Source organism: Monodelphis domestica, chromosome 6, assembly GCF_027887165.1.
Source record: "Monodelphis domestica isolate mMonDom1 chromosome 6, mMonDom1.pri, whole genome shotgun sequence".
NCBI classification, from domain to species: Eukaryota; Metazoa; Chordata; class Mammalia; order Didelphimorphia; family Didelphidae; genus Monodelphis; species Monodelphis domestica.
This window is the reverse complement of record NC_077232.1, coordinates 5,272,928-5,325,839: the sequence shown is the minus strand read 5'-3', so window position 1 is coordinate 5,325,839 and position 52,912 is coordinate 5,272,928. Positions and strand designations below refer to the sequence as shown.

The 52,912-nt window shown below is 50.5% G+C and overlaps 1 protein-coding gene across 4 annotated transcripts; it reads right to left on the bottom strand.

Annotated features, from left to right (window-relative positions):
- Positions 1-15,244: 15,244 nt before the first annotated feature.
- Positions 15,245-31,308, bottom strand: C6H11orf24 (chromosome 6 C11orf24 homolog). 4 transcript variants are annotated; one of them, XM_007505649.3, is made up of 4 exons: positions 29,570-31,308; positions 18,289-18,526; positions 17,277-17,393; positions 15,245-16,799 (listed from the first exon to the last, which is right to left on the bottom strand). In XM_007505649.3, the coding sequence occupies exons 2-4, from the start codon at positions 18,443-18,445 to the stop codon at positions 15,682-15,684; spliced, it is 1,392 nt and encodes a 463-aa protein (XP_007505711.2). In that variant the 5' UTR covers positions 18,446-18,526; positions 29,570-31,308; the 3' UTR covers positions 15,245-15,681. The 4 variants fall into 4 exon arrangements, with proteins under 4 accessions (XP_007505711.2, XP_007505712.2, XP_056657165.1 ...); XM_007505650.3 differs by having other exon boundaries at positions 29,911-31,308; XM_056801187.1 differs by lacking the exon at positions 29,570-31,308 and adding an exon at positions 25,756-29,441.
- Between the last annotated feature and the right edge of the window lie 21,604 nt (positions 31,309-52,912).

The following is a 52,912-nucleotide window of genomic DNA, read 5'->3' as shown; positions in this document are numbered from 1 at the left end:
CTCCCTGAAAGCAAGGACTGTTTTTCCTTTTCTTGGGGCTTAGCACAGCTCCTTACACAGAAAAGCAGTGAAGAAATGCGTCATGGCTGATTGCCAGAGTGATGATCTGGTGATGTTTAGCCTGAAGAAGCTGAGACTTTGACAACAACAAAAGATAGCAGCTTTTTTAAAGGAAAAAAAGCCAAACAAAACGTCTATGAGATCTCACTTCACATCCATCAAACTGGCAGAGAAGACAAGAGATGGAGCTAAAAGAGATTTCTTAAAAAGTGGGGGGTGGCTATTTCAAGCAGCTTTTTGTGCTGACAAAGAATTAGAAAGTGGGGGGATGTCCATCAAGTAGAGAATGGCTGAACCTGTGGCATAGCACTACAATGGAGTACTACTGGGCTGTAAGAAATGGGGGAAAATGGCTTCAGAAAAACCTGGGAAGACTTGTATAGACAGATGCAAAATTAAGTGAAGAAAATGGAAATTGTTTTCAGTCATGTCTGACCTCTTATAACCCCTTTTGGGATTTTCTTGGCACAGATAACTGAAGTAGTTTGCCATTTCCTTCTCCAGCTCATTTTTTACAGATGAGGAAATTGAGGCAAACAGGGAGAAGTGACTCACCAAGGTCACAGCTAGGAAGTGTCTGAGGCTGGATTTGAACTCATGAAGACGTCTTCCTGATTCTAAGTCCAGGGCTTTAGCCACTGCCCCCTCCATCTACATATCTTGCCTCAACCTCTCTGTTGACCTCCAATCTCACATCTCCAACCTCTTGAACTAGATAGTTGTTAAACTCAACATGCCAAGACAGACCTCGATCTTTCCCCCCCAAAACTGCCCATTACTGTTGAGAGCAACACCCTCCTCCCAGGCCAGACCCAGGAGTCCGCCTGGACTCCTCCCCACCCTCTCTCACCACCCCCATATCCAGGCTGTTACCAAGGCCTGTGATTTAGCTCTGCAACGTACCCCTCCTTTCCTCTGACTGCCTCCACCCTAGTGCAGAGCCTTCATCCCCTCCTGCCTGGATGACTGCAATAGGCTGCTGGGGGGCCTGCCTGCCTCCAGGGTCTCCCCAATCTAGTCCATCCTCCATTCAGCCACCAAATTGCAGGTCCAACATGCCCCTCCCCTCCTCAGAAACCTCCCTTCACCCAGGAGCAAATACAAAATGCTCTGTTTGGCCTTCAAGGCCTTTCATCCTACCTTTCCAGTCTTCTACCATCTCACTCCCCATTGTGCACTCTCCGGCCCAGTGACCCTGGCCTCCTGGTATCCCATGAGCAGCCCGTCCACCTCTTAGCTCTGGGCATTCTCTCTGGTTGCCCCCCTCGCCCCCATGCTGGAAGGCTTTCCCTCCTCTTCTTCTGACCACTGACCTCCCTGGATTTTTAAAAATCCCAACCAGAATCTCACTTTCTCTAAGCGCCTCCTTGACCCCTCCTACCTCCTGTGCCTTCCCTCTGTTGCTCAGCTCCTATCATCCTGCCCATCTGCCTTCTCCATTTGGCTGTAAGCTCCTCGAGGCCAGAGACCGTCTTTTGCCTCTTTTCCATCCTTAGCACAGTGCCTGCTGCATAGGAGATACTTAATGAATGTTTATTGATCAACCCATTGATTTATGGAGCTCTACGGACTCTTCCTGGCTGAAGTGGAGGCTTCCAAGCGTTGGATGAAGCTGGGCCAGATCTTAGAGCCCCATGAAAGCCAAGCTGATGTTTCGGATGGGCTGGACCCTGGACTGATGCTGCCCTGCCTCAATGGGAAGAGCTGGAAATGACAGGTGGAAACCTCAAAGAGGCAGGTTTATACATCAAGGAAGGGAAGCCCTTTCTTGGATCTGGAGCCATCCAAGAAGAATGTGGGAGGCTCCCTGTCAGCAGAGGTTTCTGAGTAAAGGCTGGGTGGCCTCTGGCGAGGGATGGAATGGAGCTGGGTCAAGGGGCCTTTGAGATCCCTTCCCACACTGAGTCTGGGGGACTAGAATGGCCACAAGTGGAGGGCTCAGGCGTTACTGCAGGTTTCTCAGCAATTCTTAAATTCACTGGGTCCGGAAATCAAGCCTCAAAGAGAGATGGCCTAGTGGGTCGTCTTTGAAGGAGGAAAGTTTGTGAATGTGAATTCTGTCCCTCTTACCTTTTCTTAAGCAAAAGTATGGGAAGGTGACCTCGAGGATCAGGTTAATGTAAACAGCAAAGAGGACCTCTATCTCCTGGGAAAACGTGCTCATGCCTCTGGGCCATTCCTGGCACTCTGCCTCCTTTGTTCTGTTTCTCTATACTACCTGTCCTGTCCTGGGGTTGGCACAGAGATCAACCGCTGTCCGTCCGATGACAAGGACCTGCCTTGTGAGAAAGCTGTCCCGCCAATAAAAATCTGTTTCCTTCCACATCGGAGGGGACTGCCTCTCTTTCTTCAGTGTCCTCTCTGTCCCTACGGGCAGTCTGCCACCCCACCTCTGCTATGATCTGGGCCCAACAGACCTGCCACCTTACACAAGCCGAGGACATTTTTCTGTCCTGCTGCTGAGCTATGGAGCTGAATTTGGGGGAGAATACCGATGAGATGCTGCACATCTGCCCAAGAGACGGAGTTGGTGAGGAAGCTTGGGCAGGGGGAGATACTTCCTTCATTCCAGCCGACAAGAGGACAAGCGTGTCTCTCAGTTCCCTTGCAGATTGGCTTGACACACTTAGAGACGACAAGAGAGACAGAAATACTTTGGAAGGCAGACCTGCTGGGGGAGCTGGCTCCCCTCGTGACCCTCTTCCCCATGTGCCTCTCTGGAGACTGTGGAGAATTCCCCTGTGGGGGTAAGATCAGAGCCTTTCTCTTGGTTGAGCAGAGATTGCTTCTCGTGCCCATTGGAATAACTTTCACACTTCTAAATGGGCTGGTAAAACTGTAAAACTGGCATCACTTCTCCAATTCCCAATGGCTATTTGTCTAATAAATACTATTCTGACCTATTTGTCGTGGTCTTTTGTGTAACCAGGATGTGGTGGGAAAGAGGCCTTGCAGAAGAGCATAGGCTCGAGGTAGCCTTCTCAGTACGTCGCCAGGAAGCGCAGTGCCTGTCAAACATTAGCATCATGCCCCTCACCAGGAGCATTTAGTGGGACAGAGAGATAGAGCTTTCTAGGCCAGGACCCCTCTCAGAAGCAAGCAGAGCAGCCAGCTTCAAGGCTTCCTCTCTCGCTCCCCTTAGAGCAGGGATCCCAATCCCCCTAGAGAAGGGTGGCCAAGAGTCCAAGGACCTCGTTCCATGCCTCCCCTCCAGCCTATTTGTCTAGACATTCTAGGTGGATATAAGCATCTGACGCGGACACCGAACACATATTTCCTCTTCTGCTGTGGTTACCTATCTTGTTCCTGTTCGTTTCCCTTGTTTATTCCCCTGCACACAGCTGGGGCTCCATGGATGTCTGCAGCATGGATGGCTGACCCCATTTCTCAACTGCAGCCCCAGATGATAGTGTGGCCCTCAGGTCCTGTGACAGGCACTCGGGACATCATCCAGGGAGGACAAGGGCAGCATTGTGAGATGGGGAGAAGGAAGAGAGCATCCCTGAGCATTTCTTTCCTTCTGATGTGGAAACAGACTTTTCAAAGGGCTTTTGCTCTCCCCTTATACATATATGGACATCTAAAACAACATAAAAGAGACCCTGGTCATTCAGTGTCTGCTACATGCCAAGCCCAGTGCCGGGTGCCGTGGGGAACTTCAAACGTGCCGATGCAAAGTTCTGCGGGTAATGTCATCTCCAAATTCTCTTGATCCTGGGATGAATTCATGTCTGAAGTAGCAGACTCAACCAGCTAGACCTGGAAAGAATATTTTAAGGTGCTTCAATCCCAGTGCCTGCAGATGGGGCAAGTGAGACTCATACAGGTCAAGATTAATTAGTCACATTCAGCTTCAGAGACAGTTCAGCTGTGTGACCCTGGGCAGGTCACCTAACCATGATTCAAATCAGGTTAGGATTTTTAAAAAAATCAGTCATTTATTAAGCACCTCCTATGTGCCAGGCACTGTGCTGAAAGGGGGGACATTCGAACCACAAAGTGGGACACAGACGAACACAGAAGGCAGTCCCCATTCTCAGATTTCAGTCTAACGGGGGAGACAAAACACGAACAACCACACCAACCAAATACAGACAGACAGGAGAATCTGGAGGGAGCCAGCAGAAGGAGAAGGACACCAGTGTTAAGGGAGTCTAGAAACAGGCTTCTTGGAGATGGTGGGACTTTGGCCGGGACTTAAAGGAAGCTACAGGATGGAGATGAGGACCAAGAGATGACCAGGCATGGGGGAGAGTCAGAGAAAACACTTGGAATCAGATCGTAAAATATACATATAACAAATCATATCTATTATGACATGATTGTAATGTTACATGTGATATTACATTAATTGTAAAAATCACAATACACGGTAACTAAAAAATATATTGTGTCTGACAGACAAGGAAGCCAGGGCCATAAACATGAACAAACAACAATGAGTGACAAGTCTAAGCTAAACCTGGATTGGAAGTCCAAGTGGTATTCTCCACAGTGAGGAAGAGGAAGATGAGTTCAGTTGCGGACATGTTGAGATGAAGATATCTACAAGGCATCCAATTTGAGACAACCAAAAGGCAATCTGAGATGCCAGCCTGGAGGTTGGGTGAGATGTTAGGACTAGACAGGCAGATCTGAGAATCATCTGCATAGGGATGATTGTTGAATCCCTGACAAAAACGCCAAGAGAAGTAAAGTAGAGGAAAAAGAGAACCTGCAACAAAGCTTGGGGGGACATTTTGTGGTTAAAAGGCATGACCTGGCTGAAGAGTCAGCAGAGGAGACAGAATGAGCAGTCAGAGAGGTAGGAGAACCAAGTGAGCGCAATGCCATGAAAGCCTCGGAAGAAGGAAATTGATAGTTGAAGGCTCAAGAAAGATAAGGAATGAGAAAAGGCCATTTGTTTAGGCAATTAAAGGGTCACTGAATATTAATGACAAGACCAACAAAAACTACAAGAGTATTTCAATAGATTCAGAAAAGGCATCTGACAATATCCAGCACTCATTCCTTATAAAAAAACATTAGAAAACATTGGAATGCAGGGAACCTTCCTTAAAGTGATAAATGGCATCTATCTAAAACCAGCAGCAAGCATTCTATGTAATAGAAATAAATTAAAACCCTTCCTAGTAAGGTCAGGGGTAAAGCAAGAATGCACATTATCACTTCTATTATTTAATATTGTGCTAGAAATGCTCACTGTAGCAATAAGAGCGGAAAAAGAAATGGAAGGAAGTAGAATAGGCAGTAAAGAAAGTTATTACTCTTTGCAGATGGCATGGTAGTATACCTGGTGAAACCTTGAGGATCAACTGAAAAACCAATAGAGATAATGAACAACTAAAGCAATGTTGTGGGATATAAAATAAACCCATATAAATCATCAGAATTTCTGTTTACCACCAATAAAAGCCAACAGCAAGAGGCAGAAAAGGAAATTCCATTCAAAATAACTCCAGACAATATGAAATACCTGAGGACATACCTACCAAATGTTAAATTTATTGGTTGGACTTGAATATTTTAATTGGTGGTCACCAGGGATTTAATTACTAAATCCCAAAATGAATTACTAAAGTAAATGCAATTTATGGTCGTTTATTTACAATAGAGGGAAGATATTAAGGAAGAAGAGAAAAGGGAAGAGAGAGAGAGAGCTCCGGCTTCCTCAGAGCCAGATAGATATTCTAAGCACCATTCAGGGAAAGGAGTCTCGAGATAATGGGCCTTTCTCAGAGATTCACACCTCCAGAAAGGGCAAGGAATTAAGTCAGCCTTTACATTCATCATGGTGACCATCAAAAAGGAAAGCAATCTGAGGTTTCCTGTAAGAGCTCCTCCAGGGGTCCAGTTGCACAGCCAACTATCTTCACTCCAAGTCTGAGAGTCTGTCTTCCAGTCTCTTCTCCAACTGACTCTTCTTCACTCCAAGTCCAAGTGACTTTCTATTCCAGTCCAACTCCAAGTGACTGAATGCTTTATTGATGGATCTATATCCTTGTGCCTCTGTTTCCTCTATTTTCTCTTGTGTCACCTCCCCTAAATTTTTACATCTACCAATCACAGCAGATGCTCCTCTCCAGGACTGCCCACTTAATGTATGAAATGGATGTTCACACCTTTTGTGGTTAGTTAACACCTTTTGTGGTTAGTTAACACTTTTTTTGGTTAGTTAACACTTTTGTAGTTAGTTAACACCTTTTTGTGATTAAAATGGGTAGATCTACTTTAAATACTGAGTTAATACTTTGGGGATTAAAATCTAAAAATAGATAGGGGATTACAATTTAAATCTTCACAATAGAGGAAGAGACTAAGTACCTTCATTGTTACAATCAGAAGATAGCCAAATCCAATCTTCACAATCCCCCCTGATGATAACTGGGAGATTAGTCTCCCCATTGATCATTTAACATAATCCTCTTGTAGCCCTAAAAAACTTCTAACTACCGATGTATAAAATATTTCACTTTCTAAGAGGAAATTATAATAGTTAGAGAGAAATGGAAAAGAGAGAAAGTAAAACCAATGTTTTGCTAGGTGCATTGACAAGAAGCCAAATTAGGGGGCAGTCCCCTTTGGCATAAAAGTATACATTTACAATAAATGTTCAATCCCCTTTTGTTCAATCGATTGCACCCGAAAGTTAATTCTGGATCTTCTTGATGCAGTGTAGGTTTCTGCAAGCATCTTTCTTCAAAGAGTTCATTCTCTGAATTCAAGGAGTTAGCAAAATTCTTTTCCTGAAATTTTTCTCAAACAAAATTTTAGATCTTTGATTTTTTAAATAAAAATAAAATACAACCCCCCCCCCTGGAAAGGGTGTTTATCAACACCCGGATCAACTCAAAGTGGTTGAGTTATGGGTGTATGAGTAAATTAAAAAAAAAAAAGAAAGAAAAAGAAATAGGGGAAAAATTAAGCTTTTGAGAGAAATAAAGTCAAAACCAGAATCAAAATATAAAACCTATGTATATAAAATTTCTGAATTAAAAAAGAACAAATTCATCACTGACCCTTGTATTGGGGTCTAATTAAGGTAATTTTTATCCCACAAGTCTGTAGGGGGAAAAATTGCAGTAATATTGTATTTACCCATTATAAGCCAAGACTACAGGAAGTTACCATAATATAAGAGAGAAAAAAACAAAACTAGATTTTTATGTAAAAAAGGAAGTGTTATTCCCTGGTCTAATATTTTATCATTTCTCAGGGTTAGGGGAGCCAGAATAGCCAATTGTTAGGTACTTTCATAGAAAGTATTTTACAAGGAGTGTGGTTCAAGGAGTCCTGTGTCTTAACATATGTCAAGCACTGCAGCCTTGAGTCTCACACTAGGTTCAAGTCCTCTCATATTGGCATAGAAGTTCATCATTCCCACATGGATTGGTTTCCTTTTGACCTGTGTGCTCTTTTATTTGGCACTATTCAGGTTAAATCTGTGCTTCTATGGCACGATGTAGATAAAGTCTGTGGTCCTTTTTTTTTATCCCATTTCCTAGAATTAGACAAACTCATAAATCACAGGCTGTGATATGGAAATCACTTTAAAAGACTGATATATATTAATTTAAGGTCGCCAAGGAATTCAGCTATGTAATTCCTAAATGAAAACTCAAGTCAGCTGTCAACCTTTTTATGGTGTTTTAATTACAAACAGGAGGAAGAAAAGTATTAGAGGGAAAGAGAGAGAGGGGGAAAAGGGAGAGAAGGAAATAGGGCTTAAATACCCACTCTGCTTAAGCTGAGCCAAAGGTCCAAGGCCCTGGATAGCTGAGGCAAAGAAAAGAGATCAGTCCCTATCACTCACGTGACCAAAATGGAGAACAGTCTGATGGCTCCTCCACTCCAAGCACCAGGCTCCAAAAACCTTTTTTTTCTCCACACAGGAAGTCCCCAGAACTCCTGAGCTGTCCTCTACCTCACTTCCTGAATCTCACATGTGTCAATGGTGACTCTAGCTTGACCTAGGACCGCCCACAGGTCTGTCCTTTTTGCACATGTCTGTTGAAGGCCATATTCTCAAATAATTAAATCTTGAGTTTTGCTGCAGCCCTTCCTGATCTTGTTACCCTGAGTAGGGTGGAGATTGTAGTTTCCAAGACCTGATTCTATTATTCCAAGTATCTCTGTTGTTATTGATCAGGAAATAGCTAAATCCCATCTTCTTTTTTTAAAAATATATTTTATTTGATCATTTCCAAGCATTATTCGTTAAAGACATAGATCATTTTCTTTTCCTCCCCCCCACCCCCCATAGCCGACGCGTAAGTCCACTGGGCATTAGATGTTTTCTTGATTTGAACCCATTGCTTTGTTGATAGTTAAATCCCATCTTCTAAAGAATGGTCTGAATAGGGTTGAGTAGTTTTGAAATTCATAAGTCCCATAACATTTATCAATAAGTAGCAGGTTTCCATAGTCTAAAGCTTTTGGGTATGCATATATATGCTAAGCAAATGAATATCTTAGCTTATTGTAAAAATCAAAAATGGTTAAAAGAAAAACTTTTCAATATAATTACATCTGCCTCAAATGCCAAAAAAATGAGAGAAAGAAAAAAATAAATAAAATACTGCATGGCACAAATAAGGTGCAACAAAATAGTACAGATCCATCAATAGGGAAGTCTTATCATAATCAATCGTTTAATACTATCAATATAGTTAATTATTCATTGTCAACAGAGGGTACTCGTTTAACATGGCTACAATGAATCCATGAGTCTCTCTCCCCAATTTTAATAGCTGTCAGTGTAGTTAATAGGACTTGGAATGGTCCATCATAAGCAGGTTCAGTCAACCTTGTACGTTTGAAATTCTTTATATACACACTATCACCAGGGTTTGAATCATGAAGCTAGAAGTCTATGGGGCCTGCTTGAACAGCAGCTCCAGAGTATGGAGTTCTCACAATTGTGTTTGAAATTGTCTGATATATGTAGCAATGGTTGTATCCCCTCCTAACAATGAAGTATAGGCAGGGGTAAATGGTTGTGTCCGAATAGATGGATGTCCAAATAGCATCTCAAATGATGGGATGTGTAAATCACCTCTGGGTCTGCTTCTGAGATAAAACAGGACCAGAGGTAGAATTTCAGGTCATTTCAAATGAGTCTCCATGCATAATTTTCCAATCATAGTTTTAAGTTCTTTATACATTCGTTCTCCTTGGCTGGAGCTCTGGGGATGATATGGTGTATGAAATTTAGGCGTTATCCCCAGATATGAATAAATTTGTAATAAGACTGAATCGGTAAAATGAGTTCCTCTATGTCAGATAATTTTAGGGTTGTGACTTTAAATCTAGATTTAAATGGTTGCCAAATAAAATTCCCAAGTCAGTCTGGAAATTCATGGTAATTTAATTAATATAGAGGGAAGGAATTTAAGGAGGAGGAAAGAGGACATAGGATTTCTCCTACCTGGCCTATGCCAGGGGAAATTTTAAACTCCCCACCTCTAGGTCTCTTAAGAAGGTTAGAGGCTTCTGAGAGGAAAAAGTTGGAAAGGAAAGGAGGAAAATTCAGCCAGAAACTCACCACTGAACCGGACAATAGCTTGTAGTCACATTAAGATACCAAAAGGCTCAACACGCAGCTCTCAGCTAACTCTTCACCGTCAATCAGGGAAAGAGTGACCTTGAGGGACGAAAAATCTCAAATATATAGACCTTTCATCCTTGTGTCTCGTCCTCTAAATTTTCACATCTACCAATCACATTAAGGCTTTTTCTCCAGGACTGCCCATACTTTTAGTTCTCACCTTCTTTGATTTGATTATATCTTTAGAGTTACTTAACACTTCTTTGTTAAGTTCACCTTTTGTGAGTTACATGACCTTTTTGTGATTAATTTAACCTTTATAGTTACTTAACACCTTTTTGTATTAGATCTAAAAATAGACTTAGCTTAAATTTCTAGCTTCACTATAAGGTGAAAACTAAGTACCTTCATTGTTCAATCAGGAGATTACAACTTTATCTTCCCCTAAAGTATGGTCTAAGTAGGGTGGAGTAGTTTTTAAACTTCACATATATCTGAGTCAATATGTGCTGATAGGCCAAAGCAGGGTATAATTTCTTTTAAAAGGTCTTTGGCAACAAACACAGATGTGGCCTGAGTAGTAGGGAATGCTTCAGTCCACCTGGTCAGCTGATCGACTTATGACCAGAAAATATTTATACTGTCCAGCTTTTGGCATAGAGATAAAATCAATTTGTAAATGTTCAAATGGTGTATAGGCGAAAGGATGTTCACCAAAAGCTTTTCCACAAAAGGCATGTTGATTAAAGGCCTGGCAGGTAGGACAAACTGTACATACTTTAAAGTCTATAGTAGTTATACCAGGGACTATCCATACTCTTTTAACAGAGTCCACAATGCCCTGAGTGCCAAAATGACCATTTTTATGAATAGATTGGCAAATTTGTTGATAAAAACTTCTAGGGAGCAAGGGTTTTCCTTCAGATGACACCCATACTCCATTAATCTGTTTTGCTTTAAATTTTTGTTTCCATTTTTCTACTTCCTTTTCATTATAGGAAAGTGATAAATTTAAATCATCAGTGGTTGTTAATGTTAAAATTAATTCAGGCCCTTTTATGGCTGCTAGCTTTGCAGTGGTAACTGCCTGGTCATTTCCCCTAGAGAAAGGGTCATTGCCACCTGTATGTGCAGAGCAATGAACTACAGCTATGGCTTTGGGCAGCTGGAGAGCAGAAAGAATTTCATTGATAATTTCATAAATAATAGATTTTCCAACTGAGGTTAAAAATCCTCTTTGGAGCCATAGTATGCCAACAGCATGACATTTGCCAAAGGCATAGCGAGAGTCTGTGTAAATTGTGACTCTTTTATCCTTTGCAATGAAACAGGCATGTTCCAATGCTGTGAGTTCTGCACCTTGTGGGCTTACATTTGAGGGTAAGGAAGCTGACCACAGAGTATCAAATTCATTAACTACTGCAGCTCCTGTATAGCGCACACCATCTCTCGTAAATGGAGAACCATTTGTAAATAATGTTAAATCCAAATTATCCAATGGGGTGTCCAGTAAATTATTCAGAGGTTTTTCAACACTGGACATTAAAGATGTACAATCATGTAAAGGTTCTCTGGAAGTTGGCAAATTGGGAAGAAAGGTTGCAGGATTAAGTGGCTCCACAGCATTTTAGTGTGATGTGTTTATTGTTTAGTAGTGTTGTTTCATATCTAGCAATCCTTTGGTCAGCAAATGCCTGTGTCTTATGTCTTAATAATAAAGCTTCAATTAATAATAATAAAGACTCAATACCAGATTGATTGATTTAGTTATTATTAAAGCCGCGGCAGCTACTCCTCTAAGGCATGGTGGTGCTCCGGCAGCTACTGGATCTAGCTTGGCTGAATAATAGGTTACTGGGCGTTGAGCAGGTCCAAAAAGTTGATTTAGTACATCTGAAGCTACCCCTTTTTGTTTGTATAAATTTGTAACAAATAAAACCAATGCAACCAAGAGTAGAAGAGAAACAACAATTGGGGGGGAGGGGCGGATCTTATAGCAAGTATTTCTGACAAGACTCATCTCTCAAATAAACAGAGAACTGAGTCTAATTTATCACAATACAAAACATTTCCCAATCAAAAAAATGGTCAAAAGATGTGAACAGGCAGTTCTTAGAGGAAGAAATCAAAACTATCCATAGTCATATGAAAAAAAAGATTCCAAATCACTACTGATTAGAGAAATGCAAATTAAAGCAACTTTGAGATTCTACCTCACACCTACCAAATTCACTAACGTGACCAAAAAGGAAAATGACAAATGTTGGGGATATGGGGAAATTGGGATGCTAATACACTATTGCTGGAAGTGTGAACTGACACAACCATTTTGGAAAGCAATATGGAACCAGGCTCATAGGGCCACAAAATTGTGACCCTGCAATACCATTAATGGGTCTGTGTCCCAAAGAAAACAGAGATATGGAAAAAGGACCTACCTGTACCAAAAGATATTTATTAGGCTGAAAAAAATTTTTTTCTTTTACCAATTACATGTATTAACAAGCCAAAAGGTATTTAGCAGCTTTTTTTTTTTTTGTAGAGGCAAAGAACTGGAAACCAAGGGGGTATCCATTACTTGGGGAATTAATGAACAAGTTGTAGTATATGGTTATAATGGAATACTATTGCACCATAAGGAACAGTGAACAGGAGGAGTTCAAAAAAACCTGGAAAGACTTCTGTGAACTGATGCAGAGTGAAGGGAGCAGAACCAGAACACTATAGACAGTGATAGAAATATTACAGGATGATCAACTGAAGGACTAAACCATTATCAGCAAAGCAAGACTCCAAGATAACACAAGGGACCCATCATGAAAATGTTCTCCACAGCCAAAGAAGGAACCATTGGGGTCTGAGGCAGAACAAAGCAGGCCATCTTCCATTGTATTTCCTTCATGAGATTTCCATTGTAGGTGTGATATGTGACTTTTATTGTGACATGAGCAATATAGAAATATGAAATACAGGAAAGTTCAGGTACTGGGAGGAAGGGGGGAGAAAATCTGAATCCTAAAAATGTCAGAAAATCATTGTCAAAAATTGTTCCTACATGTGATTGAAAAATAAAATGAAATGAAACAAAAAAAGAGGCCACTGGTATCTTCGGAGAGAGTAGTTGAGATTGAATGAGGAAGGAGACCGGGGGGCAGAAAATTGAGAATGAGAAGAAAGGAAGTGAAGGCATTGATTGGAAGCAGCCTTCTTGAGGAGTTTATAGTCATAAATGGAAGAAGTCTAGGATGGTAGCTGGGATGGATGGATGGATGGATGGATGGATGGATGGATGGATGGATGGATGGATTGGTGGATGAGTGAAGGTTATTTGAGGATTCAGAAGAGACAGGCACGTTTGGAGGCAGGAGAGAAATAGTCAGTAGAAAGAGATTGAGAAGAGACGGTGAGGGGCCAATCTGCTGGGGTATGTTGGGCATCTCTTCCTGTGAGGGAGGTGGGGAAAAGGAGATGAAAGGGCAGGAGGCATCTGGCTGATGGGAGAGGAGGAGGGTATCTCCTAGCAAATGGCTTTGACTATTTTCTTTTTTTCTTTTAGTGAAATATGAGGCAAGGATTTTTAGCTGAGATGGTGTGAGAATGGGATCCGTGGGGGGATGAAAAGCTCTCCCTCAGGGTGAGTGGGAAAGTGAGTCCATCAGGGAGGGGCACGATTTCCTTGCCATCATGAAGACCCAAATGAGATTGTGACAGAAATTTGCAGTGGACCCAGGTTGAATTTTCACAATTTTCTCCATTCAAGTCAGCAATGTATGAGTAGGAACGAGGGCAGGGGACAGCACGAGTGACCCAAGGCAGAGGCAAAATCTCTGAGAGGAGAAAGTGGGATCTTGAGAGGGCAGCGTGGAATTAACTGATTCAACAAGGTGTCAAGATAGGGAAGGTCAGAGTGTGCCAGACAGGTGCAATGGCCCTAGAGAGAACTGAGGGCTCCAGGGATGAGCAGACGAGCAGGTTCTATGCTTTGGGGAGCAGGGAGAGGTGGGATGACAACAGATTGTGCTCCGATGGGGAAATTCCAGAACTGTGCAGAGTGCAGAGATGCCTTTGTGGGGGACAGTGGCAAGATCAAGAATAGGAACATCCCGGCTCAGGACGGAAGGGCAGAGCTTGGGCAATAACAGAGACGGGGTGGGGAAAGGAGGTGATGGACGATCCAAAATGGCAGAGCTGGGAAGTTGGAATGTCTGAGAAGTCAAGAGGATGATGATCCCCTTTCTATGGGGGCAGGAGTTGGAGAGCCTGAGGCTGGCCCTATGCTCAGACAGAAGTTAGCTGGGCTTGGGCGGCCGATATCATGTTTGAGACTCACAGAGACCCTGGCTGAGTTTGGCAGGCTGGCCGGTGCTGCCTATGGCATGACTGAGAGAGCCCCATGGGACCTCGGAGGTCCTTCCTTGAACAGAGGAAGAAACGGAGGCGCGAAGAAATTAGATGTCTGAGGTGGGGTTTAAAGCCGAGTCTTTCTGAAACCAAGGCTGGTGCCATCCCTTCTCCTTGTTGGCCTCAGTTGCTTCATCTGTCAAGATGAGAAGGAAATGACCAACCCCGCCAGGACCTGTGCCAAGAAGCCCTCCAATGGGGTCAGGAAGGGCCAGACACAGCTGGAAATGACTAACAATCAAGTGCCTTCATGCACTAAGACCACCTTTTTAAGTTCAAAGGATGCATGTTTCCACGTCAGACATCTCCAGACATCCCCAAAGACCAGGAGACCTTTCCTCTGAGGCATCACCGGGCACAATCCGGAGGAGGAGGCCTGGGCCCTTCTCAATGCCTCCTTTCTGCGCTGCCACTGGCCTGACGGGAAGCCTGGAGGGATGGAAGGAGGAGGGGGCTCAGGAGGGGTCTGACTTGCTTCTTCTCCACTAGAGGTCATCCCTGAAGCAGGCTGAGCTCTGCTGCTGCCTGGGCTGGGTGTGCTGGACGGATCATGGGGGGGGGGGGGGAGTTCGTTTATTTTTTATGTTTACAAATGAAAGATCTGGGGCGTCCCTGCATGAAGAGCCTCGCTGGGGCCCTTCCCCAACAGGCGCTCCTGTGGTCTCCGAGGCGCATCTCAGCAAGTCTTGCAACCTCTCAAACTCTCTCATCGTCATTCCATGCGCTGCAGCGGCGCTCCGTGGTCGGGATTTACCTTCTGCCTTAACACAAAAAGGAAGCCCTGAGAAGGCGTTTGGCTCACTAGATGGGCTGGGATGCTGGGAAGAGGATGGGGAAAGGAGCAGGGAGGGAGGGCAGGAGCCCCCTCGTGGGAGAAGGCTAGAGGAGGAAGACTGCAGCCAACGTGCGCCCAGAGAAGAGCTAGAAAACACTTGCATCCCTTCAGCACCGCCAGGAGGCCAGGTCCCCGCCGGGCTGCCTCAGGGAAAGGCCCAGGATGGAAGGGCAGAGCTTGGGCAATGGCACGAGCCAAGGACAGCCCTGGGACGCACTGGTCAGGCCGCAGACTTTGAGCCCCCAGCCTGGGGCGGGGGGGCGTTCTCTAGGGCTCCTAAGTCTCGGCCGGGCCCCACACTGACCAAGGGTGGCCGAGCGAGGACCCGGAGGCAGAGCGGGTGCCCCCCGAAGGAGAGGAACGGCCCGAAGAGAGGCCAGTGGCAAGGAAAGGGCGGCCTCTCCAGGAGCTCGTGTTTTATTAAATGAGTGTTTACAAAAATAAACCCTATTACTCGTTACGCATCTCCAAAAGGTCCGACTTCAGCGAAGGCCGGCAGCACACCGTGTTACACAAAGAGTGAAGCTCAGAAAAAGAATCCATCGGAAACCCTCTGAAGCCGGCTGAGGCGTTCTGAGCGCGACACGGGAAGGGAGCGAAGGGGAGGGAGCGGCCGGCGCCGTGCCGGGGTTCTGGAAGCACCACCTGATCGGGGACGAGCATCCCCGGCCTGGCCCACATGATCGGGGAGGTCGTGGCAGAAGCAGCGGTTCTTTCAGGACGAGGGAGCGAGCGCTCGGCGAGCCCCGGGAGCCGCTGGCGTCTCCCGAATTGCACCAAAAGGACGTGGAAGCACTTGGTTTGGTCTCGGAGGCACCGGACAAGAGGCGGGAGACGCTCACATGTCCGAGTCGGCGTACATGCCGTTGATGAGATAGTCCACCTGCGTGTAGTCCTTCTTCCGGTAGCTCTCGTAGGCCTGCACGGCCAGCAGCACCAGCACGCTGAGGAAGAAGATGGTGCCCACCACAAGCACGGCCAGCAGCAGGTTCTGGTTGACCAGGTACTGGCTCAGGGGGGACGTGGCGATCCGCACGTACTGGCTCTCCGTGCCCGGCGGCGCCGAGGCTTGGGGCACGGTGGGGGAGCTCCTGCTCGGGCCGGGGGGCGCCGCTGGACTCGGGGGCATTGTGGGGGGGAGACCCCTCTCGGGCTCCGAGGTGGGGGGTGCCGCCGTGGCTTTGGGGGCTGTCGCCCGGGGAGGGGTGGCCGCTGGCTCTGGGGGGGCGCCCGGGGAGGCGCTCATGAATGTTCCTGCCAAGGGGAGGAGAGGTGTGGGGGGGGCGGGCGTCGGGGTTTCTGGCCTCGGCGGCGCGTCCGTGGATCCATCCCGCGCTGGTGTCTGCCGGCCGGCCGTCGGACTGACCCCAGAGCGTGTGGGCAGAGGCGCCGGGCTGCTGACCACCATTGGTCCGGTGACGGTCACTTCTGCGGAGGCGCCACTTGCATTCTGACGGCCACTTGTTTGGCTGTGTGTCGTGGGCAGGGCAGTGGCGGCTTCCACCCTTGGGACCGACGGCGTCATCTCTGCCGCCGCCAGGGAGGTCTTTTCGGTGGTTCCCTGAACCTGGGGCGTGGGGGGTGCCGAGGCCGTGCCCGTCGGAGCCGCCTGGACAAGACCCAGAGTGGCCCCTGGAGAGGAGTGGCTGGAGGCGGCAGAAATGGTCCCCTGGCTGGCACCACTCGCACTCACAGCCGTGGTTCCGGTTTCCGGGGGGTTGCCACTAGTTACCACAAAGAGAGGCGTTGTCGGGGAGGACTCGGCGGCCATGCTGACATTCTGGCTGGGGGGGGAGCCGGTGGGGACCCCTTTGGGGGGGGAGCCAGCGGGGGCTTCTTCGGGGGGGGAGCTGGAGGCTTCTTTGGGGGGGGAGCTGGCGGGGGCTTCTTCGGGGGGGCTTGGCACAGATCTTCTCTTGGCCAAGCTGTTCCGCCTCACACGAAGTAATGCAGGTTCTTAAAAAAGAAAAGGAAGTCAGGAAAGAGTCAGTTCTTGGCGAGCCGCAGTGGCCCCTCCTCAGACCAATGACCCCCCTGGCTGCAGGCCCACCCCCGGGGGCTGTCTGTGAAGCCCCCCACAGCCGGGCTCTGGGCTGGGCGACACAGAGAGGTGGATTCTGGTCCCTGCCCTCAAGGGCTTCCCATCCAGCACTCCGCAGGCTCAGTGGATGCCGTGAGGGCCTGGGAATCAGGAGACCCGGGTTCAAAACCTCCCTTCGGGGGTCACCTAAGCTGTCCAGGCCTCGGGGTCCTTCTCTGTGAAACGGGGAAGAGAATAGCCTCCCCCAAGCCCACCGCAGCCTGGAATGAGCCAGTGAGCCCTCGGGCCCTCTGACGAGTATAAGGAGTCTTGGGTTCGGATCCTGACACCCAGCGAGCTTCCCCTGCATCCCTCCAGCCTCTGCTCGCCCCACTCTCCCGAGGCGCCGGTACCTGGGAGGAGCTCCTGGACGCCCCGAGGTCCGGCGTGCTGGCACCCAGCGATCCGCGGGCAGGCTAGGACGACGCACCGGCTCGGCTCCATCGGGGACCAACTGCAGAAAAGGCGACCTGTGGGAGACGGAGAGCCGGGCCGGGCCGGGGCTGCAGGGAGCAGGTGGCCGCCGGATCCCCCCGGAGGGGTCGGGGCTGGGGCTGCTCCCAACTGCGTCTTCTCTGAGCCCAAATCGGGGTGTCCCAGACGCGTGTCCCCCCATAAAGCTAGGAAAGGCGCCTCGGATAAAGGACAAGCGGGGAGGCCCGGAGAGCCTGGAACCCGCCCAGGGCCGCGGCTGCAGGGAGGCTGACCGTCATGGCAAACCGTGATGCCCCAGAAGGGCGACGGCTCAACTGGCGCAAGCAGCCTGGCACCCCCGAGAGGCAGGGCGGGGCAGACCCATCAGAATCGGGCTGGGCTGGTTCTGGGTTCAGCTCGGTGCCGAGGGAGGGGAAAGGGGCCCAGGAAGCCCTCACGGGGGAGGGGGGGGGGCTCTTCATCATGGCAGCCCTCCTCGGCCTCCGCTCTCTGCCTCCCCCCGCCCCAGACCCCTCATTTCCCACCCCACTGCCCCCCCAGGCCTCTGCGAGCGGCTCCTTTACCAGCCTGGCCGCAGCCTCTTTTGGGGCCTAATCTTCCTCCATTAGACCGCAAGCTCCTGGAGGCCTTTGAACCCCTGGCACATCGCACACAGCCGGTGCTTAATACATGCTTCCTGACTACCGAAAGAGAGGGGAAGATGGGAAATGGACCGAAGCCTTTTCTTCATAACCTCCCAGGGGTGAAGCGGAACTGTGAGCCCATTTTTTACAGGAGCAAACTGAGGCTCGGAGCTGGGAGTGACTGGGAGAGAGCGGGCACATCCGGAATGGGGCCTGAACCCAGGTCCCTGACCCCTGGGCCTCCCCGCCTCACTTCCTGCTGCTCCTGGCCTGGAGGGAGTCTACCCGAGGGAGGGCGTGAGCTCACCTGAGGCAGCCGGGTCTCTGCACGCTTGTCTACACTGCTCCTGGTTCCGGACTGTGATCACCCGGTACACCCGGGCCCGGCTCTCCCCCAAGGAGGGCGTCTGCTTCTCGGCCACGGATGAGGAAGAGAGGAAGAGGAGGACGAGGGCCGCCCACATCTTGAGGGAGCTCCGAACCGGATGGGACGGCCAGTCTCCAAAGGCCCGGCTCCCAGCTTGTGCTCAGAGGCCAGGCGGCATCTGCAAATGACAGGGCACACGCGTCAGCCTCGCGGCGGGCACACTCCATGCCCAGGGACCCAAAGGCCGGGCCGTGGTCCGGCCCAGGAGGTTGCGGCCCACTTGGGAGTCCAAGGAGGCCTGCTGGTGCGCAGAGGCGAGAGAGGGCTGGACTTGGAGTCAGGAAGAGCCAAGTTCAATTCCTGACCCAGATTCTGCCTCACTGGGTGACCTGGGAGGTCTGAGCCTCCGTTTTCTCATCTGTAAAATGGGTGTAAGAGTACCCATCTGTAAAGGTCATGCAATTTAACGTAGAGAAAGCGCTTAGCAAACCTTAAAGCCCTACCTTGGGGAGAGCAATTCTCAGAACACCTACGAGGGGTCGAGGGATAATCCCAAAGGCTGAGCACATTCAAGCCAGGGGAGCTGGTGGTTCCAGGCGATGGCCAAGCCCCTTCACCAGTGGATGGTCCTTAAGCATTAACAAAGATCAGCAGGAAGCACTTGGGGTCAGTCTGCCCCAGGAGGCTTCTTGGCCATGTCCTCCTCCAGCTCATTTTACAGAAGAGGAAACTGAGGCAGAGTGAAGTGACTTGTCCAGGGTCACCCAGCCAGTAAGCCAGTATTTAGAATTTGTATTTAGGAAGACAAATCTTCCGGACACAGGTGCTAAGTGCCATCCATGGGGCCCTCTAGCGACTCTCCTCCCTTTTCTATTCTAGTAAATTTTTTAAAATTAAACGTGGGACCCCAAAGAGATAATAAGGAAAAAGACCTGTACAAGAACGTTCACAGCTGTGCTCTTCATGGTGGCGAAAAACTGGAAAATGAGGGGATGCCCTTCGATTGGGGAATGGCTAAACACATTGTGGTGTCTGTTGGTGACAGAATACTCTTGTGCTCAGAGGAACAATAAAGTGGAGGGACTCCATGTGAACTGGGACGACCTCCAGGAAGTGATGCAGAGTGAAAGGAGCAGAACCAGGAGAACATTGTACACAGAGATGGATACATTGTGGCACAATTGAATGTAATGAACTTCTCCATTAGTGTCAATGCAACGTCCCTGAACAATCTGCAGGGATCTAAAAAACACTATCCACAAGCAGAGGATAAACTGTGGGAGTAAACACACCGAGGAAAAGCAACTGCTTGACTACAGGGGTTGAGGGGAAATGACTGAGGAGAGACTCTAAATGAACACTCTAATGCAAACACCAACAACATGGAAATGGGTTTGAATCAAGAACAAATGGGATACCCAGTGGAATTGCGTGGGCTATGGGAGGGGGGAGGGGAGGAAAAGAAAATGATCTTTGTCTCCAAGGAATAATGTGTGAAAATGACCAAATAAAATGATGTTCAAAAAAAAATTCAAAGTGGAACCACTTTGGACGAGGCTGTTCTGACGGGCTGATCAGCAGCCCCCCTCCCTCCCTGGGTCAGCGAGTGTCTCCTATAGGTTATGCCCACTTTTGTGCCACCCACCCACATACAGCGAGAGGCTATGGAGGCTCCCGGGGCTGCCTCGGTGCCAGCGATCCCCGCCTGGCGCTGCTGTCAGGGGCTCCCCTCCTGTACCCACCGAGTTCAGCCAGGGGGGGGGGGCATCCCTCTTTGGTAGCCCTAATCGCCTTCCATCCCAGGCTCGGATAACTGTGGAATGAACGAATAGAGCTGCCCTCGAGGTGCAGAGGAGGGATGGTAAGGCCAAGGCTTAGCCAACCCCCTACCCAGGAAGCCTGGCAGGAGGGGCGGAAGAGGACATCCTACTAAAAACATCCCAAAGCTGCTGCCTTGACTCAAAAAAACAAATTTGCCTTTAAAAGTCTCTCCTTGCTCTCCCCCCATAAAGGGGGGCTCCTGCTTGACTGGGGGTGACTCCACAAGCCTCGATGGCCTCTTGGCACCCCGGTTTCCTTCCTTGGACCTGAGGCCCTTCCTCATCCCCCTGAAAGGACCACCTACTCAATGTTGTCTGCAGGCGCCCCGCTGTCTCTCCTGGGATCTGAAGGGGCCCTTCTGGCTCGGTCTTGGGAACAAAGGTGGGATGGCGCTGTGGGTGGCTCAGGTGTGGGGAGGGACAAGGTGGTGGGTGTGTGCGAGCCTCCTGAAGGCTGGCCTCAGTGAACATCGGCACTGAGGCCGGAAGGGGAAGAGCCTGGAAAGCCGGTGGTGGACTTTGGCCTCGACCAGAGCTTATCAGTTGGCCCCTCTTAGGTTCCTGGATGCTGATCTGCTCCGTCACCTTCCACTTCCCTCCCTGAGGCCGATCACAACAGGGAAGAGGAGGAGGGAGGAGGGAGGAGGGCCGGCTCTACAGACGGCTCCCCTTCCCCCTTGTCAAGGACCCCTCGAGCAGGTGTAGAACAGAACAAAAACCATGCCCAGCCCCCCACACAGCTGATTTCGGTTTACCAGACTTCCCGGGAGAGGCCTGGAGGGAGCAGAGGCGGGGTGGGAAGTGGTCAGAGCCCACCTCAAGGCCCATCTCGGCCTCCGTCCTGCCTGGGTCAGAGGTGTCGACTCTGAGGCCACTTCCAGCGGCTCTGCAAACCCCCCAGTGCTTGGGGCCCGCTTCAGTGGGAATTGGGAACGTCCAACAAGACCAGTGACAGTGGGACCCCAGAGCTGGCGCCGGTGGCTTTCCAAGAGCTGGGCCTTCTCCAGGCCTCTGCTCGGCAGCGGTGGGGGGAGGGCTTCCTGTCCAAGAGTTCCACAGACAGATGAAGTCCCGGGTCTAGAGGGAGGTCCTGACTTCTGGGGTGACCCAAGAGCGGCCGGCCCTGCCCGCTGAGCTCAGACCCATCCGGCTGGAGCTGTCCAACAGGTAGCTGGGCACGTGGGACGGGTTCAGCAGAAACACAGCCGATACCCAGACCTGTTCTGGATCTGACCTTAGAAGCTTCCTGGCTGGGTGACCCTGGGCAAGTCACTTGACTCCCACTGTCTAGGCCTTCTTGTTCTTCTGCCTTGGACCCAGCGTACGGTACCAATTCAATACAATAAAACCCGCCCTGTGTCTACTCCAGTCCGGAGACTCCCCTTCCCCAGGGTCCGCAGCTCCCTAGCTCGGCATTAGGACAAAGTTACGGGGTGGGGAGGCTCCTTGTGAAGGACTTCTGGAGTCTGACTGAGAGAGCTAACGGGGGGAAGACGGACGGACCTCTGGTGATCTCTGAGCCCCAGAAGGGTGAGGATGAGCGCCGGTAGGGCAGAGCCTAAAACGGAGCTGTGGGAAGTATAGACACGGACTCTGGGGTGCCATTCGAGAAGAATGCCTTATTGTGTACACACGCTTTTTTCCTATGCAAAGCCTCGCACACAGTAGGTGCTCTTGCACACAGTAGGTGTTCAGTGTTTCTCTGATGGCTTGCACTGAACACAGAGTTTGGGGACCAACCAGCAAGGAAGGCAGAGCTGTAACTGCCCTCTTGTAATCCATCTTAATCTCTTTTTCTCCATCTCATCCCCAACCGGGAGGGCAAACAGCAGAAGGGAATTCCCCAGTAGCAGCAGCAGCTGCAAACAGCAGGGGTGTAACCAGGGAGTGAAAGCAAAGGGCTCTGGCCATAGCAGACTTGTTGGTGGAGGCTGCCACATCAGCAGCAGCTGCCCAAGAGCCACAGGGCCAGCCTGAAGGAGTCTGAACTTGGGCAGGAGGGGGGGGGAAGCACTCACAGCGGCTGCCTCCAAGTCCTTCAAGATGTGGCGCAGCGATTGCTAGGGGGGCCTTTGATGAAGCCCAAGAGCTGGTGTTACAGGCCACCCAGCAGTTCTTTGGGCATCGTGCCAACAGTTGGTGCTTCTCTGGCCTGGGCACTCGGGGGCTACCCAGATCACAGAAAAGAAACAAGAGTGGAGGAAGGAAGTTCAAATCCAATGACACGTATGGACCTTAGAGACTTCCTAGCTGTGTGACCCTGGGCAAGTCACCCTACCCCCCTGCCTGCCCTTACTGCTCTCCTGCCTTCAGAAAGTGAGCATTTCTCATTCTTTAAAAGAACTGAAGAAAGACTGGGGCAGAGGGAGGTCCAAACAGGTCAAGAGTGTAGAGGGGGCAAAAATGGGATCCAGAGAAGAAGCAGGTGGAGGAGGGGCTCTGAACATATGGAAGGAAGGAACAGATCTGAGACTTTCCATTTAGAGGAGAGCTTCTGGAAAAAACAACTGCCTGTCATCTAAGAAAAAGCCACGTGGATGCACAGGGCCCTTGAGGCAGAGATGGCTGAAAGGAGGAAAGAGGAAGTTTGGGACTAGTCGCTCCCGTTCTCCGAACTGATGCTTTACAAAAGAGAAGTCCTTCGACTTCCCTGACTCCTACCTAGGACATGAGGGAGAACCTCCCAAGGACTTGTCACCTTGTCAAAGCTCGCTCCTGGAAGGGATCAAGGATGTGCCAAGGGTTCAGAAGTCTCAGCAAGAAAGCGAAGCTCTTAGAGCTGCCCACGGGCCGTCAAGTTAACTAGAAGAAGCCACCAGGAGGGTGAGAGGCCTCGAGCTCTGGCACACTCTAGAAAATTACCAGAGAGCAAGAGAATTGTTTTCTTTTTCAAAGGGTTATCATAGCTGCCTTTAAATGCTTAATAGACTGTCTAGGGGTTGTTAAAGGCCTTTCTGTTAGCCTCAGGGGACAGCCCAGGAGTAATGGGTAAAAGGTGCCAAGAGGAAAATGAGAGGGTGTCGGGAAAAATTCCAAAGTAGCCAAAGCTGTCCAGAGAAGAGGGAGGTTCCTCCTGCTTGGAGGTCTACAAGCAAAGGACAATCAGGCCATCTAGGATAGACTGTGAACTCTTCAGTCTGGTGTATCACATGCTTTCTTTTTGCTGCAGCCTGCCTAGGCAGCTTTCTCTCACACAGTTCCATTTTAAACTCACTGGACCTAGGGCTAGAAGGCACTTCAGAGGTCTTCTGGTCCAATCCCTTCATAATACAGATGAAGAAACTGAGGCCCAGGGAAGAGAAGGGCCAAGACTGACATCACACAGATAGGAAGCACCGGAGTTGGGATGTCAGTACCACGATTCTACTGTACCCTGCTGCCTTCACCCTCTAGTTTTTGGCTTTCCCTTAACTTGGCAGCATCCTGAGCCTTAAAGGTCCAGGACCCAAGCCTGGGAAGGTGGAGATCAGTACAGTAACTTCTGACCCAGGACAAGACCAAACAGGGCCAACCACTACACTCAGAAAAGCAGCAGAGAGTAGAGTCTCACTCTGTCACAAAGATGCAATTCAGACACTAAAGCTGGAGTGATTCATGACCAAAGAAGACAGAGATGAATATAAAAAATTGTGTTTATAAACCTAGAAATGTTAAAAAAAAAAACCTACAGGAGAAAAACTTTGTTATGGCTGCAAGTGGACTCAAAGATAAGTGGATTTTCCATGAAGCAGTAGGTAAAAAATGAACAAGCTTTGGAGGAAAGAACTGGAAGAAGAATAGTTTGAGAGCTAAAACTCTAAATCTTACTTGAGTAACAGTGGCAAAACTCAAAGCTTGGAGGGAGAAAAATGAAAATAAAATGCAATTTTCTACTATCAAAAAACAGTTCTAAGAGATCATTTAAGAATCATGGATTGACCTCACACCTAGCAGATTGGCTAACATAACAGCTATGGAAAGCAGTGAATGCTGGAGGGGATGTGGCAAAGTAGGGGCACTAATTCATTGCTGGTGGAGTTGTTAATTGATCCAAACATTCTGGAGGGCAATTTGGAACTATGCCCAAAACTTATGTGATAAAAGACTGTCTGCCCTTTGATCCAGCCATAGCACTGCTGGGTTTGTACCCCAAAGAGATAATGGACAAAAAGACTTGTACAAGAATATTCATAGCTACTCTCTTTGTGGTGGCCAAAAACTAGAAAACGAGGGGATGCCCATCAATTGAGGGATGGCTGAACATATTGTGGTGATGGAATACTATTGTGCTAAAAGGAATAATAAAGTGAAGAAATTCCATGGAGACTAGAACAACCTCCAAGAAGTGATGCAGAGCGAAAGGAGCAGAACCAGGAAATCATTGTACACAGAGACTGATACACTGTGGTACAATCGAAGGTGATGGACTTCTCCATTAGTGGCAATGCAGTGATCCTGAACAATCTGCAGGGATCTAAAAAACACTATCCACAAACAGAAGATAAACTGTGGGAGTAAAAACACCGAGGAAAAGCAACTGCTTGACTACAGGGGTGGAGGGGATATGACTGAGGAGAGACTCTAAATGAACACTCTAATGCAAATACCAACAACATGGAAATGGGTTCGAGTCAAGAACACATGTGATAACCAGTGGAATCATGCGTTGGCTATGGGAGAGGGAAGGGTGGGGTGGGGGGGAGGAAAAGAAAATGATCTTTGTTTCCAATGAATAATGTTTGGAAATGACCAAATATAAATTTTAAAAAGAAAAAAGAAAATAAAAGAATCATGGATTGAGAGTCAGGTCTAGAGATGGGAGGTCCTAGGTTCAAATCTGGCCTCAGATACTTCTTAGCTGTGTGACCCTGGGCAAGTCACTTAACTCCCCCTCATTGCCTAGCCCTTACTATTCTTCTGCCTTAGAACCAATATACAGTATTGATTCTAAGATGCAAGGTAAGGGTTAAAGAAAATAAAAATCATGGGATTCCCTGAAAACTATGATTAAACACTATCAAGAAATCATCAATGAAACCTGATCAGATCTGTTCGCAGACTAGAGGGCAAAGTGAAGTTAGAAAGAAGCTACCTATCACTTCCTGAAAGAAATCCCAACAGGAAAAGTTCCAAGAATGTCATAGCCAAAATCTAGAACTAACTACTCACTTATGAATCAAGGAAAAAAAAATTTTGCAAGCAGCCAGGAAGGAAGAAAGGATCATAAAGTTCACATGAAACCCAGTAGCTTTTATGACAAATGAGAGTTCTTGGAATTTAGTATTCCAAAAGGCAAAAGATATAGGCTTACAACCAAGAAAAACTTATCCCGCAAAACTGAGCATATATGATCTTACAGGAAAAAAAAAGTTGGAACCTTTCATGGAACTCTCAAGAATCTGGAATGGAAAGACCAGAGCTGACTGGGAACTATGAAATACAAACACAAGAATCCACAGTAACCAAGAAAGGTCAATTGATTTGAGTCCTGGGAAGGGCTGTATGATGATGGAGTGCTAACATTCTAAGAGCAGGAGAAAAAAACAAGTGTTCCTATAGGAACAGTAAGGTCTTCAAGGGATATGGAGGGGTTAAATAAGATACATACGACCTGAGAATGGCTTGGTTCTGTCCTGAGAGTTTGTGGAAGAGAAAGAAAAGGGTAAAGGGATGATGGGGAGGAACTCGCTATTTCTTCATAATTGGGGCATGTGAGGAGATACAAACATAGAAGGGGTGGGAGAAGCCATGATGAGTCTCACTCTTATCTGAGATGCCAAAGGAGGGTTGAACACAGAACAGGATTTGGTAAAGAAAAAACCACACCCAACAGATAGGGATAGGGATGGGGGAGTGAAGAGGGAAGATGATCTAAAGGCCAGAAGATTAGGGCACAAAACATTCTGACTTTGAAAGGAAGATTAAAAGGGGAAAAGTAACAAGCCACTGAGGGAGTGCCATCAACTGGGGTGGGCCATGTCACCAAGGTTGTCTATGAATATAATGGCATATTAATGCCCATAAGAACTGATGATTTCAGAGTTCTGGGAAATGTATATGGACAAGCAGTGAAGTGAGCAGACCCGGGAGAACAGCGGAGAGGATACTAGAGAAAACTCTGAAGGACTAAGGACTTCTTGTGCTTTGAGCAACTCTGTTCCAGGGGCTAATGTTGAAAGGTGGTACTCACTTCCTAACACAGAAAGATGGACTCACACAGTACAGTCAGACGTTTCTACACATGGCCCCTTGGGTGGATCCATTTTTCTTACTATTCTTATTGGACAAGAATATACTTTCTCTAGATTTTTAATTGGAGGAGGGGGTCCCATTGGGTTAGAAATAGTATTGTGCCCAATCTTTTTCTTTAAACCTCATCTTCTGTCTTAGGATACTAAATATTGGTCAGTTCCCATGCAGAAGATTTGCAAGGGCCATGGGGGTTATGACTTGTCGAGGCTACATTTGAACCCAGGACTTCCTCTCTCCAGCCCTGGCTCACCAGCCAGTCACCTAGCTGCCCCACCCAATGATTTTTTAAGCATGGAAGAATTTCTCTAAATGCAAAGAACAGCAGAAAGCCCAGATAAGCTGAATAGCTGACAGAAAGATGTGTACATTTTTTTAAAGCAACTGGTATGAAATGGAGATTCACTGTTTCCCATCCAATCTGTGGTTCTGTTATGTGGAAACAACTCTAGAGCTTGGTGTTTCTTTTCAGAATTTTAAAGAATAAATGTGTAAAGACTAAACCAACCCAACTAGGCCTGCTACTGCCCATGTCCATGCAACTGCCTGGGCTGTGTCCTCCACTGGGATTTGGACTGAAGGCCTGAGTTGGCACCACCTCCTGGTAACCCTTCCTGATTCCTCTGGTTGTTGGTACTCTTCTCTACCCTCAGGTAGAAATGGAAGCTCCTTGAGGGCAGGGACTGGTTTCACTGTCTCTGTATTCCCAGTGCCTACTATGTAATAAATGCCCACATCTTCCATTGGTACAATGGGTTGGGGCTGGACCTCATCCTGCACTAGAGAGGAATGCAGTATGCTAAAAATAAAAGGTGGCTCAATAGATTGAGAGCCAGGCCTAGAGATAGGAGGTCCTGGGATCAAATTTGGCTTCAGATTTCCTAGCTGGGTGAACAAGTCACTCAATCCCTATTGCCTACCCCTTTCCCCTCTTCTGCCTTGAAATCAATACACGGTATTGATTCTAAGATGGAAAGTAAAAGTTTAAAAAAAAAATTAAAAGAAACTGCAACCAAGGAAGATGAGCAGATGCCAGTTATTTTAATACAACCTGAGATCTTCCTGCAGAGCAAAAGGAGCTGAGCAGCATAGCAGCTCATTCTGAGGCTCTAGAAAAGAGTAAGTTCCTCAGGACTCGGGGTGCAAATTCAGCTTTAGGGACTGGCACCTCTTAGGACAGTCTGGGAAAATAGGTGCCAACTAACTGGCAGGCCAGGCTTTCCCATGACATCATCTCTGCAGGTGATCCAGCCCTTGAAAGGCCACAGAGGCCCAGTGGGTGATGAGTTGGAGGAAGGGGCAACTGATCTGGAGAACCAGAGATCCTGGTATGGAGCCTTTGGCTTCCTATGATCCAATTCCACAGGGAAATGTAGCTAAGTGGGGCCTGGGGATCTGGGATAAGGAACAGTTCTCAGCCCAGAATCAAATGACCTTACTGGGGTGTTTTATTTCTGAATTTGTCCAGGAGGCTCAGGGCCTTGGGTTGGGGCTGAGTGATCAGGCCAAAGAGATACCTGTTCTGTATAAGGTCCAGTGTTGGGCAAGATGACTACAAAGAGAGGCCAGGCCCTGCCTCAAGGAGTTTACATGCTGGTGGGAGGGCCGGGACATTCCCACAAATAATAAAATATGAAGTAAAACTAGGGCACAAAGTCAGACATTTATCAGGTTTTTCTCTGTTCCAGGCATTATGCTAAGCCTAGGAATATGAAGGCAGCCTCTGCTCTTGAGGAGCTCACATTCTGATGGGGGAGATGATATAGAAGTAATTATATACCTTTATTTCCATAACAGAAGGGGAAAGTAATCCCAGAGGAGATGCAGGGAGAAGGGAGGCAGAGCCCAAGCAAGGCTTCCTACAGAGGCTGAGATTAGGCCAGGGAGGCCAGGAAGCAGACCCTAAAAGCACATTGAGTCAAGAGGAGAAACTGAAGATGAGGTCAGTGCAGCTGGCCTAGAAGAGAATCATGTGTACCAAGTTGTGTACGGCCTGAAAAGCCAAAGTAGAGGCTTCCTACTGGACATCACTGAATAGGAGGTGACAAGGGCAGACCTACACCCACTTCAAGAAAAGATTCAAATGGAGAGAGCCTAGAGACAGCCAAGGCCTGATGCAGGCAAGGAGCTCTAGAAATGTGTCCTGGGACAAAAAGCCCAGAAGTCACTGGGCATAGGGGAGCAAAGTCCAAAGTCTGGGGCTGGTGCTCCCTGAGAGCCAGGGCTGCATGGGGCATCACTTGGGCCACCCTTCCTCCTCATCTGACTTGATGAAGCAAACTTCAGGCCAGGGGGACTTCAAGAGCCCTTCCCATTCTGCCTTATGGCAGTTTCACTTTCAGTGTTCTAGGTTTAGTGCCTCAACACAAAGAGGGATTCCCAGAGGCCCTGGTTCTAGTGCTTTTGCCAAATGAAGCCTGAGCTCCTGGGCTCTCTGCCGGGCTCACCCTGACCCCCAGAGCCCTGGCATCACTCTCCACTCTGCTGCCCATCCAAGTAGCACCTGGGGCTCAACCTGTAGGACCCGGGGGAATGGGGGTGGTGGTGGATCAGGCACGGGCCACAGTTGGGGGAGGGAATTCTCTTGCCCCCCATTCCCTACTCCACCCTCCATCCAAGCAGCACCTGGGGCTCATTCTGCAGGACCCAGGGAAAGGGGGAGGGGGGGCTTCCCTCCTCCTCTCCCCCAGCCTCTTGCTGAGTTTCTCGAAGTGCGGGTCGGGCTACCCTATCATCCACCCGGGCTTGTCCCATGTGGCAGCACCCGCCAGGGCTGCACTACTTCATTAAAGAGAGCAGAACCTCGAATGAGAATGTAAAGGATTTAACTTCAAACCCTGTCGATGACCATTCCCTGTGGGGCCATGAGTGATCTTGCCTCTTTCCGGGCCTCAGTTTCCCCATCTGTAAATGCGAGTGGAGGGAGCCCGCCTGGGTCTCAATTTGCCCGACTATCCCGTTAGGAAGGATTAGGTGTTCTCTAAGCAGCTTCCAGCTCACAGCAACTACACTCATGCCAGCCTAGGAGGCGAGACTTTGGCCAAGTCTCGCGAGAGAAGCCCGGAGGCCCCCCCCCCCGCCCGCCCGCGACCACCTCCCTCCCGTCGCCCCTGGCAACGGCCCCCCAAGCAACGGCCCCTAGCAACCGGCCCCGGCATCGGCGCGGCTCTTACCGGGCGCAGCCCCGGAGGGGAGGGGCCGCCGCCACCCGCAAGCCGCAGACGGTGCGGGGGGAAGCGGGCTCGGAGAGAAGCAGGCACAGAGGACAGGCCACGTGTGCCAGGCAGCCCCGGGCCTCGGCCTTGGCCTCGGCCCCAGCTCCGAGCCCGCCCCACCCACCCCGGAAATGAAGTCACCCAACCGGAAGCGGGGGCGCGCCCACCCCCGCCCCGCAGGGCGCCACGTCCCCGGAGGGAGGAGGGCCGGCCCGCCTGCCCCATCGCATTTCCGGAGGAGCGTCCGCGGAGGCCCGGGAGGCCCTAACCGCCCTCGCCACCCCATCCAGGGCCCGCACCGGAAGAGGGGGTGGGCGGGTCCCCGAGGCGCCGTTCTGCCACTTTCCGGGCCGCGTGACGCCACCGGAAGCTGGCGGAAGCGAACGGAGCCGCGCCGGAAGCGGGTGGGACAACCGGAAGTGCGTCTGCTCCGGCTAAGGAAAGCATCCCCCGATGTCTCTTTCAGCCGGAACCGGGGTCCCTGGGACGGGTTGGAGCAGAGGCAATGTCGTATAGCCGAGGAGGAAGCTGAGGCTCGGGGGGAACCTACAACGGTCTCTAGTCAAGAATCGAGGCGCTCAGTCCCGGGGCGGCCCCGGTATTAGAGAGGAGCCAGGGTCGGGGAAGCCGCGCTGCTGGGGGGTCTCTGGGACCGAGACTGCGTCTTAAATGCCCGGAAGGAAGAACGCGGTCATGAAGCTGGGGCTGGGCAGACCCAGCGTTGAGTGACTTTAAAGGAGTCCTTTCTCCCTCCCAGGCGCCGGGTAAATGCCGGAGGCCTTGGGTAAGTCACTCAACCATCCCACGATCTCTTCCCCTCTCCTCCGATGGTCAGAACAAGGCGGTGGGAGAAAATATTGACGGAGACCTAGGAGGGTGGTGGCTACGACGTCGTACAAACGAGCTGCCGGTCTATTGTGTGAAATAAAACCTGTTTTTGTCCAAATGACGCGGGTTGTCCTTTAAGTATGGGCAGTGAGGCAGCTCAGGAGATTGAGAACCTGGCCTAGAGACGGGAGGCCCTGAGTTCAAATATGGTCTCAGACACTTGTATGGCCCTAGGTAAGGCACTACCCCCATTGTCTAGCCTTTACTCCTCTTTCTGTTTTGGAACCAATAAGTAATATTGATTCTAAGATGGAAGATAAAGCTTTTTAGGGAAAGGTTTAAAAAAAACAAAAGGGCCTACTATGTGGGGCAGCAAGGTGGCCCAGGGGATTGAGAGCCAGGCCTGATGCCTGGAGATCCTAGCTTCAGATCTGGCCTCAGACACTTCCCAGCTGAGTGACTCTGGGCAAATCGTAAGACCCACTGCCTAGCATACCTCTCTTCTGCCTTGTAATCTATACACAGCATTGATTCTAAGACAGAAGGTAAAAGAGTTTTTTAAAATGTTATTAAACCAGGAGCAGCATCGGGCAAGGTCTCAGCCATGGAGGAGAATGACAGCTGGGTTCTGATTGGGATTACTCACCAAATTGGGTATAAAAATATTGAGCCCCCTGGGTGAGAAGATGGACCACAAGGCTGCCTAAAGAGGGGCAAACTCCTGGTTAGACATGGAGCATTCCCATACTGACTAACTAACTCTTGCTTCTAACCTGGAGAAGATGGGGAGGGACAGTCTGCAAAACAACAATGGGCAGAGGACACTTTCAGAGTAAGATCTTTATAACGGAATTTAATGGGAAAGAAGGAAAAAAGCAGGTTGGAACATACAGTCTTGCAGTGTGATCTTTAAAATCTAAAGTACTCTTCTCAAGAAATGGAGCAAAAATCCTAGGCAAGAGAATGAATGCAAGGAGCTTGGCAACAACAGAATAAAGATAGATACTTCAGGCTATAGCAGTAGAGGCTTAAGAGACAAGAATCACAGATACTGATGGGTATAAAACCTCTTAACTGCTACTTTCCTTTTCCCTCATGCAGTTCACACAGAGGACAAATCTGATGGACAGGGTCTTTAGGAATCTGAAATGCTAAATGTCACAAGTGAAACCCTTTTATTGTTTAAGGAAGAGTAAAAGAGGAGGATCTAACTTGGTAGAAATCATCAGCAGTGTTAAGACATTTGTCCATAGGAACAACCAGACATCAGAAAAAAGAAAAGCCAGATCATTGACACCCTAGAAGGGCTCTGGGAAATCAGACACATGGATGTGCTGGTGGTGGAGCAGTTGACATAATCTGGCCCTCCTGGAAAATGACCTGGAATTATGCCTCCAAAGTTATTAAACTGAATACGCTTTTACCCAGCAACAGCTGCTAGTCCTGTGCTCCAAAGAGATCAATGAAGGAGGGAAAGGACCCAAAGGTGGGAGCATTTTTTTGTAGTAGCAAAGAATTAGAGACTTAAGTCACTTGGGAGCTGAACGAATGTACCATATATGATGAAATGTGCCATCCACCTCTAGACGTGTTGGATTTAGAGTGCAGACAGACATTTTTTTCAATATGGCCAGTATAAGAATTTGTTTTGCTTGACTATATATGTTTGTAACAGGTTTGGGGTTTTTTGCTTTCTTGAATGGGGTAGGGGGGATGAGGAGAAAATGTGGACCTGAGAATAAAATTGAATTAAAAAAGAAAAACAAATTAGTGTTTAAATATATGAGATGTTTTTGTGCCATGAGAAACAATTTGTTTTGGAGAAATATAGCGAGCACCCACAGTCAGGATGAACCCCAAATATTCTACTTTAGGGAGACACCCCTGAACTTTATACCCCAAAGAGTTAAAAAAGACTTCCCCCTAGAGTGGTGTCTGTAGGACCCCTAGAGGTACAGCACTCCTTCCTTTTGATGTCTGACTCCCCTCTAAATTTGCTGGGGAGGGACCTTCTGTGCAAACTCAGAGCCACAATAACTTGCTCCCCAGATGGTTCCTTATCATTGGAAGTACCGGAGGAATCTTTAAATTTACTCCCTGTACTTCTCTCAGAGAGCCAGGAAGGAGCCAAAAGAGCCTCCCGCCTTTGTCATACCTGCAGATAGACCGGAGTCTCTTTGGGCCAATAATCAACAAGATTATTAAGCTTCGGGACCCCTTTTCCCTGGGCCTCCTCATTTCTCTTTACCTTAATATAAATAAGCATGTTACTGTTTTACAACCAAAGTCAGATAGTGTTTAACCTTGTAAGCTGCTTCTACACAGGCCTGAAGCCTAATTGGTGAGTAATATACTAAATGATGAAACCATCAAGAGTACAAACCATTTGCTTATTCATCCTACTCGCCCATTTCAGTAGTCTTAATAAAGGAAAACTCATCTGGAGGTCCCTCTGGGCTCTTCCCTGTTCTAAGGCCCCTCCTAGCCCTGGCACAATGTTCTAGGTACTTTCCTAGGCCTGTCCCTTCCAGGGGTAACATCCATTGTCCTAAGGCTCTTCCCAGCCTTGACATTTCCTGCTCGGAGGGCCTCTCAGCCTTCCAAAAGGTCCCTCCCAGCCCTGACTTTCTCGGTTCTGAGGTTCTAAAGTTCCCTCCTGGCATATGCCCTGAAGGGATTCCAAAGGAATGAATTCACCAGGAAAAAAAATGTTGCCACCCTGAATCACAGCAAAAGCAAAGATTCAGCCAAAGAGGAGATTATGGCGGAATCCATTTCCTTGTGCCAATATCAAAAAAGCTCATGAATTACCCAGTTCTAATTCATTTGGGGGATAATTTTCAAATTCTTAAAATCTCCTCATTGGCCAGGCCTGAATTTGCAATTGACAGTGGGCTGGGGGGAGGGGGGAGACAGGTATTCATCAGCATTCCTAATTAGCATCTCAGACACCCTTGGAGTTAGCATATGCAAAGGCACACCTGGCCTGGGGGCAGCAGGGCCATCTCCTCTCTCCTCCACTAATTGTTTCCTGGGTCTTAGCCATAAAATGTGTGAACTTTACCGGTAATGAGAATTTAGCAATTCCCCCTTTTATCAGGACTTTTGTATCTCGCAGAGATTCCATCTGTCTGGTTTCCCCCACCCGCCAGGAGTTCCCGGGTAAGGATGCTCCTCCTAAAACTCCTGGGAGTTATCTTGGCTCCTCATCTCTTTCAGAATTCCTGCTGTTTCAGGCCAGGCACAAAGAACTCTGGGCCTGATGGAGCCCGAGGTAACCCACAGGGTGTTCAGGGAGGCTCGCTAGCCCTACTCCAGGCTGCTCGTCCTCCCTTTGGGTCCACCTCTCAAGAAGTGGCGGCATGCTCAGTGACCACCCTGTCTTGGCAGGTGGCCCTTGAGGGTCACCCACAGGCCTCCGTCAGGGACTTGGGGGCGGGACACCTACCCCAAGCTTGTGGATTCCTCTGGTGGAATGGGCAGTGAAGTGTTGGAAACGCCAAGGGCAGCCAGAGCATCCCTGGCATCTTGACATTTGTCTCTCCACTGGACTTTGGACGGGAGAGAGAGACTTTGTGCCACCCTGCCTCCTGGCCAGAGATCCCCCGATGGCAGTGACCCTCGGAAAAAGAAGGGTGAACCACAACTCGGGCTTTAAGGGCTTGTTTTCTGGTGATGGCACTGAGCCTCGGAAAAAAGAAGGATGAGCTTTAAGGGCTTGTTTTCCTCAATCTCCACCCCCAGGAACTGCTTAGAGCTATTAGCCAACTTTTTTCCTTAAGAAAAGCTATTGTGTCTATTCCTCTGACTAGGTCTCTGAATGGTGTGCTCCTCAGTTAGTCTGGGATATTTTGATCTAGTCTTTGTTCAAGGATCTTATGAATAGAGGCCTACTAGGCAGCTCAGTGGCCAGAGGGCCAGGTCTAGAGACTGGAGGTCTTCAGCTCACATCTGACCTCAGACTTCTCTAGCTGTGTGACCCTGGGTAAGTCACTTAACCCTCATTCCCTACCCCTTACCCCTCTTCTGCTGTGGAACCAATACACCTTATTTAATTCTAAAATGGAAAATAAGGTGTTTTTTTTTAATAAAGTCATAAATATTACATGAAATGGCATGAGACAGTCATGTTGGAAGGCTGCCAATTAAGCGTCTCTCTAAGTTAGAAATGTTTGGATATTAGGTCAGTGTTAAATGTTTGGATATTAGGTCAGTGTTAAATTCAATAAGTGACTTGCCCAGGGTCACACAGGAAGTATCTCAGGTCAGTTTCGCACTGAGGTCCTCCTGACTCCAGAACTGGTGCTTTATCTGCCACTCCATACAATGTTAACATTACTCATTTTCTTTGACGCTAGGCATGATGTGGGCGTCCCCTCTACCAGGTTCCTTCCAAGGGGTCATTAGCCCTTCGCTCAGCCTCCAATGAGGGAAAAGCCACCATGTCTCAGTTTGTGATAACTGATTTTTAGGAACTCTTTCCCTAAGTCTAAATGGATCTTGTCACAATTTCTGCCTGGGCTTCTCGCTCTGCTCTCTATGGCTAAAAAGGGCCAGTCTAATACTTGGAAGCCTTTAAAGATCAGTGATTGTATTTCCCTCACTTCCCTTCCCTCCACAAGTCTTATCCAAGCCAAAATATTATAATAACATTTATATAGCACTATGAAGTTCACAAAGCTTTACATGTTATCTCATTTGATCCTTACAACAACCCTCTGAGGGAGGTACAATCCTCACTTTATAAATGAGGAAACTTGAGACAGTCAGATGTGCAAAGATTCTCTCTGAGTTACACAGTGTAAGGATCTGGGGCAGGATTTGAACTCGGGTCTTCCTGACTCCACACTCTACTACCACCCAACTGCTTTTCAAAATCCCTTCAACCTTCAGTCTTTAGGGTATGATAGCTCTCTTCAACATCCTGGTTGCCTCCCTTGAGACATCCTCCAGCCTATTAAATTTTTTTATTTTAATTACAAATTTCCACATAAATTTTTCAAAGTTATATGATCCCTATTGTCTCCCTTCCTTCTTCTCCCCGACCCCAACTGACAAGCAATTCAATCTGGATTATACATGTATTATCACACAAAACGTTTCCATATTATTCATTTTTGTAAGCAAATAATCTTAAGAACCAAAACCCCCAAACATCTACCCAAATACACAAGGGTTAAATCACATGTTTTCATCTACATTTCTGCTCCAACCGTCCTTCCTCTGGAGGTGGTTAGCCTTTTTTTTCATAAGTCCTCAGAATGTCCTGGATCATTACATTGCTGTTAGTAGCTGACCTTTGGTCATCCCACCATACCAGTTACTGTGCTCGCTGTTCTCCTGGTTCTGCTTATGTCACTCTGCATCCGTTTCTAGAGGTCTTTCCAGCTCTTTCTGAAATCACCTGCTCATCATTCCTTGTAGTCGGATAGTATTCCCCCACTGTCAGATACCACAATGTGTTCAGCCCTTCCCCAGTGGAGGGACATCCCTCTAGTTTCCAATTCTATGCTAACACAAAACAAGCAGCTATCAATATTTTTGTACAAGAGGGTCCTTTCCCCTTTATTATGATCTCTTTGGGATCTAGACCCAGCAATGTTATTACAGCATCAAAGGGTTTACAGTTTTACAGCTCTTTGGCCATAGTTCCAAATTGTCCTCCAGAAGGGTTGGATCAGTTCACAACTCTTCCAACAATGTGTTAATGAAAGGGACTAGAGTAATTAAAAGAAAGAACTTAAATAGCTAGGCTATGGTAATCACACGAATAATTGTTTAACCAGACCTTTTGGAATTGTATTATTTAAAGACTGACTGCTGGAAGAACCTCAAAATTATTTTATTTTTAGAATATTTCCATTTGAAATTTTCTTTAAAACCTCCTTGTGAACACAGTATTTTTTGTGAGCAATAAGCATATGATTGAGTTTATGTTAGACTCGATTTATACATCTGCTACCCAACAAAAGATTTTTTCATTTCAAATCTTTGGAGGGACCTAACTGGGGAATTAGTGGAGATAGTTTTCTTCCATTCAAAGAAAAACTCGGCAACAAAAGTTGTCATGGCTGCCTGGGAGTGGTGGAGGTCTCCAAATAGAAGCTGGAGGATCACTGGTTGGGGATGGTGCCAAAGGGATTCTTGTTCAGGTCCAGGTCAAACCAGGTTCCTCCAAGGTCTGTTCCAGGTCTGGGACTTTGTGGTGGTCTATATCCCTGCTGAGGAATCTTTTATCTTTAAAAAACTATCACTTGACCCAGCCATCCATCCCTTTCAGTCATCCTATATTCTGTATCACCTCCATTTCACTGATGCTCTAGGAAAGAGCCTTTACCCCCTCACACCTCCTTCCACTGTTTTAACCTCTTAGTTTGACTCTTCTGATCATTTGTGCCCATTGACATGGCGGTCATTTGTGGTCCTCTTTCTCCTTAACTTTGCTCAGCTTTTGACACTGTTGACTGGCCATGCCCCACTCCTGACCCTCTGTCCTTCCTTGGCTCTTTGGACCCTCTTTTCTCCATTAGCCTCCCTTCACTTTGACTGTTCCTCTTCTGTCATTTTCCCACGTCTTTCCCCATAATTGTGAGTCTCCTCCAAGGATCTCTTCTCTTTCTTGGTGATCTATCTTATCTTCCCCCTTGGGAGCAATTCTTGTCTTTTACAAAGAGCCTTTCTAGAACTGGAGTCACTCACCTGTTGGATGCGCCATGAACAGCTCAAACTCTATGCCCAAAGTAAGATTCATTGTTCTTAAGCCCTTCCCTCCTCCAAACAAACCCATTTCTGTTGAAAGCGCCATCATCTTCCCAGTTTCCCAGATTCCTAATTTTGGAGTCTCCCTTGACTCCTTCCTCAAGTCCGTAATCTCTCTCCTCCCCACCACTTGTCTGATTGAAACAGTCACAGCCACCAAAACAGCTCTCCTAACATCCATAGGACTTCCCAGTGCACCATGATGAAACACAAATTCTTTTTTTTTTTCATGTTCATTATGGGGTTTTTTTTCTATTTGAATTAGTTCATTTAGTCAATTTAGAGCATTATTCCTTGGTTACTAGAATCACATTATTTCCCTTCCTCCCCTCCATCGACCCTTCCGGAAGCCAACACGCAATTTCATTGGGTTTTACTTGTGTCCTTGATCAGAACCTATTTCCATGTTGTTGTTTGCACTAGGATGTTCATTCAGAGTCTCCATACCCAACCATAGCCCTTGGATCCATGTACAAGCAGTTGTTTTTCTTCGGTGTAAAACACAAATTCTTAAAGAAAACAGTCTGCAGCCTTGAATTCGAGCGGATCTGAGTTCAAATCCAGTTCAGACACTTGCTAGGGATGTGGCCCTCCTCGGTATGGTATCACACCTACCTCTCTAGACTTTTCTCAAAATAGATCCACTATGAATTTGCATTAAATAATCTCAACTGGAGTAAGGCAGTGCTTTACACTGTCCTGATGGATTCGCTCTCCCATTCACCAGATGAGTTTTTCCCAACTTTGTCATCCGTCCTTTCCATCTCTCTATTCCTTCTCCTTCAGCTCTTGCCTCATTCTTCCCTGAGGACATTTGAGGACTGTAAAGATTAAAATTTAGGGAATATGGGGAGACTGAGGCAGGTAGAAATTAGTTTCTCTCTGCAAGGAGTATTATATTTTTTTGAGGTTTATTGAAGATTAAGGATTAAAGAAAATACAGGATAAGAAACACGTGTCCAGGCCATAGAGTGGCCTAGACACAACCTCACCTCCATTATGAAAAAACGCCACATCTGCCCCAAATGGACATCCAAGAGAGGGAGAGCCCCTCAAAAGCCTTTGAATCAGCTTAAATACCTTCTCGATCTCAGCCCAGGTGAGATTACAAGGCATTCTGGGGAAGTGGAGCAATCATGGGGATTGTAGTCCTGTATTCGAGTCTATTTTTTACAGGACATTGCCCAAGATCTTCCTCTTCTCTCCCTCCTGGCCTGAGCAGCCGGGCAGGGGATGGCTGTCTGGACTTCCAGGACTGCTCCCCATAGGTCAGCCCACCTCATTACATTGCTCGCCTTCCAGACAAATGCTGATTTCGGGGGGACGTTGTCTTTAGCTTTGCCCCACCTGCTCATTCCTTAGGACTATGACACTCCCCACCCTTTGGGTGTTCAGAGCCGTGACTGCCATATACATGGAGGACACCCCTGGCACCTCTCCTTGGTGGCATTCTGGCTCCTGAACGTCACAGCTGAGTGGGCACAGTTCAGATCACAGCCCACAAACAGCTCGGTGCTCTCTTGGACAGGACCTTGGAGAAGCACTCTTCCTTTGGTGCCCATTTGAGTTGGTTGGTTTTGTTCAGGAGAAGTCTGGCCACAAGCATTGGCTTCTTTCAGATTTATCAGAACAAAGGAAAATACAGCCATGTGTGCATGGGGAGCCTTCTCTCCCTCCTCCTCCTCCCCCATGTCTTCTTTTCCCCTCTCCTACTACTTTCCCTTCCATTTCCCTCTTCCTTTCCTTCTCATCTTCTTTCCTACTCATATATTTCTTTCCCTTCACTATCCTCCCTCTTTCTAATTATCCTTATTCTTTTAAACCCTTCCCTTCTGTCTTAGACTCCATTGTAAGAATCATTTCCAAGGCAAAAGAACAGGAAGAGCTGAGCATTTAGGGTTGTGTGACTTGATCAGGGTCACACAGTCAGAAAGTATCTGAATCCAGATTGGAACCCAGGATCTCCTGGCTCCAGACCTGGCTCTCCATCCATGAGTCATGGAGCTGCCCTCTACTTTTTTTCATTTCTCTTCCACTCTTTCTCTCCTCCTCCTCCTCTTTTTCCATTTCTCTCCTCTTGCTCTTTTCCTCTTCCCTCTCCTTCTACTCATTCTTCTTTTTTTCTTCTCCTCCTTTTCTTTCTCCTCCTTCAGAACTTAACATTTCCAGGAGAAAAAGAGTCAACTCTAATGTGACTGAATCTTTAAATGAAATTCTAAACTCGAACAATTTGCATTTAGGCTCAATTGGAAAACACTCGGATTCTAGTACACAAATTCTTAACAAAACCAAAGCCAAAGAACGCCACTTGTTCCGAGTCTTCTGAACCTGCCCCTGTACCTGGGAAGGTCCAAAGTCTTGCTTTTCCAATTGGGTCAAGTTCATGTTTCGAAGTTAAACTGGGCCGACGATATCCATCCGTCTTTCTCTCTCTTGTCCCCATTCAGCTCAGCTCGGTTAGAGCGCTTGTCTATTTGAGCACTGGGCCGGCGGAGACCTTGCCCTCAAGAGCCTTCCAGTCTAGCGGGCATCCCCGGGCCCCTGGACACGTACGTAGTGCAGGATCCCTTGAGAAAGACCGAGACCAGCCGCTGAGCCCGGCAGAAGCTCACGATGCTCCCGTGCTTGGGATGGACATCGGGCCAGCTCCCATCAGGTCTGAGGCCTGCACTGTGGTGTGGCCACTGCCTAGGTGCGAGGGGGCCCACAAAGATGGATGAGCAGCTCCCTCCCCCCAAGGGTGCCCCCTGCCCCCTGCGGATGTTCAAGGAGAGGGAGAGGGCCCAGAGGGAGAGCTCCACTCCTCCAATGCCTGTGGACCCCTTGGGCCGGTCCTTAGCCTGTGCACAAGGGAAGAACACGAATGAGGACTGGGAAAGGGCTGCTTCTTGTTTCACTGGATTTAGTTCAAGGGGGGCCTCTATGGGGACGAGGAAAGAGTCTGGAGGAAGGAATAGAGCAGCAAAAGAGAGGATGCCCCCTGCTCTCCCCAGAAGGGGGTAGGAGTCTTTTGCACTTCAGTGTGAATTGAAACCACTGGGGTACCCTTCTCAGGCCATTTGCCTTTCAGCCCAGATCTCTGGGGAAGGAAGGGGCGACGGACATGGGGGGGTTTGGAGGGGGGAGGAAGAGCCACGAGGAACTTGGTGGCATTTGGCGGCAGCAGCCTGGGTGGGGAGTCATGAGGGTGCTGCCCGCGTCCCTGGATGAGACACTTGGACCCTGAGCCTCAGGTTCCTCAGCATCAATGTAGAGGGAACAGGCCTTGCTCCGGACAGCCATCGGGTTTCATCAGCCTTGAGGCGGGCGGTTTTTATGCGTGCTGTGGTCATTCTGCTGGCCAATAAAGGAAGCAAGAGCAGAAGGAGCTGGGGAGAGCAGTGGGGACAGCCACTGCAATCCGGCCCTGTGCCGGAAGGTGTCCCCCGCCTCCGGCAGTCACTGTTGGGTGATACTGGACTAATCTGGTCACCTCCTGGGCCTAGGTTTCCCCATCTGTAAAATGGGCACAATAATAGCACCCACTTCCTGGGGTTGTTATGAGGATTTCATGAGAGACACAAGCAGGCATTAGGAATGCTGGCTATTGGATGGACCCCCCCTGGGTCCAGGCCCATCCCCCTCTGGTGGAACAGCCCCACGCAGGGCTCTGGGGGCTCCCTTCTGCTTTGTTCTCCTTCTGTAAATGGATTTGTGACACCTGCTTTGGGGCTCCAACCTTTTGTATCCTCCTTAATCCGGATAGAGGCCTGCAGGAGGCCCTGAGCCCTGCATTAGAGGACCCTGTGCTTAGACTCCAGGGGCCTCCCCGCCCAGCCCCCTTTCCTTCCTCCTCTTCTCTCAGGCCCCCTGAGATCTAAGCAGCCTCCCGCCCAGGACCACAGCCTTCCCTGTCAGTCAGGCGGTCCCCAGCAGAGGCCGGCCGGCCAAGGGTGGCCTGGCCCAAGCCAGTCATCAGGAGCCATTTCCAAATCCAGGACGGCTCCTCCCCATGGGGCAGCCAGACAACTGACTCCCCTCCCTCCCTCCCTCTCAGTCCCAGGTGCCAGTTTAGCCCTCTTTTCCCTGGGGGAGTTAGCTTGGAGGCCTTGAGTGGGGGACCAGGAGCATCCTGCCCTCTGAACTCTGACCCTTCGGATGGGGGCTTCTGCTTTCTCAGTTCTTTCCCAGGTTCCTGGGAGAGCAAACCCGGGCCTAGAGGCAGGATCTCAGACTAGAGGGACCTCAAGGGTTTTCCAGGGCCTCGTGGAGCTGAATAGGAATCTCCTCCACAACTGGGTACAGTGGATAAACATTTATTAAACACCAACTATGCGCCAGGCACTATGCAATGGGCTGGGGGTACAAAGAGGCAAAAGACAATCCCTGCCCTCAAGAACCCCCATTCTGTTGGGAGAGGCAATCTGTCAGCAACTGCAGGCGCGCAGGCTCTCTGCAGGACGACGGAAATGCCCAACTGTGAAGGCACTCGAATTAAAAGGGAGTGAGAAAAGCTTCCTGGGGAACGAACTCTTGCAAGAAGCCAAAAGGGAGAGCATTCTGGGTCTGGGGGACACCCAGCGGAAACGGCTCCAGTGGAAAGCTCAATGGATAGGAAGTCTTCGAGGGCCTTCCTTCAACTCCCATCTCAGATGCTTTGACCCAGGACAGGTTCCTTCCTCAGTTTTTCTCATTTGTAAAATGAGACCATTCTGTAATGGCTTCTAAGATCTCTCTCCACTCTAAATCCATGTTCCTAACAAGTTTTATCCCTGCCAGTGATGGAGACCTGCTGACTCCAGGAAGTAGCCCCTCTGCTGTCTTAAGAATTCCCTGCCTCAGGGGGCAGCTGGGTAGCTCAGTGGATGGAGAGCCAGGCCTAGAGAGGGGAGGTCCTGGGTTCAAATCTGGCCTCAGACACTTCCCAGCTGTGTGACCCTGGGCAAGTCACTTAACCCCCATTGCCTAGCCCTTACCACTCTTCTGCCTTGGAGCCAATACACAGTATTGACTCCAAGACAGAAGGTAAGGGTTAAAAAAAAAAAAGAATTCCCTGCCTCTCTTTGTGGTGACAAAAAATTGGAAAATGAGGAGGTGTCCCTCAATTGGGGAATGGCTGAACAAATTGTGGTATATGTTGGTGATGGAATACTCTTGTGCCCAAAGGAATAATAAAGTGGAGGGACTCCATGTGAACTGGGACGACCTCCAGGAAGTGATGCAGAGTGAGAGGAGCAGAACCAGGAGGACATTGTACACAGAGATGGATACATTGTAGCACAATCGAATGTAACTGACTTTGCTATGAGCAGTAATGCAATGATCCAGGACAATTCTGAGGGACTTGGGAGAAAGATGCTCTCCACATCCAGAGAAAGAACTGTGGGAGTGGAAACACAGAAGAAAAACAACTGCTCAATCACATGGGCCGATGGGGATATGATTGGGGATGTAGACTCTAAACAATCACCCCAATGCAAATATCAATAATATGAAAATGGGTCTTGATCAATGATACATGTAAACCCAGTGGAATTGCTCATTGGCTATGGGAGGGGGGGAAGAAGGGGAGGGAAAGAACATGAATCATGTAACTGGAAAAAGACTCTAAATTAATTAAATAAATAAAAAAAAGAATTAATTCCCTGCCTCCCCAAATTTCTGAGACATCAAGGTGAACCAGCTTCTCTGTCTCCTGGGTCTTTTGTTCCTCCTTCTAAGCTTGGAGGTCCATCAGAATAAGGAAGGAGGTGGGGGTCAGAGTGTTAAGGAAAAAGCCACTGGAAGTCTGTCCCCCCTTCTACTTGATAGAGAGCCTTTCAGCCTGGAGTGATGGGAGTCCTGCCTCTCCTGCCTTTTCTTCAGGCTCCACTTTCCTCAGGTCCACCAATCCATTCTTATGGCTGATGTTCTCTATGTGATGAGACACTCCAGCTTGCCCATGGCTGAGGTCTGACAATGGCAGAGATGATCTCTATTGGCTGCGGTCCTATATAAAGAATCCAGATTTCTCCACTTCTTGCTGGCAATCTGGGCCTAAAAGAGAGATGCATAAGACCACAGATAGAGCTGAAAGGAACCTCAGAGGCTATTGAGTCCAGTTCTTTTACAGAGAAGAAAACAGACCCAAGGTCAAGTGGAGGTAGAATTTGAACCCAGATCCTCTAACACCAGAACCATCCCTATTCATTGTACCACAGTCACTTCCCTGAAACATTGCAGTGGGGGGAAGGAAGGATGGGACTACCTGTCATTTCTCCAAAAAGTTTGAGCTGGGAGGGAGGATGATAGGAGTCCCTGAGCCCCAGGGAGTGCTGCCCACCCCACTGGAAACCCTTCTGGCCCTAGCTCCCAAGCACAGAGTGGGCACTGGGGAATGTGGGGTGGTGGCCTCAGCATGGGCTACGAGGGGCAGGGGAGGTCTAAATCTTGAGATCATAAGGCTTAAAGTTGGGAGGGGCCTGATTTAGCCCAATCCCCTCATTTTACATATTGGTGATACAGGGAGAGCCTTGAGGATGACCTGGGGCAGAGCCCACCCTCCAAGCCCAGCCAAATTCTGCCTCCAAACTCAGGGCTCTCTTCCCCACTAGCCCCACCCTGTGTGCCACATAAGAGACTTCTTGGATGTTTCAAACTAGGTCTTGGGAAGTGCTCGAACCCATGACTTTTCTGACATCTAAGTCCTGGCTTCTTCGGACAAGGACCTGGTTGGGTAACCAGTGGGATCTGAGGCTTTCATCTGACATGACTTCCTGTGGTCATTTTCTTTGTCCAGTGACAATAATAAGGGATAGAGAGGGTTGGGGTTGGGATTTCCTGGTCTAGGGCACTCCCTTGGGAGGACATTTCCTCTGCCAAGGCAGGTTGGCATCTTCTCAAGGGCAGGTGGAGAGATAAAATGACTTGTCCAAGGTCTTACAACCAGGATGGCTCCGAGATGGGATCACCTCACCTGTCATTACATGGGGGAAGGAGGACCCCAAACGATATCCAAAGACAGAGCCATTTTCCCTCCAAGTACCAGTTCCAAAATGGCGACACAGCACTTAGCCAAGAAAAGCCGTTTGTCTAAGTTGGGGACACAACAAAGAGCAGAGAAAGGAGCTCTGGCAGGATATGCCCCAGACAGGGCAGAGCGCAGGCCCTTCTCTCCCATTGGGTGACTCCGCTCAGCCAGGAGGACTTTTTACGGGGAATCCTTTTCCAGGTTGCTTCTTGGAGTTTTCCCTCAAATTGTGACCAGCAGTTCGGTTCGGCCGGGAGAAACATTTCTACACTGGCCAGGCATTTGGAAGGATCCTCCAGAAGCGTCCGCCACAGCCAGGCCTCAGATGCTCTTCTGGAGGCTGGCGGTACAAAGTCAAAGGGCGAAACAGTCCTCGTCCTTCCTTGGTGCTCGAGGGCCGCCCGCCTGGGCTCCAGGGGCTCCCCGCTCTGACTGCCCACTTCCTCCAGCAAACGCCCATTTGGAGGAAGTGCCCACCAGCCACAGCTTCCCGGATGTTCTGGGCTTCTTCACTACCGGTCCAATTGGGTTGCTTCTCCTGTGTCCCCCCCCCCTCGAGTGGAAGCTCCCCGAGGGCAGGGTCTGTACAAGGGCTGAGCCCAGGGCCTGGCACGCAGCCGTCCACCTTGGCTCTTGCCCAGTGGTCCGGCCTTGGCCTCCTGTTGTGAATGTCATCACTTCTAGAATTAGGGGTTCAACTAGAGAAGATTCCCGTGAACTGAGCTCGGCCGTCTCTAGGGGGTCCTTCTGGAGACAGTCTTGGCGGCTTAGTGGATAAAGGTCCAAGCCTGGAGATGGAGATCCCGGGTTCCAGCTGGGTGACCCTGGGCAAGTCACTTATCCCTAATGGGCCAGCCCTTCCTGCGCTTTTGCCTCGGAATTGATTGAGCAGCCAAGAACCAGCAGCTCCCCGGCCAGGCTCCCTCCCTGCACACCCGGGTCCTCTCTTGAATTGGGTTGTGACTGATTCTTGCTCCTTCCGTGGAGAGGACGGTCCCATAGCCCTAGACTGCCTGAAGGACAGACGGGCACCCGGTCTGTGGAACTTCCCAGTCCGGGTGACAGGACCCTGGGGCCTTCGCTGGCTCTTTGGTTGGTCCGGGTGACGCGGATCAAGGACTGAAGCCTCCTCTGTTCCTGAGGGGTCGGCTGTCTCCAGGGTCCAACCACAGTCCTCTAATCCAGTGGCCCCGCGTCATGCTGGGAATTCCCAACTATCAGACGCCAACAGGAGGTGCCCTGCAAAGAAAAGTCCTTCTTACCCATTTAGCCCAGGAGGCAGTTGTTTTTGTCTACAACAGCCCAGCAGGGGAGAAGGAAAGACTTAAGGCCTTCTCCTCCCCTGGCCCAGTCAACAGACTTTCCTCCTTGTGGCCCATTGTTAATGCTAAACTGGTGAAAGGAAAGAGAGGGGGAGAGAGAAGGGGAAGGGGGGGAGAGGGAGAGAGAGACAGACAGACAGAGAGACAGACAGACAGAGAGAGAGGAAGGGAGAGAGGAAGAGAGAGAGAGAGGAAGGGAGAGAGAGAGACAGAGAGGGAGAGAGAAAGAAAGAGAGAGACAGAGAGGGAGAGGGAGAGAGACAGAGAGAGAGAGGGAGAGAGACAGAGAGAGAGAGAGAGAGAGAGACAGAGAGAGGAAGGGAGAGAGAGAGAGGGAGAGAGAGAGAGACAGAGAGAGAGAGAGAGAGAGAGAGAGAGAGAGAGGAGAGAGAGAGAGAGAGAGAGGAAGAGACAGAGAGACAAAGAGAGAGAGAGAGGGAGGGAGGAGAGACTGAGAGGGAGAGAGAAAGAAAGAGAGAGACAGAGAGGGAGAGAGAAAGAAAGAGAGAGACAGAGAGGGAGAGGGAGAGAGACAGAGAGAGAGGAAGGGAGAGAGAGAGAGGAAGAGAAAGAGAGAAAGAAAGAGAGACACAGAGAGACACAGAGAGAGAGAAAGAGACAGAGACAGAGAAAGAGAGAGAGAGAAAGAGAGAAAGAGAGAGACAGAGAGAGGAAGGGAGAGAGAGAGAGAGAGAGGAGAGAGAGAGACAGAGAGAGAGAGAGAGAGAGAGAGAGGAAGAGACAGAGAGACAAAGAGAGAGAGAGAGGGAGGGAGGGAGAGACTGAGAGAGGGAGAGGGGGAGAGGGAGGGAGTCCTGACATTTTCAGACATTTAGACCGAAAGGAGCCCTTCCACACTCCCATAACACACGCTTTCCCCTTTAAGATTGCATCTCCCTAAGTGGGAGAAAGCACTGGATGGGGGATGGGAGGCCTGGACTCAAATCCCACCCTGGGCTCGGGCTACCTGGAGGACTTCCAGGCATGTGGTTTAACACCTACAAGTCTCAGTTTCTTCCTCTGTGAAGTGGCACCAGTGAGGCCGGCAGCATTTCCCACACAGATTTGGACAGTGAGATAATGTACCAAAAGCACTTCCATCTTAGAATCAATACGATGTAGTGGCAAGGGCTAGGCAGTAGGGGTAAATGACTTGTCAGGGTCACACAGCCAGGAAGTGTATGAGGGCAGATTAGAACCCAGGACCTCTATCCACTGAGCCACCTTGCTGTCCCTCGAAACAAAATTGTAATCCTTAAAGTGTTTTTGAAATTTGTTTAATTAATTAATTAATTTAGAATCTTTTCCCATGGTTCCATGGTTCATGTTCTCCCCTCCCTCCCAGCCCCCCATAGCCAACATGCGATTCTGCTGGGTTTTATGCATGTCCTTGGTCCGGCCCTATTTCCAGATTATTGATAATTGCACGGGGTGATCCTTTAGTCTGTGTCCCGACCTTACCTGCTTTTTCTTAAATAAACACCAACTATTATTTGGAATTTTAAAAAACGGGCCGGTTATCTTTTGTCTTGGAAGACAAGTTCTAGGCCCATCCGTGCCCTGTGCTGGCTGTATTATTGAACCTCTTTTTTTAAGCCCTTCCCTTCTGTCTTAGACTCAACACTATGTATTGGTTCCAAGGCAGAAGAGTGGCAAGGGTTAGGTAATGGAGATGAAGTGACTTACCCAGGGTCACACAGTCGAGGCCAGATTTGAACCCAAGGCCTGCGGTCTCCAGGTCTGGCCACTTAGCTCTCCCTACTTAACCACTTAGTCTGTGGGCAGCTCATTGAGTTAGGGTTACCTGCATGGGGAGAGCGAGTGCCCTTATCAGTCACCATTCTGGTCCTGAGACCCAGCCACAGGCCTTCCCATCCCATCACCTCAGAAAGCACTTCCTGGGTTGGTGACTTGTAAATTCTGGATTTGCCCAAGGATGCTGTAGACACAGACCCACCCCTGCCTGAAGCAGGTAGATGCAGAATAGAGGGAGGGAGGGAGGGAGGGAGGGAGAGAGGGAGGGAGGGAGGAAGGGAGGGAGAGAAGGAGGGAGGGGGAGGGAGGAGAGGGAGGGAGGGAGGGAGGAGAGAGGAGAGGGAGGGAGGAGAGGAAGGGGGGAGGGAGGGAGGGAGGGAGAGAGGGAGGGAGGAAGAGAGGGAGGGAGAGGAGAGAAGGAGGGAGGGAGGGAGAGAGGAAGGGGGGAGGGAGGGAGGGAGGGAGGGAGGGAGGAAGGAAGGGAGTGAGGAAGGAAAGAAGGAAGGAAGTAAGAAAGGAAGGAAGGAAGGAAGAAAGGAAGGGAGGGAGGGAGGAAGGGAGGGAGGGAGGGAGAGAGGGAGGGAGGGAGAGAGGGAGGAGAGGAGAGAAGGAGGGAGGGAGGGAGGAAGGGGGGAGGGAGGGAGGGAGGGAGGAAGGGAGGGAGGAAGGGAGGGAGGGAGGGAGGGAGGGAGGGAGGGAGGGAGGGAGGAAGGGAGGGAGTGAGGAAGGAAAGAAGGAAGGAAGGAAGGAAGGAAGAAAAGGAAGGGAGGGAGGGAGGAAGGGAGGGAGGGAGAGAGGAAGGGAGGGAGGGAGAGAGGAAGGGAGGGAGGGAGGAGAGAAAAAGAGAGGGAGGGAGGGAGGGAGGGAGAAAAGGAGAGAGGAAGGGAGGGAGGGAGGGAGGGAGGAAGAAGGGAGAAAGGGAGAGAAGGAGGGAGGGAGAGGGAGAGGAGGGAGGGAGGGAGAGAAGAAGAGAGGGAGGGAGGGAGGGAGGGAGAAAGGGAGAGAGGAAGGGAGGGAGGGAGAGAGTGAGGGAGAGGAGAGAAGGAGGGAGGGAGGGAGAGAAAGGGAGGGAGGGTGGGTCTGTGGCAGTTCATTACTGATAGGCGCTGCAGGAGCTGGGCAGCCTGTCCCCTGGTCCTGTGGGTCCTGTGGCAGTGCTGCCCTTCTCTCCTCCCTGGCAAGCCCTCACCCTCCCATCCTCCCTCTCCTGTCCTGGGTCCCAGCTGCCTCTCCGCAGCTCCACCAGATGCTGTGGGCTGCCCCCTGGGCGCGGCTGCTCGGCCACCCTGCAGCAGAGGGTGCTCCTTCCCTTCAGGCTGCCGCCCTTCTTCCTGGGCTCCTGTTTCTGCCGGGGTCCCCCCCTCCTCCCCAGTGCCGGGTGAAGCCCCTGAGTCACTCTCTGCTCCTTCTCCTGGTTCCTGGCCTCCCAGCCTCCTTCCAGGGGGCTTCTCTTTCCACGTCTCCTCTTGAGCTTTTTCTTTGTTGGAATCAGTCCCTTATAAAGTGCCTCCTTCGAGCGGCGGCGGCAGCAGGACGGGGAGATGCAGAGAGAAGTGTGGGGCCTTCTACAGGGCGGGGGCAGGAGCAGAGACAAAATGGAGGCCACCAAAGGTGCCATGATTTCTCCAGGGGAGGGAATCAAGGCAGGCTTCCTGGAGGAGGGGCCCTTCCCTGGGGCCCTAGAGATTCTACAGGAGAGGAGAGGAGGGAGCCTACTCTGGGGCTGCCTGCTGAGGCCCACAGAGAGAGGAGCGTCACCTGGACCCAGCAGTGGGGAAGCCAGTCTGACTGGAAGGGAGAGGCCCGCCAGAGGGAGGAGAAAGGTCGGGGGCACAGGCGGAAATGTCTGACCCAGGCGAGTACTTCAGCTGCCCGGAGGCAGCCCAGCCGGCCTTGGGTTCAGATCCGCCTCAGCTGCTTGACGACCTCCTGGGTTGACCTCCGGGGTGAGGGTGACTCCTCTCCAGACCCCCCATGTCTGTGGAGAAAAAGCCTTAAAGAGGCCTGTGAGGCAGGCAGGAGGCGCCCCGGAAGCCTCCCCCCAGCTGGTAATTAAGCCCTTAATGTGGGTTGCTGGCCTGCTGCCTGATGGGTCAGGACCCACTGGAGTGTTGAGGCCCCTCATGGTCCTGGGACTCAGCTGGGGATGAGCTGCCCACGGAGCTTCCAGTCTTCCCCGGGGCAGGTTCCCCCAGGTAGGAGGCCTGCCGGAGCAGACAGCAGGGGTGGTGGTAATAATGGGCCAGGCCAGAGACAGGAAGGACAAGGAGCCCCACTGGGGAGACTCTGGGCGGAGGGGCACTAAGAGCAGGTGACTGACTGAGGGTCACAGAGCTAAGGGTCCCGGGTGGGATTTGAACCCAGGACCTCCTGTCTCCAGGCCAATGCTCCATCCACTGAACCACCCAGCTGCCCCCATAGCCAAGGAAGTCTTGAGGAGGGGAAGCATGGCAGATGGGGGGGGGCAACAAACTCTCCTGGATCTTGTCTGAGGTGGCAGATGGAGGGGGTGAGAAGTGATGAAAGGCGGCCAGGAAGGGGAAGATCATTGATGGAGGCCACAGCTGAGTGGAGGATGGGCTAAAGTGGGGAGACCCACTGCAGTGGGGCCAATAGACCAGGTGGGAGGGTTGGGGGTCTGCACCTAGGTGACAGGGAAGGAACAGAGACGGAGAGAGAGGTAGAGAGACAGAGACAGAGAGACAGACATGAGATAGGCAGAGACAGAGAGAGACAGAGAGACAGAGAGAGAAACAGAGACAGACAGAGACAGAGACAGAGAGACAGAGACAGAGACAGACAGAGACAGAGACAGAGAGACAGAGGACAGAGAGACAGAGACAGAGACAGACAGAGAGAGACAGAGAAAGAGAGACAGAGAGACAGACAGAGAGAGAGACAGAGTCAGACAGAGAAAGGTAGAGACAGAGAGAGACAGACAGAGAGACAGAGACAGAGAGAGGGAGACAGAGAAAGGTAGAGACAGAGAGAGACAGAGACAGAGAGACAGAGACAGACAGATAGAGAGACAGAGACAGAGACAGAGACAGACAGAGAAAGGTAGAGACAGAGAGAGACAGACAGAGAGACAGAGACAGAGAGAGGGAGACAGAGAGAGAGACAGACAGAGAGACAGAGACAGAGAGAGACAGAGAGACAGAGAGAGAAACAGAGACAGACAGAGACAGAGACAGAGAGACAGAGACAGAGACAGACAGAGACAGAGACAGAGAGACAGAGACAGAGAGACAGAGACAGAGACAGACAGAGAGAGACAGAGAAAGAGAGACAGAGAGACAGACAGAGAGAGAGACAGAGTCAGACAGAGAAAGGTAGAGACAGAGAGAGACAGACAGAGAGACAGAGACAGAGAGAGGGAGACAGAGAAAGGTAAGAGACAGAGAGAGACAGAGACAGAGGAGACAGAGACAGACAGAGAGGGAGACAGAGACAGAGACAGAGACAGACAGAGAAAGGTAGAGACAGAGAGAGACAGACAGAGAGACAGAGACGAGAGAGGGAGACAGAGAGAGAGACAGACAGAGAGACAGAGACAGAGAGAGACAGAGAGACAGAGACAGACAGAGACAGAGACAGAGAGACAGACAGAGACAGACAGAGGCAGAGCCAGAGAGCCCGCGAGCGGACCCGCCTTGGCCCCAGGCTGGCTCCCGGGTTTGGGGCCGGCTTGACAGAGAGGTCCGGTGCGGTGCGGTGCGGGGGAACGCTGGATCCGAGGCCAACTTAGGAGCGGTCGAGTTGAGGGTGGCTCCGGGCCATCCGTCTGGAGAGGTCCCGGAGGCAGCCGGGACGAGAGCCGGGAGGGCAGGCAGGGCCGGACGCGGGTGGCAGGCCCGGCAGGTGGCAGCTGGCGGCGCGGGAGAGCGGGCTGGACCTTGGGGGCCGGCAGGCGAGGAGGCGGGGTCGGCGCGGCCGCCGGGGGGCGGAGAGCTGCCTGGGCCCCCGCCCCGCCCCTCCTCCTCCGGAGCCTCCTCCCTCTGGGCTGGCGGAGGCGAGGGGGAGGCCCGCCGGGAGGGGGCGAGGGGAGCTAGCAGGGGGCGCGGGCCGTGGGGCGCCAGGAGCGCACGCCGGGGGAACCGCGCTGCCACGGGGGCTCGGGCCGCGGGGCGCACGAGTCGGAGCCGGCGCGGGCGCGAGAGCCGGGGCCGGAGCCAGAGCCGGGGCCGGAGCCGGCCGGCCGCCCGGGGACGCGCGGACACCTGGGCCCCCGCGGGCCGCGGCATGGAGCCCGAGTGAGGCGGCCGGGCCGGGCCGGGGCCGGACCATGGAGGTGCTGCTGACGCTGCTGGCCCTGTGCAGCCCCTGGGCTCGGGCGGGAGGTGAGTGAGCGCCGGGTGCTTTGTCTCCGGGGGACCGAGCTGGCCGGGGCCTGGCCGGCGGGGCCGGGGTGCTGGGCAGCGCAATCGGCCGGGGGCCGGGGGCGGCGGGTCCCTCGGGGGTCCCCCGAGGCCCGCAGTCACTTTGGGGCGGAGGGCTGCCGGGCGCCCGAGACAATAGAACTTTGCTGGGACCTGCTCCGCGGCCGGCCGGTCGGCCTGCTGCCGGGAGAGGGAGCCGGGGCGGGGGGGCAGCGCGATCGGGCAACTTGGGGCAGGAGCCCGGCCCGGGACTTGGCTCGCGGCCGGTCCCAGAGCTCTAGCGGGGAAGGGGGGAGACGGGACGGGGGGGGGCAGGGAACGCAGACTCGGCCCCCCCACGCGCTCTGCGCCCGCCCCCCGCCCGCAGTGCCCGAGCGGGGCTTTCCGGGCCCTTTGTCTGGAGGTCCCGGCCTCCTCCCCACTCTGGCCCCGGGAGGCCGCCGCGGGACCTCTCCCCTCCGCACGGGCTGTGAGCCAGGGGCGCACCCCGAGGAGCACAGCAAGGGTGACTGGGAAGGCGCACAGCCCGCGGGCTGCCACCTGTGGAGGACTCCAGCCGGCCCGGTGCGTCCCCCGCCGGGCTGCCTCCCGGAGCCGGCTGGCGCGGAGGGCCCTGGGCCTGGCCTGGGGCTGGGAGAGGCCAGGGCTGGCCGGAGGCCGGCGACCCCCTTCGTGGTGCTCTTGTGGCGCCGCCACAGCACCCCGAGGACGGTCCTCTCGCGGAGTTGTGACTTTGGGGCTCGGAGCCGGGAAGGGTGATCACTCCAGCCCCCCCAGCCGCGCCACCCGCGGGGGGGGGGGCGCTCCCTGTGACGGCCCTTTATGGGGGGGTCTTGCAGGGGAGGGCCGAGTGCCTGCCGCTCCTGGCCTTTGCGTGGGTCTCCCTGGGGCGTTGGGGGGCCCTCCTGTAGCTGGAACATCCGGGGCTCACCTGTTGCTCCCCCAGGACCTTCATGAGTCCCCCAAGAGAGGGCTGGGGGCTCCCAGGCCCGCTGCCATGCTGGAGGGGGGAGCCAGGCCAGCCTCCCCTTTTCCGCAGAGGGCTTTGTGCCCGTCCGTGGGGGAGATGGACAAGCGCCCCCGTGTGCCGGTGCTCCCAGGTGTCCGCTCTCCGGCACCCCGCTGGGGGCTTTGTTGGCCCCATGCCGGAGCCCTCGCCTTTCCTTCTCAGCTCAGTTTACAGCTGAGGAAACTGAGGCAAGCAGGGTCACACGGTGAGCCAATGTCTGAGGCTGGATCCGGACTCCAAGTCTCTGGTTCTGGCTGCCGG

What these genes read in the sequence shown, in the direction of transcription:
- C6H11orf24 (XM_007505649.3), bottom strand. Translation starts at nt 18,445, where the DNA reads ATGTGGGCGGCCCTCGTCCTCCTCTTCCTCTCTTCCTCATCCGTGGCC. An exon ending in CAGAGACCCGGCTGCCTCAG is followed by an intron (nt 17,394 to 18,288) that starts GTGAGCTCACGC and finishes CGTCTCCCACAG; the next exon opens with GTCGCCTTTTCTGCAGTTGG. An exon ending in CGTCCAGGAGCTCCTCCCAG is followed by an intron (nt 16,800 to 17,276) that starts GTACCGGCGCCT and finishes TTCTTTTTTAAG; the next exon opens with AACCTGCATTACTTCGTGTG.